The 55,598-nt window shown below is 38.4% G+C and overlaps 1 protein-coding gene and 1 long non-coding RNA gene across 2 annotated transcripts; one reads left to right on the top strand and one right to left on the bottom strand.

The window, feature by feature from the left end:
* Positions 1–5,195: 5,195 nt before the first annotated feature.
* Positions 5,196–46,516, bottom strand: MTMR7 (myotubularin related protein 7). The gene is made up of 14 exons (XM_066548386.1): positions 46,337–46,516; positions 35,127–35,249; positions 33,381–33,543; positions 30,122–30,279; positions 28,359–28,487; positions 25,454–25,588; positions 20,529–20,661; positions 15,731–15,840; positions 13,623–13,748; positions 12,792–12,841; positions 10,968–11,168; positions 9,615–9,755; positions 7,877–8,003; positions 5,196–7,408 (listed from the first exon to the last, which is right to left on the bottom strand). The coding sequence occupies exons 1-14, from the start codon at positions 46,358–46,360 to the stop codon at positions 7,052–7,054; spliced, it is 1,977 nt and encodes a 658-aa protein (XP_066404483.1). The 5' UTR covers positions 46,361–46,516; the 3' UTR covers positions 5,196–7,051.
* Positions 45,474–52,057, top strand: LOC136555582 (uncharacterized). The gene is made up of 3 exons (XR_010783508.1): positions 45,474–45,577; positions 50,233–50,317; positions 51,952–52,057. It is a non-coding gene; the product is annotated as an uncharacterized lncRNA (long non-coding RNA).
* The last annotated feature ends 3,541 nt before the right edge of the window (positions 52,058–55,598 follow it).

Below are 55,598 nucleotides of genomic sequence, written 5' to 3'. Positions count from 1 at the left end.
CAGTGCTCTGTAGGAGAAAAATACAGCTCCTAAATATGCATGTATTATCTCTCTTGCAATTGCAAGAAGACACATTCTTTTTCTTAACCTTCTCAATGCATCAGGTTTTCATGGAGACAGTCAAGGAGGAGGAGTAGAAGGAATGCTACAGTTTTGAGAGTTGTAAGTAGGATAAAGTGCGATTAAGTAATGTATCAGAAATCCTGCTTCTTTCTTGTCAGGAAGCAGTCTGGAGATAAACCTCTTAGCCAAGACTCTACCTGTGTGTTACCTAGATAGGATCACAGAACATGGCAGGTTCAAATCTGAGACCACAGTCCAAGCATGTGCTTTTCTATATCACTGATCTTCAGTCCTAAACTTGATATTCTGCCAGCAAACTGTGATATTTCTTCTGAATGAAGGAAAATCATGTAAGTGCAAAAAGTCTGTTCCACAGGCTAGTGGGTCTTCAGTCTCAGCTCTGCTGTTTGTTACACTTTTGTGATTGTCCTAAGCTGTTCCTTCTCAGGGTGAGTAAACTATTCACTGGTATTTTATAGGACATATTTTAAAGCTGATCCAAATTCTAAGATTAGATGTCCCAAGAAAATAGATCTGTGGTCCAAATCAAACATACTTCAATGTCTGAAAAAAAATCAGCACTTTATAAATGGAATGCTTAAGCAATAATTTTAGAGGTTCTTATTAAAAAAAATGTGCTGCCTGTACATTGACATAGCACTCCTGCTAATGTGCTAACTAAAGCCTTAGATGATGTAAACATCTAAGTGGTTCTGAACTTGTGTCTATGAGTAGTGTGATTTCTGCAGCTCTGAAGAGTTATGTGTAAGTCATCACTGTAACCTTCTTGGCAAAATCCCAAAATCCCATCTAATTTTCTGCTGAGTTGTTTCTGATCTGTTTCTGACAATCTAGTTAACTCTCAAGACTACACACAATCCTTTGCAGAGCTGGTTTTTTTTGTTGTTTCTTGTGAACAGAGAATGGCATGGATGACCAGACATCTGGTGTTCTTGCTGTATTGGGCTAGTATCTTCTTTATACGTTTCATAACAGGATTTGCTAGTACAAGTTCTGAAATCTTCAGCTTTTCCTCTTATGTTACTTTAGTGAGCAAATTTTCAACTTGGGAACTTCTCCATGGAGTCTTTCTGATGGTAGTGGAGTAGAATCTACAAGAAAATGTCACTCTGTAATGCAAGTTCAGTGTTTGTTGTTCAGGGATTTCAAAGTTAAGTTCTTTTTTCTCCATTTCTATTCTCTGATGTCATTGTTACTAGTCTTTGGATATTTTTCCTTTTTTTAGCCCCTTCTGCAGTCACAAACCCATCCTCTAGAAAAGAGGCACAGAAGTCTCTGTATTCAATGATGATGTATACTGGATTAGCTGCAGGAATGCTGTCACATCCAAGAATGTCCAGCCTGTTTATGGTCTTTAAGGGCCTACCTGACGCTGGTTGGGGTGGTTTTTGAGGATTTTTTTTGTTATTGTTGTTTTGTTTTTCTTTTGTTTTAGTCCTACATTGGTTGTGCCTTCCCTGGTCTACTTTCACCAGAAGATGAGGTAGAACACTGATAATAACATTCTGTCAGAGTTAGGGATGGTAGCTGGTAGCATGCTGGTAGCCCACTGTTAAACACATTCTTTACCTCAATTTTTGCCAAAATATGAACTGTAGGTGTAAGTCCAGTTTCCCATAAAGTGTAAGAGAATGGCAGGTGCTGTTAGATGCATATTCTAATGGTTTTTGAAATATGTCAAGAGAGCTTTTAAGCAATCTGGAATAAAAGGCTATGTACAATGACTTGTTTCTTGAGAGCCTTGCACAATGTCATGCTCAGATGTTCTCCCAGTGGGAAAGCCAACTCAACGAACAAGAAATTCAAGAGTAAGAAGAATGGCTCAGCTCTGATGTTGCAGTTGTTTGCAGGGGGGAGTGTACATTCTTTGTTGTAACTGCTGATTGAGTCTGGGGTTTGCCTAATTTTAATACCTGATCTTACTACTAAATCACAGTATGGGTCAGGTTGGAAAGGTCCACACTGAGTCATTTGGTTAAACCACCCTGCTGAAGCAGAGTCATCCTAGAGTACATGGGACAGGATTGTGCCCCGACGGTTCTTGAATATCTCCAGTGCAGGTGACTCCACGGTCTCTCTGGACAACTGTTCCAGTGCTCAGTCACCCACACAGTAAAAAACTTCCTCATAATTGGGTGGAACTTCCTGGGTATCAGTTTCTGCCCTTTGCCTCTTGTGGTATTGTTCAGCACCACAAAGAAAAGCCTGGCTCCACCCTCTTGACACCCTTCCTTCAGATACTTACAGGCATTGATGGGGTCCAGTCTCAGTCTTCACCAGCCTAAACAGGCCCAGTTCCATCAGCCTTTTAAGTGATGTGATCCACTTATCTTTGTTGCCCTCTGCTGGAATGGCTCCAGGAGCTCCATGCCTTCCTTGTTCTGAGGAACCCAGAACTTCCTCAGGTGCAGGGCCCTGCATTTGCTTTTGTTGAATTTCAGAAGGTTCCTCTCTTCCTAACCCTCCACTCCAATGAGATCCTTCTGAAGGGCTGTCAGCACTCTGGGGTATTGGCTGCTCCTCCCAGCTTGGTGTCATCTGAACTTGCTGAGGCACTATGCCAGCCACCACTGCAAACAAGAGACTGGTAAGTCAGTTCTAAGCAGTATGAACTATAATTCTGTTTGTTCTCTGTTTGTTCTTTACATACTCCAGCAGCTTTGCCACTTAGGAGCTGGACCAAATGTGGAAGTTAGAAATTTTATACATGTCCAAGTTCTAACTACTCCCTTCAAATACCAGAATAAATTTTTATAAAATAGAGATTTAATAGACCTGCAGGTAAAACTCTGGCAACAAAGTCGAGTATCACAGCCTTAACTATTCTGAACAGTAAATACTGCAATGTGCTAAACTTACAAATAAAGGCTTTAGGATTTTAATATGTCTTGTAGGCGTATAACTTACAGATACAGTTGGGCATTGCAGGACTTTTTTGAGTGGATATAGAATTGTGTTGGAAGTGGATGCAGTACAATACTCAAGGACAAACTTTTCGTGTGCAGTGGTTTGAGCTTTTCCTGTTCAGCCATTTAAACAGCAGTAATTCTTGGAGCTACCTTCACTAAAATGGGCTTTAAAAACCTGTATTGCATCTCTGGGTTTTGAAAATGCCTTGTTTTGGTCAGATACCTGTAGATATCACATTTCTATGCAGTAATAAGCTATAAAGAGAGCCTATATTTCAATTACAAGGGAATACCTCAATATAAAGAACTGTGTTCTTTAGTCTTCAGAAACAGAATAAATTTATCTGAATAACCTTAGCAACAGACTTAGTCCTTGCTTGAATTCAGTTGTTTTTCTGGTGGACCTGTAAGGCTTCATTAGCTTCTTTACAGAATGATTTATATTAAAAGACTAGTACATTTTATTTTAACATTTAACATTATTGGTTTTTCTGGTTTCAGTTGCTCTACCAGCAATTTAAATAATATAAGTAAATTTGAATGTTTATTTTATCTTCTTATGCCCACACTCTGGCACCTCTCTGAATTCAGGGTTTGCAGCACACTTGGCTCTAGATCTTTGGCATATTTTTCGTGTGTCTTAGTATTGTCATAAGCTGACCTACTTCAAACTCATCCAGCACATGTTCCTCCCTTCCCAAATGAATTGTCAGCAACTTACCTGTTCTTGGAGGATTTTTCAGTCACTGTGGTGTTCACCTGTCTCTGCACCCAGAAGCAGCCCCTGGCCTTGGCTGTGTTTGTGATCTACTTGAGAACTCTTGTACGCAGTTCAGGGCAGTGTCCACAGAAAAGCATTAACTTAGCTGGTCAACAGTGATGGCATTCTTACCTTCATTGCAAAGGCTATCCCATTTTATTGCTGTGGTTTTATTGTTGGTTTGTGTCATTAAATATCTTTCATGCTGTGAACCCATGCCCTGGCTTGCCTCTGTCTTCAAAGAACGTGGTTGCCTGCCTTGCTGATTTTACAAAGAGCTTTCCTTCCCTGCCTTCCTCCTTTTACTTTCTGTTTCTCCTTTTTTATTTTTATTGATGCTGTGTTGTTGTGCCCTCCAACTAATTAATTTGTCAGCTTTTTAGAATCCATTACCACCAGTTAACCACATTTGTTTCTTGTATAGAGTTACCAATAAAAGCAGCTGGCAAATAGTTTTCCTTCTGTAAAGGAGGCTTCAGCTGTTTGATCCCATTGCCTTCAGTGTCCCTTAGAGGCACATTTTGATGCTAAAGAGCAGCCTGAACCTTGTGAGGACTTCAGCAGTTTAGTTCATCTGTGTCCTATTTCACAGTACGGTGGATTTATTGCAAATGGGCCAAATTTGCAAAGATTTGCAGCAAGGCTACAAGAAAACAATGTAGTTAATAGAGAAGTCTTTTATCTTTTTTTTTCTCATTTCCTAAAAAAATAGAAATACAGGAGTATAACATGTTCCCATATAATTAACACAATTTATGAGAGTCTCAGTTTGTTTAGTTATCAGTTGTAGATTCCTCCAAAACTGCACCTACTGGATTCAAGTATCAGAGTAGGGGAGATACAAGAATCCCTTGATGTCAATGACAAAGTGACTCTTGAGTAAATGAAGAACTCTGTTACAAAAATCAGGAAAGCAATCCTTTGTTTCAGTCTCTGGTGTGAAATAACATTTCATAACACCTAAGTGTTTATTTGAAGGTGTTTCTCATTAGCCTGATAATGCCACAAATACATACAGTACAATGTAAGCAGTAATAGTTAATGCAAAACTCTAAGGACTAAAACACACATCACAGAGGGCTGCTAAGTGAAGGCTTAATAAAGAAAATATTAGTATGTTAATATTTTAGTTGTAAAGCTAGTTACAAGGCGTTGCATAAGCAACACAAAGACAGTGCTTTGAATTTGCATGTCTTCCTCTTCTGCATTTATTTCTGTACATGTCTAGTTGAACACAATGTCTTCATATACCATTTTACATTTTAAATATGTACAATAACATTGCCAATTTTCAGACTGATTTTTTGGCAGAATATTTGTGTGTTTTGTTTTCATTGCTGACTTTGCAGCATGTTTCTTTAGTTTGAGAAAACCCATTCAAAGTTTCCTTTAATGCCATTAAGTTTACAGGCTATGTTCAAAATACAAAACACTTTTAAAAGTGCAGTTAAAATCAGGGCTTTAATTTATTAAAAATTCATAAAGATTAAAAACCAGAAAGCTAGATTCTCAACAGAATATCATTTATTGTTGTTTTTATTTGAATTGAGCCATAGTGATTTATCAAATTGAGGATCTCACCTTTCCAATATAAAGATAAACCTTGCTGTTAAGAATTATTTGTTCAAAGACAGCAGGTCCCTTTAGAGGACAGTAATAATACTGATGTTTACCTATTCACTTTTAATAACATGTTCACAGAACAGAATGAAAAGCCATTCCAGAAAAGCAGACTGAATAATTAAAATCTAATTATTCTAAATTGAGGTATATTTATATAATACTATTCTTTCTGTAGGTCTGTACTTGAAGGAGTGTGTGAAATGCAATCTAAGTAAACTTACATTACTACCACTTTGCTCTACTAGAGTTCAATTCTGCACTGTCTTCAAGCATGTAAAAGCAGCCATATGAATGATATTTTTAACTGCTGGCTTTAAATAAAATTTTAAAAAACAACAAACTTGAAATCAAGTTGCAGCCTAATATGGCCGGCCACCTTTTTAGTGAGTTTCAAGACATTCCAAATTTTGAAGATTTTTCAGTTGTTTACTTCTGAACTGTTGATTATGAAAAATATTACTCCTATTCTTAAAAAATATCTGAATTCTTAAATGAGATTAAACTTTCTGATAAATAGTGAATCAGTCCTTTTCTTAAATTAGTATTGCCATGCTCTGTTCAGGTTGGCAAATACTAAAAGGGAAATTTTGTGTGAGGATAAGAAACACCAGGTGGTTATGGTTAGTTTATTTTGAATAACAAAATTTGGAAGAAATATTCTCTGTAACAGTTCCATTTTTGGGCATAGCTTTCATTTACTTACTGATTCAGAATGATGTTTTCATAAGTGATTTCTGTAAGTGATTTGATATTCCCTATTCTGTCTACTCTGTGTATGTACCTCACTTCCACTCAAAACATTTTCAAGTAGGAAAACAGGCTGAAGAATCAGGGATTTTATCACCTTTAAAATTTTACCTTTATATCTTGTGTAGGTGGTTTGGAACACGGGTAAGATATAAACAAACTTGATAACAAAACATAAAGAGGCAAGAGCAAACTGCCTGGTGCAGCTTTTTTTACAAAGGGGTGTTTTAGCACAAAGGCTGTGTGAGCCTTGATGTTGTGGTCACAGAATCTACTGAACTTTCAACAGTGGTTGAGAATTGAGTACAAATTGGATGCATTCAGATGCAGCAGCAGCAACTGCTTATTAATGGATTTTTTTTTAAGAATCAAAGAAATCCTTGTCCCCTGAGCCAGGGTGTCCATTTGTTAGTTTTACTTTGCTGTAAAGGATATTAGTAGGAGAATATGCAAAATAATTGTTCTAACTTCTTGTGAAGAAAAAAGCAGAGAAAATACATATGTCTGAAGGTAAATGAGCTCTACAAAAATAAGTTTTAACTGCTTCACCAATGAGGCTAACAGTAATGCATCTTCAGCCTTCTGTAAGAGTACTTTGGAATTTCACATCTTAGGAAAAGAACTATTATCCTGTCCAATAAATAACTGGAAATGTACAAAGTAAGGAATAATTATGTACAGCATTGATAAAACAACCACCATATTAGCTTAATGAAATATAACAGCATTACCTTTCTTTAGTATAATGTCTTAAAATTAGTAATAACTTGTTCTGCTCAGATCTTAACTTACACAATTGCACAGTTCCCTTTCTTTGGATTATTTCTTTAGGCCACAGACCACTTCCATTCTTCATCTGATGAAAAGATGTCATTCCAGACTGTGTAAGACTCTACATTATCTGGATCCTTGCTGCCATGCAGATATTTCAGCCTGCCAGAAATACAGCTTCATCGGAGTCCTTGCCACTGTCTTCACTAGGCACGCAGCCACCCCCACTTGGGGACCTACAGCTTAAGTCCTCCACACCAGACTCCTGGTCACTGTTGGCTGAGAGGTCAGGATCAGAGCTTTTCAGGTTATCCTGTGTCAAAATCAGGGCGGAATCTTCATCCCCTTGAGAAGGGCTCCGGGATGGGAATGATTTCAGATCACTGCTATACTCCTGGGGAGTGTTAGCTAAGCTGTTGTTGGAGGTATACAGTCCAAACTGTTTGCTTCGGTCTTGTTGCTTACTCTTGACTTTATTATTACCTGATTGTGATTTCTGAAGATTTGCCAATCTCTGAAATAAAGGAAATAGGATTTACCATGAGGACACATTTAGGGTCCAGAAATCCTCTTATATGTCCTTGCTTTTTTCTGTTTAAATAAACTTCCAAAGCCCAACCCACCCTTTAAAACTGACTATTTGCATTTATGGAGTATAAGAATTGCACAATTTGTCACATACCAATGCTGAATTACAGCATTCTTCTGAGCTACAATTCCCTCTGAGTTACAGAAGGATTAAACTTACTTTCAGTAGTACTTGTGCATCAACACAGGTAAAATTTCATCCTTAAAGAAAAAATCCACTTTTGTGTCTTAAATGCAAAACAATCACAATAGTTTATCTGAGAACAAAGAGGATGGTTGAACATCCTCCTTCCAGAAAAGGATGTCATGTGTAGCGGACTCTGCAGCATATGGAGCTGGGTTTAATTTATCATCAGTTACCAAGTCTGGGGTATCAAGCTCAGCTGTTTATTACCTCTTGCAAGACTTCCAGCTCTTCCTCCAGCTGCTGAGTTTCTTCCTTCACTGCCATCAGATAATCAGTAACTGACTGTCGAGGATGCAGCCCCTTTTCAAAGCGGTTGTACATACCACTCCAGAACCTGGAATTGATGGCAAGGTCAGCAATTTTCCTATTTAGTGAAGTAGCCTCATGAGACTTCAATGCACACCTTTTGTTTTGTTTTGTTTTTTTCCCCAGACACATATTGTCCTAAATTATCTATCCATGCTTGTTCATTATTAGAGTGCACGTAAGTTTGTAGACTATTTAGCAAAGTTCATTGTTCATTTGCATTTCCTCTATCCTGAAGGTGCAACTCATAGGCAGCTGGACATAAGCAGCTCAAATTAATTCTGATAGACAATAGAAAGAAAGATGAATGTAGTTTAGACCACAACTGAGAAAGGTTTGCTGAATGCAAAACTTCGCAAGCTTCTTTTTGGTATTACTGTTCTACGCTATGGGCTTTAGAGCAATGGTACCTATAAAATAGCCAATGTTAGTAAAGACAGTTTTTCATATTTGTAGTTCTCAATTGTTGTTCAATTTCCCGTGAACTCAGCTTTGGAATTCTGTGTTACTCTGGAGCTTCTCCTGCCTTGCTGGCATAGGGCCACAGGCAGGCCCTGGGTGTGTAACCAGTTCACCAGACAGGTTAAGTAGCAGAGCCCCGCTGTCAGCTGCAGCTGTCTGGCCAAGGAGCTGACAGATATTTTTGGAGCCCGTGCATGCTGCTTGGTGGCTTATTATTCCTATCCCAATAATATACTATTTAAATCACATTCCCCCTTAAGTTTATCATCTGATAGCTCATGCTTGGAAATCTTTACACACCCAAGTAATTAGATTAAAATCAACAGGATTACTTATCCATTGGAGGATCTGCTGTATCAGTACTTCTTTTATAAATCCCACTATCCCAAAGAATACGATTAATGACTATTTTTAAATTGTTTTAAAGTGGATGTGACCTGGTATATAGACATGAAAGAATTCAATTTCTGTCATTTAGGATTTTATTGACTTTTTAACAGGTGCTATTACTCGCAACTGGAAAACAAACTGATCAGTTTTACTTAAATGATAGTTTTAATGAATTTCTATTCACGTTCTCCCAAAGTGTGTTAAGAGTAATGGCACAATTAATTAACTCAGAATGTCAATGGTAACATTTCTGAAGAGATGGTATTTTGTTATATTTTGATGAAATATCAGAAAAAACTTAACTTCGTTTTATCTGATGTAACATCATGGGCAAAGTCTGGGGTTTTTTTACAAAATACTTGTTTTAGCAATGAAATAATATGATTTCTTGAAAAGATCCTTTTTACTTTTGACACCAATTGATCCAAACTAACATCACATAATCTTGGAATGGAAGAAGTTAAAGTGACTGTAAATTTAGAAACAGCAGATGACAACAGGACTGAAAGAAGCATTTCTCAGTGGAAGAAGTGAGTAACCTTGAAATTAGGACACACAACTATCAATATAGCTTTAATCTTAATCTTCTTTTCAGACTAATACTCTGTTGTGGAATGGTGCAGAGGTGTTGGCTCACTATGAGCACACAAGGAACAAACATCCTGCATCTGAGACTGAATTTACTCTCTATCAATGGCCTTATAGAACAGGAAATACTTATATACAGAGGCATTCTGTTCTGTACTAACCCATGCTACAATTCCCAGCAGCAAGTGGTAGTACCTACTTGTACAAGAAGTTGCATGGAGCTATCTGTGGGTGCAGGGTCCCTTGGGTTTGACTGTGGTCTGACCTGTATAAAGGATTCAGGTAATCGGCACGATTTTTCCACAAGTGAGCCCACAATGAATATGTTCTTTCTTTGATTCTGAAAAACAGTACATTAAATAAAAATATTTAAGCCTGTAATAAAAGCCTATTTAAGCCTTTTAATAAAAATATTAAAGCCTGTATTACAATTCAGGGATAGATAAAGCTTAGCTGCAGCATTCTTGTCCTCCATACTTCCAGTTTACAATCAGCTTCCTTGACAGAATTAGACTTAAGTTAGAAGCATAGAGAAACAGAGACCCAAATTCCCTTGCAGCTCACTAAAAGCAAAATCTGATGCATTTCCCATAAAGCAAAAACAGCTAGAATGAGTAGGTGGAGAGACTGGTTCCTTTGTGAGGTGGAGAGGATAATTTCCATAAAGTGAGTTTTCAGACAGATCTCCGCACCAAAGAGATCCCCACGTTTAAAAGCACTCCTATCCCACTGAGCTGCAATTTCTTACACAGTTGGGTCTTGGGATGTGGTGATCTGTGAAGGTTTTGATTTTAAATGGACATTCACTGTGGCTGCTCTGCATTTGAGCAGTGAAAGGGAGCAAATGGCAGCAGCCAGCAGTAAGCAGCACCTCCTCTCATTACTACTGCTGACATCATCAGGCTGCTTGAGAAAAGCAATGGATGTCATCATGTATCAAGGACCCAGGGCCCTGGGAAGCAGATGCAAACATGAGCACTGCCAGGAATCATGATGCTGTCTTTGTTTGGGCCTCAGGGCAGGTAGATTAATTCATAATTGCTTTGGGGCCAGAAGGACAGCAGAAGGACAGTCTGCTGACTCAGTCCTAGGGAGGGCTACCAGACAAAAAGGATGTTCATAAGGAAGTACCTAAGAGAGCAGGACTAAAATGTCCTGACATGAGATCCAAAGACAGGTTAAAACAGAGAGGAGCAGTAACTCTTAAACTGAGAACTTAGCTAGAGTTACCATAATTTCATACTGGAGTTACAGGGCCAGCTTGCCTTGTATTTAGTCAGGGCTGCAGTTAAGGCAGGCCCACATGGCTGAAGGCATAATGCTCTCGTCAATTTTCACTAATCCCTGTCACACACACCATGGATTATGCTCCCAGCACAGCTACACTGCAGAGGATCAACTTTTTTTGGTATTAATCTGTGTTGCCAGAAGACACACACCTTGTGCCTTATGAAACACATGCATGCAAACTGGAGAATGTCTGACTGCTCAATACACCACCAGCCACAGAACCCCATGCATAAATATGCTATTAAAGGAAGCATTTTCATACTTCAGCTCTCTTCTCTCCTTCTGGCTGTTACACAGGAAATTTCCAAACTGGCAAGAATAGATATGATGCTGTATGTGGATGAGGAATCTTTCATTGAATTCAAAGGCACAAGGAAACTGTTCCATTAGCTGCCAAACACATTCAATGAACTGGTCAATAACAGGTGATATCTCCTTTGGATCTCCATCCAAATTGCCATACCTGAAACAAGACAAGATACATCCAATTATAACCTGAATTCCTGTAAGAAAACTGAATTAACTAACCCCCACTTTAGTGTGCAAGGTACATCCTAGGCATTCATTTCTAAAATCTCAAGTATTACTATATTTTTACTTTTAAAAATATTGCAAGAATCATGAAGTAGAATGGAGGCAGAATTGCAAACAAAAAAGCCTCTTTAATTGGTTGTCTTGTTATATTACAGCTACAAAAAGCTGGCTGCTGCATAGCCATGTTTTAATGCTATCAGTATATATTGTACCCTGGTAACATAAGTTATCAGAAGAATGGCTGAAATGACTTAATGACAAAAGTGTGCCTAAAGACAGTTTCTTAATAGTAGATTATTCCCCAAACGAGAAAACTGAGCAGGAGAGCTATCTGCTCTCATTATAACATCAGCAGAAAACAGGTTAAAGCTGCCCTCTCTTGGTGAAATTTCTAGGAAGTGGGAAATGTTTACATGCTGCTGTGACTGTCAAGTGAACATGAAACTTTCTGTGTATAAAAATGCCTCTTGGAACCACTTGCAATGAAGAAAAGGAGACTGAAAATAAAATACACATAGAAATAAAAGGTATTTTGTTAGTCTATATAATAGGAAGAAGCATTTTCAATCAATTATTCTCGGGGGAGGGAGGTTGGGGGGTGTATGTGCATTTATATTTACATATGCCAAGAGAGAAGAATTTTATAAATATCTAAAATTGAAACTTCTATTACCATCAAAGAAAATACAGCAATAGTGAACAGCCAACCAAAGCTATCAGTGGTTATTGCATTTCATAATACCTTGTGCCACTGATAATCAAAACCAACTGACAGTATCATATGAACTGTATTAATTCCTATGGAATTTCACAGGTGCTGTGAAGATGCTCAGATTTTCTGAACTTTGTTGGTTTTTTAAACTATAACAAATTTATATTCAAATCAAGCAATATAATGTAATTGATCCCCAATATAAAAATTGCATTTTTAATTTTTAAAGAAAATAGAAGTAAAGTCATGAAAGAAAGAAAAGGTGAAAATGTACCCATGTTTAAATATATTAAGTCTTCAAACATTTTTCATTACATTATAGCATTTACATTGGATTGATGTTCAAAATAACTTGTTCAAATAAATTACCCACTTTGCCTGACATTTCTGAGCAGATCTTGCTGGTTTTTTAGAACAGACTATAACAGGAAGAGTATATATTATGTAATAGGTAAGTCACAGACATGCCTAAGATTAAGTACTGCCTTGGAAGATGTAGAAGCCCCTTTGAACAGGGACTTATGTGAGGGGCCTTGGCACTCAGAGGAGATCTGCTGGAGCCCAAAGGTGTTTTGCAAGCAAAATACACACACAAATACTCACATGGACCTCTCAGTGCTCACAGCAGGACTCCCCTTAGCAGTGCATATATAGAAATATTTCACTCTGACTTTTCCAGGCAGCTAAATCTCATAGTTGGAGAAAAGAGTATGACAGTTTCCTGGGGCATTCTGTTGCTGTGTTTTATAAGGCAGCAACAAAGAAGAACTGGAATGGCAGCAGATACAGACTACATAAACATATACATATATAGAGAGGAAAACCTTAGCACTGCCTTACCTGTGGTTAAATTTGTGGCCAAAGGAAACCCAGTCTTTCTCAATTAACACCTGAAATGAGAATATTGCATTCAATGTTGTGGAGTGGAGCTGACATGTTGAAGCAGGCAGCAGGGTGGTGTAAACAAGAAGTGTTGGAATCCCAGTTAATTCTTAGAATTATCAGAAAAGTGGCAAGCAAGAACAATGTAAGCAAGCAATATTAGAATACTAAGTAATTTTCAGAACTGGCAGAAAAATAATGAGCACTGCTTGCCAGCTCAGGGAAACTCTTCATGGATGCAGAGACAGTGCCAGTATTTCAGCACAACTTCAAACATCTTGTTTCATTGCTTTCTAAAATGGAACTTATAAATGTCTCAAACATCTTTTTAACATGTGACCAGTAACTTGATACCCACTTCTAGATGCTTTACTACTGCTGATTGACCTGCGAAAGGAGCAGATTTTCCAATATAGCTGCTCATTGCAATCTAATGTCTAGAAAAGGCTTACTTCTGACACTCAAAATTAAAATGTTCATTTCAAATGACTACAAATTCTTGCTTTCACAAATGCTCTCTGGGCTATGAGAAAGTTTCTCAGTGAAGATTAGGAAAAAAAAAAACCAAAACAACAAACATAGGTGACCAACTGATCCCCACCTTGAATAACGTTTCATAGAGAAATTGGGAGACTATAACATGAACATATAGAAGCCTTCCCTCTTACTTAAGAGAAACAAAACAAAACAAAAGGGTATATTTATGGACAGTTTGTTTCCTATTTAAACAAAGACATTCATCTGAAGTGATGCCATACTACTTCATTTACTTTGTGAGAACCCGCTTACCATGAATCCCTTCATAGTTCTGTAATATGGATCCAATAGAAGGCTTGCTACAGAGCAAACCTGGGCTGTCCTATCCCAGCCATCAGAGCAGTGAACAAGCACACTCACACCTTCCTCAGCCACAGCCTAAGGATACAGAAAAAGTCAGAAAGTTCACAAGCAGGGAGGAAGACAATGGCAAGAGAGAAAAAGTGAGACAAGAGCCATAGGGAAAGTATTCATTTGGAAACTTTGAAAGCTCATTCATTTTTTACTCTACCACAGAGTTCTTAAATAAAGTTATTTGTCTCATTTGAAAATCAAATGAAACGTTATAAATTTGAAACATTATAAATTTGAAACGTTCTAATTCACCCCAGGCCATGCAATATGGTGGTTGAGAATTACCTGTTTATGCTCCACTACAGGAAGATGTGGGATTTGTTTCAGTTAAAATACACCAATCTGTCAGAGCAGACAACTACCTACAACAGATTCAGATGCTCCAACATATCTCATGCCACTTACATGCCACTAAAAGCATAGCCATACTTGCAATATGGCTCCTTATTTTTCATCTTGATGGTAATGTCATTAAAGGCAATGTCTGCTTCCAATGCCATCACTAGCCTGGACATCATTGCAGCACACTGCATTGCACTGGTGACATGCTGTAAAGGCTTCTGGGGAAGTCTGTGGTAGTAGGAAAATTCCACATCTAATAAGCAAGATTTTATCAGTATCTTTAATGTAATAATTGGGGAGAGAGGATTCCATTTTATACATAAACACATAAAGAAGAAATTGTACTGAGTTCTCCAGAGTCTGGTGTTGTATTATTTTTAGAATTTGAGGGTTGGTGGTTGTTTTTTTTAATTCTAAGGGTTTTGGCTTTTATCATTTCTAAAGAGAACTGCATTTAGGAAGTAGAAAATAAAGTAGGTTAGGAAAAATACTGTAGAGGAAGAAAAAAAAACCATTTATGTTAATTTTGGGCTTAATAGGGAAAGAGAAATAATAATAAATTATCTATGTTTATCTCAAGAGACAAAAATAGTACCCCTGTGGGCAGAAGACCAAGAACAGAGAACTGAGAACCGTACAAATAAGAATGGGTAAAAATGCATGTCAGAAGGCACTAGGCTAGCAAGCATATGCACAAAGGATAATAAGACTAACCACTGGGGAAAAACTGCAAAGCTAATGTAAATAACCTTATTCCTATGAAATAATGAAAAGGAGTAGGTCTGGGAGTAATAATATGTGTATTTATTGCACAGTTGCTGTTCAGGTAAGAAACTACAGCTGCCTACCGAGAAGGAAAAAGCAATGCAAGAGAATCAAGCAGTTAGTGAGGAGAGAAACCCATGAATTTTTATCTGCAGAGTTGTGGGCAGTAGGTCATGTGAATAAAATGGCCAATAAGAAACTGTAATCTCAAAAATAAGAATTGTAGCAGTAAAAGGCAGAGCACAAGTTTGGGGGCAACAAAATTAAAGCTACTGCTGGAAGATGACAAATGTCTACATTACTTTGGGGGAGAGTAGGGGAAATTATTTCTTATTAAAACCAAAACTGTTTTCTGGAAGAATTTTCAAGTAAATAAAAGTAGAAGTTGCTAAAGTTTGGCCATGGTAATACACAGGAGCTGGTTCAAGAGGTGAATTTGGTTGGTTGCCTGATAACTCAGAGGAGATAACACAGTAGCTATATATTGTGTATAATATAACTTATTGTACATTATATATAGCTATATGTATATATTACAACTACCACTTCCACAAAGAAAATGCCCAGAAACCAGTGGAGGAGGCAGGGCAAATAGGGAAAGAAACAGTAACAATCACTCTTGGGGAGTAAAGGACATTCAAATGTCTGCCACAACAAGACACAGGCTAGTAGAGGCTTCAGCACAAAAGAACTCAAGATTTTGTTTACTATTTTAGAAAAGCATCAACACAACAGCACCTAAGAATCATCTCTCCTCATACAAAAAGCACTGCAAGATGGGCTTTTTTCAGGTATAACATCACTGAAGAGATAACAGAAGTTACTCATAAGCAGAGAACTTGGTCCTCGTTTTCTGTATCTGCTTACTCCAAGTTTTGTTCTCATTTTACACACTTTACCTTTGCAATAAAAATGCCAGCGTCCATAATGGCTTTGATATGCTTCAGCCAGCCAGAATTTTCTAGGCCCCACAGAAAGTCACTCATTGAAGGTGATTTCAGCTCACAAACTGCAAAATAAGATACATTTTAAATGCATAAATGAATAGTAGTTAGAGTCCCTTAAGCTTCATTGACTGTTCAGCCTCAGAGTTACCTCTTCTTCAGATATCCACTGTGTAAAACATGCATCTTTTGAAAAGAATGCTCATGTTTTGAACATCTCTGCCAAATTTAACCTTTGAGAAACACATGTATTTGAGAAATGGGGCTGGGTCAAATTTCACCCAATATATTGATTTAATTTAAAAAGAGAAGTTGTCATAAAGCCTATTGCAAACAAATCCAAATCCATTCTTCCCTGAAGCATGTATTTTCCAAGACTGTGTTGGGAGTGAAGTTTTCAAACCCCTGGGAGGATTTCATGTGTTTGATGATGAGGGCTTGGAAACAGAAAGCATTTGATTTCTGCTGTTGGACAGCAGACAGACACCTAAGTGGTTCCCCTGCCTCCTACTCCCAGCACCACCACAGATGAAGGTGCTTGAGTTAAAGTGGTTCACTCTACAATTCTCCATCCCTGAATTAAAGCTTATTAAAGCTTCACTTGGAGTCAAAAAGTATTCTGATGGTGAAGACAAGACATAATCCATCAAGGAAAATATTTTCCTGAAAATCTTCCAAACTCTATGCCACATTTGAAGGAAAAAAATTGCCCAGTTTTTACTCTAAGTTCCTATTCTGCTGAATCCAAGTATCTATTTTTTAATAATGGAGTTTGTGGTATCAGAAGAAAAAAACCAATCAGAATTTAAATAAGGTACCTCAATCCAGCAGAACACATACTGAATGAAATTTGCTGCAATCTATTTTCAATACTAAGATGCTAAAATCACCCCATAAAAAGACTACATCTTTATTTTGATCCATGTAGAGTTATACTGTCTTTTAAAGAAAAAATATATTAGCCAGTGAAATTAATTTTCAGAGTACAGTGAAAAATACCATGGCTTTTACTGAGTTAATGTATGATCTGTCAATTACTAATGTCTTAGTAAGTCTCTTGTGGTCTGGAAATCTTAAAAGACTCCTTTATTTATGGCCATTATGGCCCCTGGCCAATAGCTTTATTTTCCTTCAGTGTAATTGAAATTTAATTTTACAAGCCAAAGACAGAGTATATACCATATCTGAACTATCTGATTGTCCTAACTCCATTTAGTTCAGAGGCAAAATGGCCTAATGTGTCCATACAAAGTCTTGCAATGTTTATATGTAAGGCCCCTTCCAGATGGTTATTTTAAAAGTAATTTTTGGAGGATATTTTTAAAGATGCAGAGATAGCAGCACTGAAAGCAAACAGCTTTTCACATGATTAATGTTTCTGTGCAGATGGAAGCATGACCAATTAGTGGCTGAATACTGGCTGAAGCTGCTGTCTCTATTTACAAAAGCCCAAGGTAAGGCTGAAACAGTGCTTTGCTCATTCCCACTCCGAAATTGGGGTCAATATTTGCTGACCACTTCACTGTGCAAAGTTCATACTGTCCTAAATGCATACACTGTATATTTCACATGACTTTGGCAACTGATCTGGACCCTAATACTGAGTTCAATTATGAATTCAGTTATCCTAAAGGGAAAGGGCATTTCCATCTCATCAGAAAAGGTACTAAAATCTTTGAGAAATATGGCCTGCTTCATGCACAGGAAAATCAAGAGCCAAGAGGCAGAGCTCTGGGAATTCCAGCAATGCACCCAAGTCTCAGAATGGGAGGAAGATAAAGGGCACATGTTGGAAACTGCCTCTCCCACCAGCAGAAGCACCAGAGGGGTGTGCTGGGCTAGTCCCCCATTCCTGGCAGGACAGCCACAAGCAGAGGAAGGGTTACTGTGGGCCAAACCCACTGGGTTTCTCACTGCCTGATCGGTCCCAGAAGTCCAAGGACCAGGGGGCTGCTCCTACATCAGCAAGTGCTGCTCCTGGTCTGAGGGGAGGAGAAGCTCATATTTGCTGTTTAAATACAGACAGGGAGCACGTGGGGCCATCACCTCAGTGCACAACACACGGGAGTCAGGTCTCAGCTGGCCCTGGGTGTGCAGCACAGCCCACCCCATCCCAAGTGCCAACAGCAGCCTCAGGCAGACCTGGGATCTTTAGCAGGAAAAGTCCCTGTGTAATGTCATTCTAATGTTAAAAATTGTTTCAAGGAAGTTTGCATACAGGATCAAAATATTTCAAGGTTCTTCACATAGACCCATCTGTAAATGGAGAAAAATAAAAATCCATACTATACTTTTTTTGAAAGGAAATTCCATCATGTTGAAATGCATTTCACTTCCATAGGACCATCAAATCTCAAAATTTTTTGCATATTCTGAGAAAAAACTTATTCTAAAAATTTGATAATTTTATAATGCTGGTATAATTAGCCAAAAATCAACATTTTACTAGGGTAAATATATGTTAAAATAAGATAAATTGGCTTGAAATAAAGTTAGTAAAATCACAAAGCTGAAAAATTTTTCAGCTACTAAAATAAAATATTGATATTTTTATAAGTATAAATGTATTTCCTCACCTTTGCCCCCCGCCCCCCAAAATAATGAATAATTAAGTGAATACATTCCTAATATAAGTGCATTTTCTAATGGAAAACTGAATACTAATTTTTTTTTCAAATTTTCTTAGCATTGGAAGTTATTTAAAATTGTATATTGCAAATAATCTGCAGTCTGGCATGTGAAGATCCTCTTGTTCTTCACTTCTGCTTAGCACCAGTAAATTGAATGAAACTGGCCTTGTATTTCAGCAACACATCTGGCCAAGTATATCTTGATGTCCTCTTTCATGCTGTATACTTCTAAGCAACAATACAGCTCACATTAAACTAAAATCAGTTTTCATCAGTCCCATTTGTCTTTTCAAAGGTTTTATGCACCTTATAAAGTCTTACCACAGATCATGAGCAGCAGACCCATTCTGTAAAGAGTAGTATGATGCTTTACTTGAGATTCACACAGGTACAGTGATATTGCTATTTTATTTATGTATTCTTTTAATTATTTACATCTTTTTTATTGATATTGATAATACATCACTAATTGATAATTATATATTATTGAGGTATTAATTGATAAAAATTTAAAGCCATATTAAATGTGTTTTATCATCCTCGACAGCCTTTTTGGTTCTAGGTCTCTTTGTATGCTCAAGTCAGATAAAAGATCACCAGAAAAACAGATTAAGAGACACATGCAAATGGAAAAAGATAAAAAACTACCTAGCATCTTCCATGAGGAAAGCCCTAGTACACTAAAAGTCATAAGATTTTTCTTTTAAAAAGTCCTTAACTTCTCTGATTTCTAATCTTATCAGTCAAGTTGCTACATGAGAGATTTCAACACAGCAAATATAAAACCCAGTAAAAAAAGCAGATGTTTTAACCATATAGCTTACTTGAAAATAGATGCTAAGAATTTGTGCCCTCCAAGCAGCCTGAAGTGTTAAATGCATTTCAGGTTACCTTGTTACATGCAAGTTTGGGCCATGGACCAGTCTCATGAACTTCTGGCTCAAAAATTATACACAGTACTGCCCGTGCAGCCAGACTGGTTGTTTACTATTTTAACATTGATAGTTCTGAGTTGAACAAATAAAGGGACCTGTTTACTCACCCAGCCTATCTCCTAGCCAAACAAGACTTCCTAGTGAACAAAAAATCTGTTTTCCCCACCACTGTTTTCCTTAGACCAAGAAAACTCTCATGAATAGATGTTCTACCTGCATCCCACTTAATGCTGGTTTCCATAAAATGCTCTAATGTGAAAATAGAGCACGGCTTCCCTATAATGGAAAATTTAAGCCCTTCTTAGATTTCAAATTTACATTTGCATGCACTCAGTGGGAGACAGATGAAGAGTAAAAGAGCATGGGCAGAGCATCAAGTCAAGAGTAAGATAAACGAAGCTGATCTGGGAGCTGATGGAAGTTGTTGTTGATGTACATGAAGTAAATATGGACACATGGTGGAGTGAGCACTATTTCCTATTTGTTTGTTAAAAATCAAGGATGGCTTATTTATCCCTGCTCTTTTCCCAGATGACCTCTAAACAGTTATGTACTGCAAATAAGAAATGGCAGAACAGCTTTGCTGGTTTAAATACTGCTAACTATTTATAAAGCAAATGGTAATAATTTCCATGGGATATTGAAGATGATGAATTGTTACATTCATTGTCTGTAAATTTCATTACTAGACCTGATGGGATATGTTCTATGCAGGGCATGAATAAGTTTCTGTTAAAATTCACAGTCTAAAATGCTCAACTACCTTATATGAAAATCCCACCATAGTTTTTCTGAGCTTTAAAAAAAATCAGCTGGTATTTTCCACTAGCCTCGAAGTCAGCAATAAGGGATTTTTTTATTTCACCATCAAAATGTAAATTTCAAAAAAAGACAGACTAGCAGTAAGGTGTACAGAATTAAAATTAATTTTGTCATTAAAATATCTGGATTTCAGCCAGGAAACAAGGTCTTTTCACAATTAAGAAATCACCAACCAGTATTTGCCATGATGCTCCATTGCACAAGCCCCATTAGCCAGCAGGCAGCTGCATGCAGCTGCAATAGATAAAGATTGCTTTCCATACTATTTTTCACTGCTGCTGATTACAGAGCAATTATTCTGACTTCTTTGACAGAAGGATCAATTCTTTTCCTCTAGTTCCCAATAAAGTTCCCAATGAATATTACCTTCAAGCATCTTCTGCAGACTATTTCTCATAACATGGATGTTCTCAATGCCTATGAATTGAAACTTGATGTTGGAGTAGTTGTCTTCATTTTCATATCCCTTCCCTGCTGCTCTGTTTGCCATTGCATTGAGCTGAAAAACATAGGGAAAATTGGGTGAAAATCAGTAGCAGAATCTTTTCAAAACAAACCTTGCGGTCAACAGCAATAAATCAGAGCAGTTTAAGCCAGTCACAAATAGGAAGCATTTGCCACAATGTCAACACAAGGGGCTCTGAATCGGGGATCTGTTCACAGCCTATTGCAGGGCGCTGGGCTGCTGAGTCTCTGATGTCCCTACTTCATTCATACCCTTTGAGTGAAACTTCATTAGTGAGATTAAAAACAAAACCCTCATGGCTTAGGCAGGATTCCCCTGCAGGAGCATAAAGGTTTTGATTTAAAGGGCAGTTTTGGTTTTATGTTGGATCAGCATCATGTTTGCCAGCAGAACCCAGGAGGTGGCAGTGTCTCATCTGCCATGCCACTGGCTCAGAGCCTGTGCGCACTCTAGTGTCGCCCAATTTACTGTAAATTACTGCTCAAACCATCCAGAAGCTGATACAGCTTACTTCTTTGAAGCTTGCAGTAATGAACAGGGGGCTGGAGTCGTTTTTCCTTATTTTATAGTAATTTGGTAAGACTACAAAATATTTGAATTGACAACATTACCACAAAAATTTCCACCTGCAATGCACAGCTATCAAAGGAGTTGCTGTGCTTTGGCAAAAATACTTTCAGCTGGAAGTTGAAGTTTTGTCTCCAAATCTGTTACTTGCTTCCTGGCATGGGAAAGTGACTAAATACTTCTTTAGTTCAGTTTTCTCAAGCACAAAATTAAGGCTGTGGTTTATGTTTATTTTCCATCCTGTTAGAACTCTTGAGTGGGAAGGAAAACTATCTGCCAAGCTCCTTATGCCAAATTTTGATATTTGGGCTGAAAACTAAAGCTGATAAAAATGAATTATGTACTCCTACTTTTTTTATATAAGTCTTTTAAACTAAATTATTCTTTTATTAAGTATCTATCTACTTTTTTCTAAATTTCCTTTAGCAAAATCTCGCTGTGCAATGGAAAAAAAATATCTTTTTGCATAAAGTCTATGCTTTTCTGTGAAATTCATGCTGTAGTGCTGGGGGTCTTACAAGTTCCCAAGAAATATGAAGGCTCTGAGAGTGACAAAGCAGCTCAAGTGGCAGAACCTCCATGCCTCCAAGCACAACTAACAGCTTCTGCTCAGGAAAGATTTAAGGAATAAATAATAAAGGATTTATACTTCATTGGGCATCAATTGGACAAAAAGTGACTTATCTCCATTTCAGTGAGAGCCAATGCTCATGAAAGAGTAAAAAAAGTCTCTCTTAGGCATTGCCTAGGGGACAAGAGGCTGTGCAGATAACTCCGTCTCCAGTTTATTTCCCAATAGTGCAGGCAGTACTATTGATTCACTGCTTCTGTGGTCACATCTGAAAGTCACAATAATATATTTCAGTGCTTAGCTAATGGCATCATGGGATATACAAGAATGTCTCCTTTTCTGACCTCTTCCAACCCAAAAACACATACTCCCAATATTCAATTTTAATTTGGAGCCAACACACACAATTGAGGATTGATTGTCTGATGCTGTCTTTCCTCAAACCAAGATGAACGAGCCCAGCTTTTTGACATTATATGTCAAAAGAGGTTTCCAAGGACCAAACCTGATATCTTAACTTTCAAAGGAAAGAGCTAAAAAGCTACATTTGTGGACCACCATTAGGAATTGAAGCATTGCATGAATTTCATGACACAACAGAAGGAACTACACTCTGGATAGGAACCTGGGCAAAAATCCAACATTTTTGATTTATAAAAATCTTGGGCAAAATTTCTTTTAACTTGTAGTATGCAATTCAGGAAAGAGCAGGAACAAAGAAACTCCATTCTTGTCTATCACCAGCAGTCTGCTGATGTTTTGCCTATCAATGGACAATAAAAAAAACATACAGCCTGTGAACAGCATGTCAGCTAAGGACAGAGTCCTCTGCGTGACTTGCTACAAAGATATAAATTATCTGCTGAATCCTAATCTTTCTCTTTTGAAGTTGACATCAGTGTTCTTGTATAAACAAAATGAGGCAATCTCTCTCTGCAGCAGCCTATAGCTTCAGGAAGAAAGATCTGTACAGATGAGTCTCAGCCTCAACAAACCCCTGAAACCTAAATGAAAAACATCTATGCTCTAACTTAACCCAGTACTCAGCACATAAATACCATTAACTGTTCCTGCAGCAGAGCAATCTTATCACAAATATCCTTTCTTAAAGGGCAATCTGAAATGGCACTCTTTGAAAGTAAATAAATATAAGGTTAAATTTGCAAGGCTTTCTAACACTCATTTATTTTAAATACTGTCAGTTGCCAAACTTTGCAGCTGCCACAATATTTACTAACAAGTTTTCCACATCATCTACCAAAATTCCATCTGCTGCTCTTAAAGTAGTGGTTGTGAAGCTATCTAAATTGTGCATGTCCTTGATTAATCTCAGTGAATATGAGGATACAGCCTGTAAAGGTAGAAACCCTCCCTTGCAAGATTTCCTGGCATTTTCTGTAATCTGGAGGATAACCAAATCCAGTCTTGTTATAATGTGTTTTGTCATAAACACTAAGTCTACATTAGCTTCTTCTGTGATTACATAGAGAAATGACAGTGGCTTAAGTAAATTTGTATTTGGTGATCCTGATATACTCAAATGAAGTGGAAGCAAAGCTTTCTTCCACAGACAAATCTTTTGTTTTGAAAATTATCAATTGCAATGAAGGAAGAGCACTTGGGAATACTGAATTGAAGGATCCATCAACATTCATGATATTTATAAGAGGCTGGTTCTTATGAGAAGTGAGGCAAACAGCTTTTTAACTGCCTACAGTTAAAATGGAATGGAATGGAAAGCCTTCCACCAGACTGGATATCTTATCTTTACATTTGTTAAAGGTTCCCTGAGGAATGCCAGGAAGCACTTCCACTGATACCTATCCAATGCTATATGCTCTACATTTATAAATGCATTTTCAGGTGCAAAATTGTAACAAGGCTGTCTTTGGCATCTGGCATCACAGGAGCTTTGTAGATCTGTCTATTTTTGCTGCACAGAGAGTGGTAGGAATCTGGTATACACATTTATTTAGATAAAAACCTTTTTTTTTTTACAAAACAGTTAAGTGAAAACAGTCTTCATCTCCTGACTAGCTCCTGAAGAAGCCAGCATTGCTGGAAATATGCTGGCATTCATGGCTAAGTGAGCCTAATTCAGTCTCTCCACACCCTCCACAAAGTTTGGGCTTTTTTCACTGCACACAGAAGGTGTCTCAAAGTAATTTACCAGAAAAAAAAAATTAAAGGATGGCTCCTTCCTGGTACTACCTGGTAAAACATTATTAATAATCAAGTCAGTAAGTCATTAGCAATAAACCAACTGCCTTAAATAGGGAAGAGTAGCAATACCATCAGACAGGAAACAAGCTATAACTATTATTACACATAGAAAACTGTAAAACAATCATTATTTAGGCAGCTAGGTCTGTACTTCATGTCTAATGCCCTTTCTGAACACAATGGTACCAATCCTTTCCTAGTGCTCATCCCAGTTCACTTGCTTCAGGACCACAAGTAAGCTGGTAGCATCCTTGTCTTCCCAACAAAACAGGGGGAACCGAAGGTAAAAGTAGTTACCAGATTACACAGCCCTCGGTGTGACTTGGGTTATGAGACATGCCAAGGCCCTCATTGCCTCCCATTAGAGCTGTGAGCACTCACAGCACCTTCCCACCAATGCTCATGCCTTCAGTCACCAGCCATGCAGGTTCCTTGTGCCTGCTCCAGCTCTGCCAGGTTTGCCCTTCCTCACTCCATTTCTCATGGTTCTCAGTTTTACTCACCTTGCCCTTGCCCCTCTGTCTTCTGATATCAGGATAATGAAATAGCGTCCTTCTTCCTTTTCCTCAAACATTTATTCTCCTTTTTTTTTCTTTTTCCCATGCTATAGATAATCCTATACCTACAAGGGATTCTGTGGAGGTTTGCCTCTTTAGTTTCTGTTCTTCAGAGACTTTGGTAACTTCAAGAGGAAAGTTGCTGATAGTATTAGAAAGAACATATCCCTACTCTCACCTCCAGATACTGAAGCCTAACTAGTCTTTATCACCTTGAGCTGTTTGCTAGCATGACAATTTTGACACACAGATTTCTTAGCTTCCAACCTCTTCTACATTATTATTGAGTTTCTATATTTCTCCATACCATAATTTTTTCTAGAGCTTTTTTCTTGTCCAGAGGTTTTTATTCAATTATAGATATGGTATCTGATGTCACTTTTTATCATATTTCAGATTATCTCTCAAAACCACCAAAGTGCTGGAGATATTTAAAGGTCTTTTCCATTCCTGTGATCTCAGTGACTTGTCTTTCTTTAGCCTTATTGCAGGGGTCATTGGAATTTTCTCACTTCCAGGAGAAATCATTCATGGAGAATTATAGTATAAGCAGTCAGAGGTTTGCAACATTACAAACAATTCCTCATCAGAAATATACTTACTTGATAGCTCCTTTGTGTGTGTAAACAGTCACAACTACACATTACTTACTTTCCTGTGTCTTGACATTTTGCTAAGAAAAGGGAAAGGTTCAGTGTAAAGGAGAAAATTCTCCCAGAGGTAATAATGTGTTCAAGTTCCTAATTAAGATTCCCCTGATAAATCCTCATGTATCTGTGGAGTTAGACAGGTGCAACTAAGATCAGAAGTGACTTGGTCAGCCCCTCAGGTTGTGTTCAGGTCAGGTTCCCTAATGGATCCAGCCCAGACTCAGTCTTGCCATGTGCAAGAAATGTAATGTACTTACTTTGGGCCGAGTGTCAACAACATAGATGAAATCACTGCCTGGATTGGCTTTTCTGATGGCCTGGAGCATCTGCTCATCTTCAAGGCATCGAGCACTAAAGCCAGATAAAGGCTGGCTGCTTCTACATATGGAGGCCTGCAGAAATGAAGACAAACAAAAAAACCTTACAGAATTATAAAGTAGATATTATTTAGCATCCAGAAGCATTTACAAAACCAGATCATTAAATGTCTGCATAAATGTACAATAATTACATGAGAAAGGCAGAATGGTAAAATTAATAAATGCATTATTTTTAATTACATGTTAATAAATACATTATTTTTTTAAAGGCAAAGAAGCATTAAACAATACAACCTCATTGGCCCAAGTCTAATCTTGAATCTGAATTTTAAGCTATTTTAAGTATTGTATTTCCCTAATGTGGAATAACTCCAGAAAGGGGATATCTTGAGGATGAGTACAGCCTTGAAATCATGAGAACATTGATATAACATAAAGAATAGGTCCTTTTGTACTCACACAGGTACCAGACTGATTACAGCCAACCTACACCGGTGCCTGCTTTACTAAACAGCCTGACAGCATGAGTCCAGGAAACAAAAATGTATGACATGCAACCAGATCACCAATGATGGGGTATTTTTAGCACTGCCTTAGGACAAAGACCTCACTGCATAAGAAGTGGGTCAGGCAGCCTCACTCCTGGAGCACTTGTATTAAGCTGGGCTACTGAAGGAGGCAAGAGAGTTTCTCCACAGATCCATCAAGATCACCTTCATTCCAGATGAAACCAGGAAAGAAGAAACAAAATGGGAAATAGGTGGGCAGGGAGATTTTTATTTTTGCTAGGCAGAGGACAGCTAGATTTATAGAAGGCAAGGGGATAATATGCACACTTTCTAAGCACTGAACACAAGCATGAAGAGATTCTGCCTACTGAAGGTCACAACCTCTGTTGGCTATCCTGCAGATTATTTATTACTGTGAGAAAGGACATGCTTTTTTAAGTCACATCTTTGAACTATCAGTAGTTACTCAGTAAAGTGTGGGTCTTTAAGAGGGAAACCCAGAATTGTGTGAGACCCTGTTCATACTTTATTAATGGTTTTTCAAACGGGATCTTGTTATTTAGAGTTTAGTCTTCTGATCAGCACATATTCCAGTGATTTATTACATGCTACTGCATAACTGAACAGATAGTTCCAGACTTTGATCTTATCATATTCACACAGACTGTGTAAGATGCAGAGGTGTCACATCACCACTGAATTTGTCAGGATGAAGGAGCTGTGTGAAAGTTCTGTCTATGAAGGACTGAATGTGTGGTACTTGTCTCCTCTGCACGCAGCAGGCTCTTCCCAACTGCTGATAAATCTTACCCCTTTCCTGCCCATTACTCTATTTACTGGCAACCTCCAAACTCACAAGGAGGTATTTCCTCCAAAATTGCATTTCCTAGCTCTTTAAACTATAAAGGTTCCAGGAGTAAACACAATACTTCAGATCCTGGTACTTTGAACATTAACCCGAACTTCAACCACAGCAGGGAAACCATTCAGGCTGAAACATGGAACTCTTCCAAGATGAATTACTGTATATTAATGGTAATCTACCTAACCCTGAAATCTTTTCTTTCACTGAGGTTTGGAAATGTCCAAGTGTTTTGAATCCTAGATATCTATATTTGGACATAGTTGATCATGCAAAGTGATTAACTCTGAAAAATTTAACATGAAAAAAATGTTTTTAAAGTATTTAATTTATGCAGAGATTGTATTTACTATTTAAATCTTCCTATTCTCCACTTCATTGTAAAATTCACTGATCTTTATGGAAGCAATGCTCTGATGAAATACAGGGTAAAGGAGTAAAAATAATGTCTCATTCCTTTTTTCTGAAGCTTAAAACTATTATAAGGGCTGCTGTAAAGGCAAGACTTCCATGCAAATTGTAGCTTATGATTTCTGCTTGTGACATTCTGCAGAAATATGTCCCAGCATGTGTGGCAAATGCTACAGAAACCCTGTAAGCCCAGACTAGCTCTGTCTCTTGGAAGGTCTTGACCACTCCCCAACTCTAGGGAAGACCTCTCAGTGCCACTCTGGATTGAAGTCACACAGATCCTTTGAGAGTACAAAGGGGACACCATTCTCCAAACTGGTAATGACAGCTGAGCTAAGGCAGTCCCTAAGGGGCTGGAACACAAATGTAAAAACACCCAGTTTGGGGATTCTTCAGTCCAAGGATCTCCTTTCTCACCTCAGCTGCCAGAAACAGAAATAGAAGTAGTCTAGGTACAGGGTTTTTTTCCCAAATGGTTATAGACAAGTGAAGCAGTTCCTTGCCCCTTTGCTATGGAGAGGGGAAGGTGGAACTCCTCACTTGCAGACAAGGAGAATCTCTTCAGCAAAACCACAACACACTGCTCAGCCAAAATTTAGTAGCTGTTATATCCATCCTTTCTGTGTCTTTTCACAGATCTTTTCTTGAAAAGCTGCTCCTGATTCTCTAACTGATGCAAGCATAATTTCTGACTTTCTTGACTTCCTCAACTTGCTCTCAGGCTACCAGATGCAAAATTGCTCTGTTCTCCTCCCAATCAGCTACTAAGCTGCCTGCTACTGGCCTTTGCTGCTTTGCCACCCGTGTCTCAGGGCCTCTTGTACTATTCCACTTCCTTGTGATACAGGGATCACCTATTTTTTGTGTTAGCTGGATGATGAAACTGGGTTTAAATGTCTGCATTAAATGTCTATTAATGAACTAATCACACTAACCAGCCTACACTAATATATTTTTTAATTAAATAAGCACCGATTTTGTCTTGTAAAACCTTACTAGAAGAATTATGAGGCCAAGGCCAAAGTAAGCAAACACTTTGAGGTTAGAAATTCACACTTACATTGTTCCCCTTGCAGTAGTAGGAAAGAGCTGGGAAACGCCTTCGGCTGCGAAATTTGGAACTCCCCACTATGATGTGTGCAGTTGCAGACTTTGGTACATAGACTTCTGTAGGATAGGAGTCACAGACCTGTGAAAGGAAACTCTGTTTGTTTGGTCTGCAAAGTACAAGTAGCATTAGCCATTTCCACAGCAAAAACCAATATACCAAGGAACTCAAACCTCAGGGAATAGTCTGTTATTATTGTATACATATCACTGCTGTTCCTCAAAACACTATTTTGAAGCTGGAAAGTGTTAATCCTAACTTACAGATGGAAAAACTGAAGCAAAAGGGTTGAAGGGATGTATTTCCAAGTGTTAATTCATGTCTTGTTGAGAACAGACAGGTTTAACACACATTCGCCCCAGAAAGGATTTATTATTTACCAAGGTTGCATTTATATCTGCAGTATCCTCTGTAGCAGAATTTGGGAGTAAGGATGGGAGTGGGTGAAGTTCTCAAATACTCTGCTAGGAGGGGACAATAATGGGAAGGCTATAATAATATAGCCAAATAATAATAGAGCCAATTTGGCTCTATAATAATAGAGCCCAATTTTTCAGAAAATTTTATAATAAAAAAAGGACAAAAATAGGGACATGTTGACAAGAAATTAAGCTACATGAAATAAGGCTACCAAAAGCCCTGACAATGCCTGCCACTTCTGAGAGGAACCTGATAAGCCTGCAAAAAAAGCCCCAAATTACCTCTGAAGACAAGTGACACCACAGATGGAATCCTGTTTTTACCCCCTTTTCCTGATATTGTCTGTAGCATTCTGACTGGGGTCAGAAGGATATTCAGTATCTCCCTTTGACTTTCTGAGATGACTAAAGCACTAAGGATGGTCAGGAAAAAATTATTTTCTGAGTCAAGAGATATGTAATGAAAAAGAAAGGAAAGGAAGGGCTTGTGGTTACAGTTGTTGCTGTGGTGAACTGGATTTTATTCATCATGACATTTTTTCTACACTTTATCTTAAAAGAGATCGTACTTTTTTTTCCACTCATTTTAACAAAAAGAAAACAAACCCTGATAGCACATTCAGTCTTCTCTGAGAATATCACAGTCCTTCCTTAACATGGATATGTTCCAGCAACAGAACTATTGGAGTGCATGGACAAACTTCCTTCAAAAATGTCTTGGTTATTATTTTTCACAATTAATTAACATTAAAAGGTCTTCAATCATACAAGACTGAATGAGGAAGGACAGCAGGCAGCTAGGAAGATTTATGACCACAAGATCACTGTGAAAATCACTGACAGCCAATCACAGATGCTTCAGAAGGAGTGTGGGAACAGCCAGTGAGGAAAAAATATTGCCAAGCTCACTATCTGGAACATTTTTTTAATTTTTTTTTTCTTAAAATGACTACGTAGTAATTTTACATAGCCCTACATATCAAGGAAACTCTTATTCACACACATAACCTTAGGTATGACTTAAACTTCTTCCCAGGCAGCTGAACTCTAACATTTAAAACACAGTGGACTTACTTTCTGCTCTTCATTTCCACATCTGTTAAATGAAGAGCCGTCCTTTCTCTCACTTTCTGTGTGCCATGTTATGCAAAGTAGTAGAGTAACTGCACTTTACTACATGTGTGTACAGCACTGAGCACAAAGAGATACTGCCATTAAGCACTATGGTGGTCCTCAGTCAGGCTGCTGATTGGTTGTACAGACTGCCTCTGTGACAGAAAAATCACAACAACTTACTCCATAGTCTCTGTTTACATCACTAATCTGCCAATAGCTGTTTGGAACACCCATCCTGTTATATTCTTCATTGAGATCCACAAGCTTCCACCCTTGCTCTCGTTCTTCTTTATCTAATTTTGGATTGAAGGAGAAGCAGTACAGCTCTTCATATTTCACTGGGAAAAGAAATAAGCAAAGAAACAGAAAGGGTAAATGACTTCAGATTTCTCACCCTGAAATCACACTTCAAAACCAGAACTTGGCATGGACCTTGATGCAGTTTCCTTTCAAAGAACACACTTTGCTTTACAAAACCACATATCCTGCTTTATATCTACTGTCAAGTAAACTTTGAAAGTACATGCTCTTTTGTTATTTGTATATGTTCCAATGTATGTGCCTTAAGAGAAGTGCTACTTAAAATGTACTGTTCTGCTAGTCTTCAGTAGATTTGTAAAAACTTTCCCCAGCACAAAGACAAAATGTCAGCAATATGCTTTCATCCAAAGAAAACTAAAGCCAGTGCCAGAGTAAGCACTTGTTCTTCAAAGGAATTTGCTATCTAGAGGTAGTTTAGAAGTCCATTTATTAATGTAACATCTATCCCGTGGCAAAGAAAAAAGATATGAACAATGGTCTTTGCAGCACATTCTTTCAAAAATAAAAACCAGATACCTCAGTAGTCATTTCCCTAATTAGGAAGGTTTCCAATAGATCCAATGAAATCGTAGTTTTGTGGTCTGCAAAATTCAGTCCTTGAATTAATAGCAAATACATTCGAGATGCACATGATGTAATAGCATAAAAGAAGCACGTGCTACATGAAATATTTAATCATCACCAGGAAGCAGCTATGCCACCTGTCCCCCTCGATCAGGTGTCATATATGAAAGTTTGGTGGTGCTGGAGTTTTTAAACTTTTTTTAGGAGTATGTCTGCATTTAATTAATCCTAATCCTAGTGACCAGTGGCAGCCAGACACCACTGCCATTGAATCCCAGCTGCTACAGGGATGTTCATGTTAACTCTGTCAGGAACATACTGAAAATCAACAAAGTCTTGAGTAGGGAGAAAAAAAGAGAATGATTTCCACATTTTCCAGCAGTTTAAACTCCTTCTGTATTCTCTAATTTCAAACTTCTGGCATGGCACACATTAGGAAGACAGTCTGGTTTATTTCTCACACGTTAACCTAAAGTTTTAGCACAATCCATAAATCCAAGCTGAGCTTTTGGTAGCAATTTGAGCTCCTGTTTTCACTGCTTTGTTGTCAGAAGCATCTGGATTTTCTTTCCAATGGACCTGTTGTTCACAGGCACATGGAAAAAATCTACCTATGTATGCAGGTTACTTATGGCTGAAGTCTGCCTCAACATTATAAGTATTATCACATGATGGTATCTGCACATAGTAACAAAAATGTTCAAGTATTAGTAGTCAGTGCTTAACCACATATTTGCCAGTATTTATAGGACCTTTACCAATCTTTCAGTAATTTTGCCATAAACATCTGCAATCCTGCTATTAAACATGGAGTATCTGATGGTAAGCTTGTTTTACAAAACGGCTTAATTAAGCAAAAAGGCCAAATTCAGCTGACAGCTTGACTTTATTAAAATTCTAGCAAAAATAAAATTAAGGATAATCTTCACCTTTACTGTAACTAGAATATCAGATAGCATGGAACATGTTAAACTGGTATGCAACGTGAGCTTCTCTCAGAACTGAATGAAAAGAACAGAGCAGAGAATGTCAAATAGAGCCTGAATAGGTCAAATTATCTGCTCATGGAGTAAAAAGCACCTTCTAATGCTGAGTAACCATATTATCCAAAGGAAGAACAGCTTCATGCCCTGACAAAATGACAGGGAAGAGCACAGTCAGGTACAAATGACTCAGCTTGAATCAGAGCCTTCTAATTTTGAGTAGGTAGGCAAGATCTTATCCTGTCTCAAATCATGATCAGATAGTTTACTGGAGAAGGAAAACTGCTGTGCAGCTAAACCATGCAAAGAGCTAATTCTACAGGGCTGTTACTGCATCTTCTTTACTCAGACCTTCTTGTCCACTGCAGTCAGTCACTGAACTTGTATTCAGGGTCCTCAGCTACTCTTCCTTTCATCATTCTGGTGCATAGCAGCACACACACCTCCTCCTACCTCCAAGAAAAAGGATTACAGTATCACATGTCTTCCAGCATACATGAACATGTACTTGCAGCTGAGGTGCATGGAATGAGTCCAGATTTTCATCAGCAGAACCACTGATGGAATTTTTCTAATTGTTTTAAATTTCTCTGATTACTTTCACCCTGCATCACCTAGCTTACCAAGTTACTTCTGCTACACTTAGGAGGTACTACTGCTGCTATTAGTACTTTCTAAGGCTCAGTAGCTGTGCTGGTCGACTGTGCAATTTTTGAGCCCTCTATACAGTAGATAAAATTGGTATTCTCCTAACAAGAAAAAAATTAAATCCAGTTGTTGTCAGCTCTGTAAATACTGTAACAGATAATTTCTTTGCATGCTGTTAAAATAATAATAAAGGACCAAAGCTGGTGTTATATTTATAAAGTCATAGTTTAAAATAAACAATCCAGAAGCTTTGTCAGTTTGGTCTTAGGAGAGCATAGTGCAGAGAGGAGCTATAATGTAGGCAACAAATGTTGGGCTTTGATGCAACATTTGGTTTTTCATTGAAAAGGGGAAAGGTTTCAAAAAGATCTTGAACTGAATTCAGAAACACACAGGGCAAATTCAAAATGTAGGTAATAATAGGCCAAAACACAGGCAGCCCAGTGAAATAAAACAACTACTTGCTGCTAAACCTTTCACTGATTTTAAGGAATTTCTGCACAGCACAAAACTTCAAAATGGAAACCTTGACAGGACCACTAAATGTATTGTAAAGTTTTTGTTATAACAGGGAGATGAAAGTTACCTGAATTTAGAATATTCTCCTACATTTACATTTACACAAGTCATCCAGCAAATGAGTTGCACTCAATATATCTTTATAATATATTTCATGGCCCATGATGCTCTAGAGTATTATTTTAAATAGAAGTTCATGTCATACTTTATGGAGTAAACTACTTGTTTTAATGAGCTTTCTTCATTGATCTACAAATGATGATATCAATATTTCTCTCACAACACATCTCTATTGAAACTTTTTTCTTAACCTGCAAAGGACAAAGATGCACAGATACATTTCTTCCATTAAATTCTCCCTCCTCAGGATGAAGGCTGATTTTTGTGCTGTTTTCTTCCCATACCTGGCCGAGCCAGACGTATCAGGGATATGTAAACGTCATGGCAGTCTCGTTCCTGAGGGATCACCAGATGGATCACCTGGAAGTTCTTGCAGCGGATCAGTAAGGGGCAACCAGTGGCAGTGGTGGCTTGCTTCTCAATAGAGGAAATTTGGCTGTGGAGAACCTGAGGGGAATTGAAAAGAGTTATGCTAGTCAAATCTTTAAGAAGAAAAGCAATTATTTATAATGGTGTGCCAGAGCAGGCACAGTAGCTTCCACTACTCTTTCAGAAAACCCTCATGCTCCTCCTCTTGTAGTTCGGTTGTATCTCCAGCTTCGGGCTCAAGCAGCTTGATACACCACCTGCAGACAAAGAGGCATTTCTGGAGTGTTTCAGCTGCTCAAACATCAGCCTGCTCACATTATCCAAAGCTTTTTTTTGTTTGCTTTAGTGTAAACTAGTGGTTGTCAAAGCTCTTTTCATCTATTTGCATGGGGAAAAGATGAACCAGCATCAGTTACATAAGGCTAAAATATTGTGCCTCCTCATGGGTAGAACAGTAATGTTGATTTAATTTAAAATACTGCATCAAATGAGATGAAGCATTACAATGAAAATCTGGTCAGGAATAGTGGGATCAAAGGAAGATGGAGTTAATTAGTACAAAAATGGACAAGGGGTGCATAATTAAGTTACATAAAAGACTCTCCAGTGTATGACCCCAAGCAACAGCTGTACCTATATGTGTACAGGTGTGCTGGTTTTGGCTGGGGCAGAGTTAATTTCCTTCACAGTGGCTGCCATGGGGCTGTGTTCTGGATTTGCACTGAACACAGGGTTGATCATATAGAGATGGCTTTGTTATTGCTTACACAGAGCCAAGGCCAACTGCAATGCAGGCCAGGAAACTGAGAGTGACGGGGGCTGGGAGGAAGCACAGCCAGGACAGGTGACCCCAACTGACCAAAGGGATATTCCAGACCCTGTGACACCATGCTCAGTGTGTGAAGTGGAAGGAGGCAGGAAGCAGGGCACATTTGGAGTGATGACATTCACCTTTCCAAGTCACTGTTCTATGTGATGGGCTCTGTTCTCCTGGAGATGGCTCAGCACCTGCCTACCCATGGGAAGCAGTGAATTTGCTCCTTGGTTTGGTTTGCCCGTCTGTGTGGCTTTTGCTTTCCTAATTAAACTCTCTTTATCTTAACCCATTTTCTAACTTTTACTCTTTAGCTTCTCTCCCTGATTCTGCTGGTTGGCAGCAGAGTGGCTGCATGGGGCTTGGTCAATGGTTGGGGTTAAAAAACAAGAAAAGGCAATATATCTTGTCAATCAATCAAAACAGCTATTTCAAATTACTACTTTATTAAAAAAGATAAAGTATTAAACAAAAAAAAATCACTGATTCAACACTACCAGTAAAGGAGAAGGCCAAGAATTGACAGAAGCAAGGAAATAGTTCAAGGCATTTCTCCTCAGTTCTTCCTGGATGATAGGAGCAACAGTGCAGTTTACAGCAGCTGTTCCTCAGTCACTCACATCTGGTATTCATACAGTGAAGGCCCTTCTCTTCCTCTTACTATACTGTAATATCTAGAATCCACTGAAAATGTTTGAAAATTGCTAGGCTAGAACTTAGCATGGCCTCATAAAAGCATCCATATGAAGTAACTAACTATTTTTAAAGTGTTTTGGAAGTAATTTTCAAATTACCATCAGTGAAGTGCCATGCACTTAGAGCTAACTGAAATAATAAAAATTCATACCCAGGTTTCTTTGCGGGTTTCAGAACCATTCTCCACAAATATGACATGGGTAGCTGTTAAATACAAGGTTCCCACCACAGCTCTTCTTGAGGATAAACGATCAAGTAACCTAACATTTTCCACCTATACAAAAAAGTGACAGAGGAAAAAGAAAGAAATAATTAGGCTATGACAGAAAGCTCAATAGTGAGAGCTCAATGTTCACATTTTGTCTATTACAAAGTTCTTTTCAGCACAACATTAAATATCAAAGAAGTATAACTATATGAGAAAATGTGATTATGTGATTTATTTCCAGATCTTCCTTAATTTTCCTTTTCTCCCTTCTCTAGTGGTACCTCTGTATCCAAAAACCAGTTACTTAACACTTCCAAAGACAATTTCTCAGTTGAGTTCTTCCTTTTGATCTCATCTCACCAAAACCCTGTGACAGCAAGGCAAGGCCTGTCTTTCAGTTAGACTCTTGCTCCATTCAAGCCATTCCAGCTAAATTAAAATAAAATAATAATAAGTAGATGATAATACTGGTAGAGTGTCTTTCTTCAATGGGTCTCAATAAGGCAAATTTTCTCCCATGCAAATCTCTGTTGAGATTTAAAACAATGTTAAAAGAGTTTAAAAGAGTTAAAAAGAAACATTTTGATGTTGCTCTCTACATTCCTCGAGCTGACAGCAAAGGTCACACTGCAAGTTTTGCCTTCAGTAACTTTTCAATGGGACTCAAGAGTTTCACTTCCACTGCTCCCCACCTTGGGCACAAAATGGGCATTCTCCCTTTTCTGCACTCCTGACAACAGGAGAGTCTAAAACACATTATTAACTGTCAGATCACCAGCTTGTGACTCATACATCATTAGTATTTTGCATATGGCATGGGCTATATACATATAATTACGCATATTTTAGGGGTAGGAACTAGATGATCTTTAAGGTCCCTTTGAACACAAATTGTTCTAGGCTTCCATGATTTCTGACTGAGAAACTAGAATAATTTAAAAAATCAACAAGCTTGATATTCAGTAGGATAAAACCTGTCCAAAACAGTTACCAGTTTATTACTATAGGTTTGATGGATCTCCTACCACAACAATTTTAAAACTATTATTAGTTGATTTTCCTGAGAAACAGAATGACAGCATCTGAGAATTACATGTTTGCAATGTGTATTCCAAATACAATGCACTATTTTAAAAATAGGAATAAAGAAAACCTTAAAATAAGAATAAGCCAGTTTAGTAGCAAAATGCTTAAACCAAACCATTATTAAAGCAGAGTCATCTCCCTCAAGGCCAGTTATAATATGTTTTAAACAAAAATGAAACTATTTCTTTAAACAAAAAAGGCTGCTAGAAAGCATGGATGAAGTCTTTTCCCAGGGCCATCTACTTCAGAGGTCATGCATTGGCTTGAGAAGGAATGGAAAAAATACAATATTAACCAAGCATGCATTCAGCAGCAAGCAAAAGAGGAGGGATGATACAAAGAAAAATGTAGGCAGTGCCCTTCTGAAAGGAACCCACAAAACCAATAAAAATCAGCATTTTCTGGATGAAGAAAGGTCCCTACACTGCAGTCCAGCCCAAAAGGGCTCTACTGCACAGGCACTGATCTTGCACAAGGCACTCATCACCCACCCCAGCCTACAAAGTGAGCTAGCATGGGCCATGAAACACAACCTAGAAGGCATCCACACAGCAGGACAGGGCTGAGGGATCAATTTCTAGACCTCCTGGGTCACATCCTTCCCCACTCATCAATCACAGCCCCATGGCTGAAAAATGCTAACCAACAAAGCTCCTCTTTGGTTGTGGTTGGTTTGTTTGGTTTTTTTTTTAATACAGAGCTACAAATAAATTAAAGGTTGAATCTGAATGAACAGGAACAGTTGCAGTAAGAGCTGTGTGGTAAGTCTGATTTCATCAAAGCAAATGCAGTGGCTGCACTGGGAGATCAGAATTCACCTCTCCCGGCAGTTTGTCTCTCAAGAACAGACAGTTGCAGCAGCTGAGGGAAGCATGAGAGGCAGGCATGAACTCATGCTCCCTCAGGATCTCAGCCCAGCTCTGGGGCCTTCCTAAGATGAGGTCACACTTTTTAATAGCCATAACTGTGTTTACATTCCATTCATTTTATTAAATAACATTTTGTATATCTGTAAATTATTGGCATCCACAACATACTGTGAGAGTGAACTTCACATTTCAGCTATAAATTGTACAATAAATTCCATCCTCCTGCTCTTTTTGAACTTGTCACCAGTTATGTGCCACACGTGCTGTTACAGATCCTTCCCTCCATCCTCGTGTTCCAAGAGTGAAGAGCCCAACTTTACATAGCTGTGACCTTTATGGAAGCTATTCCAGACAAGCTCTTCCACACTCTTGATTAGTCTGCACGAGGTCTACTTCCTGAGAAAAGTCCAAAAGTGCAAACAGAATTCAAAGATTGGATGTACAACAGGTTTCTGTAGTTTGTGTAAGTGCAATAGTGATGTTTGCTGTTTTGCTTTTTATTGGGTTTTTAAAAGTTCTCAAACATTGCTTGCTTTTTTGTCCTCTGCTGAGCACAATGGGGTTTGGGTTAGTTTTGGGGGTTTTTTTTAGTTTTGTTTTTTTAGAACTAGCAATTGTAACTCTTAGTCATGCCTGCATATATAAGTTAAGATCTAACCCCCATGTGTATTATATTTATTAATGATAAATTTAGTCCATCAGTATAATGAGGCATTGCTCAATCTTAGATCTCACTCTGCTGATCAAAGGATCCAGAGAATGAGCCTTCTTTCTTCTCCTACACTCTCCCAGCCAGGAAAAGAAAGACATGTCCAGTGGTTTCTTTAAACCTAGAGAGTTTGGGAATAGAGGGAATGGGAATATGTTCATTTCCACAAGAGGGGAGCACACATATTAATAAGGCTTTGGAAGAAGAGATTTTTTCTATCTTAGAAGTCACAGCATGCTGAGAAATCAGCATTAATTGCCAAAATTTATATCAGAAAGAGGTAATAATTATTTTTCTAGGTTTTTCCTACAAACAATGCTCCACTTTTTCACCAAAACAACTGTAGACTTTATTGGAGAATGTAGGAAATTATGTATGTACTGTCGTGTCAGGAAAAAGGATAGCACATGCACATGTGCTACACTTAAAATGAAGAGCTGGTGTGAGAGACCAGATCAGAAAACACAAGTCTGTAAAGCTGAGAGCTGGACGACCACAAAGAATTAGAAAGAAAACATTAGCCAAGGCAGTCTAGAGAGGGGCATCTAAGTAAAACTTCCATAATTTAAATAATTTATTCAAAGCTCTTGCCCCTTTATTTTTTCTCCTTTTTTATTTTTCTTTCCTGATGACTATGGTTGTCTAGGCCTAAAAAAAAGACCACCAGGAGATTCATTTCAATAACTAAAACTGCTTACATGGAGATAAATAAAGTTGCCCAGAAAGTCTATTTCCAATGCAACACAGATGACAGAAAAAAGGAGGCAAAAATAGAAGTTAAAGGGAGCGCAGATTAAGAACAGATGGAAGGCACTTTTTACTCAGAGAATAAACATGACAAATGACTTATGAACAAGGTTGCCAGGAGGTCATTCAAGAAAAAATGTCATATTAGGAAAAATCATGGGCCAAAGTTTTATTCAGGCACAACTCCCACCAGTTTAAATGGGACTCCCACCTAAAGAAGAACAGCACGCATATGACCCTGAAAGCATTTGGAAAAGTTCGCCTGCCAAAATGTTATTCCTAAAAATATTCAAGTACCCTAATTTGTTCTCATTTTTAGTTTAAATAACTTTTTTTATAAGCTTTGACTGCATTTCCTAATTTTGAATGCTTTTTGAATATGCTACCTTCATCCTCACTTCTTTAAGCTGTTTCAGTGTCTCCAAACATGTCAGCATCTCAAAACAGTGCAGAAGTTACTGCTACTATTTCAGGCTGTTCACAGCTCCACATGGGAAAGCTTTTTCAGATAAATACAGGATCAGTTCTGACTGTGGGCTCAGACTGAGTAGGGAAAGGAGAAGCAAAACTGTTTGGCAGATTGGCAAGAACTGGAACTTCCTGTCACAGCAAAGCTTATGTGGAGCAGGAAGATGCTATCTGACACAAGATGGTCTCTACTGTAGGATTTTCCAATAAAATGAAATTTGAATTATGAAATAAAAATCTCAAAGAGCTTTTTTCTCACTGCATAGGTTTTAAGTCTATGTGTTTGCTTCCTACACATAACCTGAAGAGGAAGACACTTGAACAGCTAATTCTGCCATGGTCATCGCTGACCTGCTCTTTATCACTGAGCATCTTGAAGAAGCTGAAAAGCCTATTTGTCAGCCAAGAACAAAAGAGATCAGCTCCTATGTCACCAAGTGTTCCCTGTTCCTTTAGGAGGAGCCCTGGCTGATTCATCTCTTCTAATTCCTTATCCCAAGGAGAAAGGCCAGAAAACCCTCCCAGCCAGGAGAAGGCTGCCAATTAAACGTAAGCAGGGAATGTCCTCACTCAGGCCCCATCCTCAGGAGCTTCTCTATTGTTCAGACACTTGAAATTCATTGCTCTACCACAACCCATAAAAGCAAGTTTCATGTATAAGCTGATAAAGTACCTTGAAATTTGGCTGCACAAATGAGTTTCAGTGATTCTCCAAGGATAAAGAAAGGCCACTTCCACAAACTTCTCTGCTGCTGAAAAAGTTGACCCAAAGCCAAGGCTGGGCCCTAGGGACACACACTTAGCCCTACAGAGACTTCTTCTTGTCCATCCCCTTGGCCTCCTAGGCTGACCAGGGATTTCTGCTGCCTTCCCTACTCCCCTCATGAGGTTACCCACAGGAGTAAAAGCAAGAAGAAACTGCATCCTGGGAATTCGTGACAGGACTCTCCCTGGCCGTAGCACTGCCGGCAGACAAAAGCTAAGGGAAGAGCTTGTGAAAGCCAAAAGCCTGAGCCTAATGAGAAAAAAGGAGCACAGCTGGTATGGTTGGAGGCCAAGTGGAATATTTGAGCTTTCTTCACCCTGGTTGACCCCAGCTGTCCATGTGTTTAGCATAATTCCTGAGAGGGAAAAAAGACTACATGTAAAAGACCAAATGCTATTACTTTTTTTTCCAACACAAAGATAGTAGTGTTGTACTTGTTAAACAAAATATATAATAAGTGATCTTTTTTGCATGATCTTGGAGTAAGAATAAAAGAAAACTGAATTGCCAATTGATGCTGCCTTTTAATGTGGTTTCCATTCTATTTCATAAGAATCATAAAAACTGTACTTGATCCATGTTACATTTTTATATTTCCCTCTCTGAAAAGATCTCCCAAGTGCAGTAAAATAATGCACAGTCTGTGAAGTTAGATGGCTGCATATGTCAAAAGACTCAAACAAAGCCAAAAGTAAATAATTAAATTTAAGCAATGATACCTTAAGAGATGCATTGTAAAAAGTTTCCTCAGGGCAAATCTGGCAGGATGGGGGAAAATATTCAAGAAAAATCTAAACAAGTTTAATTTTCTAAAGAACTAAAGTGAAATGGAGGAAAAGAGCTGAAAAATATTAATGAATGATTCATAATAGCAAGACAGACAACAAACTACCTAATAATTTGGCTTTAAAAAGAAACTGTTGTCTGCTAAGATCTATAAAGAGTGAGGTCAGCACCACATTAGCAGATACACCTGAGTAGCAGCTGCGTGATGGGAGCAACAACCAAGACCCTATTACAAGAGTTTAGAGCATTACAATATGGTGCCAACACTAACACAAGGCTCATACATAAAATTTTCTCTTTCAGTCTGTATTAGATCTCATTTATCTGGAAAAGGAGAAGAGAGCAACTAAGTGTATCCTATTAAAAATCCTATCTAAGAGTTTTAATTTAGGAAAAACAGGCCTTCCTCAAGACAGTAAATCTTAAATACATTTGCCAAATTTGTTCCAATTTGGCTCTGAAAAGATATATAGGGAAAAAGAATTCTGCATGCAGCCAAAGGATACTGATAAGAAATACATCTTTAAACTCATGTATTTGATACAGGCTTTTCTGTTACATGTTTAAAACCATGCCCTGTTCAGCAGCCTATTTTAGAGCAGCAGTACCAAGTCATTTCAGCTGTGCAGGCCACGAGAGATTTTCATTAAAAATGGATTTGTAGGACTCCTTTTCTGGTAGTAGGGAGCTGTCTTTCTCAGCAGAATACACCTGCACAGCAGGAAATGTCAGTGTGCATTTTCTATTGCAAATAGAACATTCCTTAGGTTTACAGACAGCAATGGCTCAAATACCACTCACTTGGATCCATTAACAGCAGGCCTAGAGATTCCAGCCTTGACCACCCCAAAGCCTAACTTCTCAAATCCTTCATTCCAACTTCAGTCTCCTACTATGCAAAAAAAAAAAATCAAAGAGGACCCTGCAGACATGCTGTCTTAATGATTTCCAGTACTATTTTTCAAGTGCAATAAGGTTTGGAGTTAGCAGTTTAGACATAAATACCAAGACAACAAATTAAAACACATCACTACCCATGATTTTAAGAGCTTGTTTTGTGACTTTATCCCGCTACCTCTTTATTGAGTGTCACATTATTGAATGTATGAAAGTCTGTGTGATCTTCTTACCATTTTTGACTAAATATTTTGAGAATAATGGCTGTTATAAGACTGTTTAAATCAAAACTCACACTAGGAAGGTAGCTTGATGACTCTAATTCAAAACAAATATTTTATAGCACAATTCCAAACAGATATTTTAAGTCAAATCCCACAATATCTGGACATTTTCTGCAGTTCTTATTTTCATTATATCCATCTCCAGTCTGATGTAACCACAGAACATTTTCTGGGCATGGAATACTACAAAGCTCACTTGTATTAAATTTATCCTTTGGGTCAAACTTTCATAGCACAAAAATGGAATAAATGGAGCCCAAAGAAAATTAAATTTCATTCTAAATAAGGAAGATTTATTAATAAGAAAAAAATCCATAACTCACAAAATCAGAGTTAAGTGAGTCCAGGATTAGTGTATATGTTTTAATGCATCATTTGACTAAAGCAGTGAAGTAGAATGACATATTTGAAGCCATGAAACATTACTGGACCCAGAACAGGTTAACCATGATGTAAAATGAGAAACAGTTATGAAATCAGAAAACACCAGCTGAATTGTAAGACACGCTGCTCTAAGTTGTATACTTAGAGGAAAGTATAGAAACCACCTTCACACAACACTCGAAAAGCAGAAAATCAACTTGGCACTTAAAAGATGTGGCATAACGTGTTTGCTGTAACCTGATGACCCAAAACACCATAAAAAGGCAAAAGGCCATGCCAGCCTCACCTCCTGTACCTTTCCAAAGTAGCAAACTAAACGCAAGTTTAGCCAAACTCTAGTACTATAGTGAAGTGTCTGTGGCACTCCATTCCCCATTCCAGCAGGGGAAACAACCATTTCACATCCCCAGGTGTTTCCCGATCCCACCTCAGGGCTGCTGCCACCTTTCTGCATAACTGAAATAAATCAAACTTTTCCAAATGTTTGGATAGTAGCTTGGATACAGAGAACATAACTATAATATCATACTTTATCTCAATAGAAGGCACACAGAGAGCAGTGGTAGAATATGCCAACTTACCTCAAAAAAAACATGGAGATCCAGCAACCCAGAACATGTCGTAGGAAAGTAAAGACTGGGCATGCTGGGTTCAATTTTGCTACTGACCTGGATAGACATCTTGACAAATGTTTTGCCATTTACATTATATCCACTTTATATATATATATATACATACATATATAAAGTGGATATAAATTACATGGGTTTCCGATGGAGACTTTGTGAAAAAGGACATGTTATAAAATTTTATTAGAAAGTAAGAATTATGTAAAATTGATTAAAAACAAAAGCAAACACACAGCTCACTTACACATGCTGGAAATTTTTTCTGTGAAGCAATACATCTGGTAGAGCGATTTGTCACTAACGTGGGAGCAGATCTTAAATTCTGCCTGAGAGAGGCATCATTGAAAGGAAGTACTTCACTGTAACATCACAAAAATGAAAGCACTCGAGCAACTCAAGTCATCCCAAGTATTCTGTTAACACTGAGCCAAAAGAATTACTGGGCTAAGCCCACTGAAGACAGCTAGTACACCAGGGAAAAACTGATGTGTTCTTTATTAGAGGGCCATCAATAGGCCTGCTGACAATGTACAAACACAAATTATATGAACATATCTAGAGAGCTCTGGATCTTTCATCCTGTCCCTGGCCAGACAAATCTCTACACATGCTCCTAAAACGTGCTTCTAATCTTCTCAGAAGTATTGCTGATTTCTTTTTTTCTGAATGTTATGAGCTGTTTGTCATATTTTGGGTTTGGAGAGTTATCCTAAACCATCTTGCTGCCCAATCCAAACTCATGTCAGTCACTGGTTTTACTAATTTTTAATTTTTAAAGGGTATGGGAGTTATATATAATTCTATTCAGCAATGAGGGATGGTTTCCAACTTTTAAACTTAAATTATGGCCTTCATAAATAGGATGACATTTACTTTGTGAAAATACAGTGCCTATGTACCCTGTTTTCTACCAAGAGTGTAATGATAGAACAATAGTGGTCAGCACACCAAATAGTGTGTTAGCAGGTGGATATGTACAGTCTGTTGGGAAAGCACCAGAATGGCTTTTGCAGTGGGAAATCCTACTCCAGAGGAGTCTTGCAAAACTTTGTGTGGGCAAAGGAGACACATAGGAGCTTCAACACAGACAGACATGGTAGAATACCTCCAAGAAAAACAACCTAATACATATCTACAGAACAATGGATTGGACATAGGAAAGAGGTCCTGGGGTCATTGATGACATTTCTCTGAAATTATCAGAATCTGGAGGGCTGTGATCAAGATTCACTGTGAAGGCATGGGTAGGGTGAACATGGAATATTTACTGAACAAACCCTTGAAGCTAGAAGGAAGCAATACTGAAGGAAGCTACTCAAGACTTTTCAATAGTCAGAATTTTTGTGAAGCCGTGATCTTCTGGAGCTTGCTCCCATGCAGGCTGTGGAGCCAGAGAGTGTCATCCTGTCTATAAGGAGCTCTGGCTACTCACACAGAGAGGTCCATAAATGGACACTAATAGGAAGAGCTGGAACCTAATACAACTGTAAATGCTGAGAAGCTGCAGAACGTGGCCAGGTCTAAATGCTCTCTCCTCTCTGTCACTCTGACACAAAGTAGTTATATTAATGAACTACTGACCCACCTGGTATGTAATTACCTTCTGCTTTTTCAATGTCTGTTATGTTTTATCAGATTAATTTTAATATTTATGAACCATAAATCACTACAGTCATATTTCACTTAAAACAATTGCTGAGACCTAATGGGTGTTATGTAATATAGACCTCCCTTTGAAGGAAAAGCTTTTACTTGGGCTAAGAATTTTGTTTTGAGATATTAGTATGTTTATTATCTTGCTAAGTATGGGATTTACCTTGCTTTTCCATGTGGCTGGGTTTGTGAACCAGGAAAGTGTCATTATTCTGAGATTAATACCTTTGCAGAACAGGGCAGTCACTTCTCAAATTTCTCTCAGGACAAGTTTGTATGGAGTCAGGAAATGTGACACCAGAGGCTAACATATGGTACTATGAGATTTCCCTTACCTATTTTTACATTACAGGCATTGGAAAACATTTAATGTTCAGTTACAAATTATCAAAACCAAATTCAGTAAAAATAAAACAAAACAAAAAACCCCAACAAGTACTGGTGACTTATTTTAAGATGAGGGATCAAAAAAAAAATCAATGGTATCAATTCTGTCAGGGAGCTTTAGATACACTGTTTTTTCAGTGTATTTAGGAGTAACAGGAGAGTTTAAGTATTTTAGTAATCAATCAAAACATGTTGATTTTCTACATTTATATTGGAAATTTTAAAGGATTTTTGTACCGCTTGTACCTTTAAATCATTCTTTCTAAACTGCTCTATTATATCAGATACCTTTCAGCATAGCTATAATGTAAGAGACTGCCAGGATGCAGGACTGCAGAATCACCTCACACTGAGTCAAGATTTTCAGTGACCTGAGGCATTGGTACAGTGCCTTCTCACAGTACCAGTTACAGAAATGGGTTTTACATCTGCAGAGTAATATTTTCTGGACCAGGACCTGGTTGTAGAAAAGAAAACAGATAAGCTTCATTGCCTGCAACAGGGACTTTCCTGGGTCTCCCACTGGCAGCAAACACAACCATTTTTTTATTTTTATATTTTTCCACCCTTATTAGTTGTTTTTAACATTTTTCTCATTCATGCTTTCAGCATTCTTCAGCAAATGGTCAGGAGCATCTGTACAGACAACTTCCACTAATTGTACCTACCTGCAGGAGGACACAGCCATACTGTTCTGAAATTCTTCCTTCCCAAAAAAGGAGATAACAGGTAATGAAATGAGATTAGAAGAAAGGCAGTTGTTAAAATGCCTATCTTCTTACTAGATTTACAGCTTAACACCTAAAGGCCAAAAAAATAGGCAAATAACAAGGCCCTGATCTCAAATTCATGTCATCATATTAAATATTGATAATAAATACAAATAAATTCTTAATTTCAAGGGGTTGGATTATTAAATAAATAAATAAATAAGAAAATATTTATTTATTATAATAAATCCCAAAATTTTTTATAATATATCCCACCCCATTTCAAATTAACATATTGCTCAGGTTCACTTTTTTTGTGATTACGTTTAATCTAAACCTTTTCTGTGTTAAAACTGTATTTTTATTTTATTTTTAGAGTAACGAGGCAATTTTGTGAAACAAATACAGGCCTAGTGCTTAGAAAGCTGTAGAAAAAAACGGATTACGTCGGCTAAAGATCAAACATACGCATAGAAACACTAAATCAATTCATCGCCGAGCCTGACGTTTCGGGGCACACGACGGGCGTCCGAGAAGCAGTACCCCAGCTGCCACTCGGGATGCCTGCAGCTGACGGGCAGTGCCTGCGGTAACAGAGGGACGGAGCGAGAGTCCCGACCAGCCCATCCCGCAGGGCAGGAATCACGGCAAACTGGCCGGCAAGCAGTCCGCAGCACCAGCTGCAGGCCCGTACAGGCCCGCAAGGCTGCAGGGCCAGGCTCCCCCGGGCCGGAGCCGGACTCGGAGCGGGGATGCAGCCGCGGCCGGCGGGACCCACCTTGGGCATCCGGATGTGCTCCATGGCGGCAGCGCCCGGCCGGGCTCCTCACGCACGGCCCCCGCCGCGGAGCCGGCCCTGCGCACCTGGCCTCTCCCCGCCGCGCTCCGCCCCGCTGCTGAAAACAATTGTTATTTTTTTTAATCCTATAATTTCATTTGATGTTTTCCTGGCGTTTTCCGGCGCAGGTGGGAAGGACGAAGGGAGGGTTTATTGCCGGCAGATGATGCGCCCGTGCTGCGATGCCGGCAGGTCAGCGGCTGGCTCCACCTCCCCGGCAGCTGCCATGCCGCCCCGGCCGCAGGGATGCTCCGCGCCCGGCCCGGCCCGGCCCGGCCCGGCACGGCACGGCACGGCCCCGCCGCCCCCGGCCCCGCCGCCCCCGGCCCCGCCGCCCCCGGCCCCGCCGCCCCCGGCCGCAGCCTCCGCCCCGCGGCACCGAGCGCGCAGCCCGCACGGTGTGCTTGCTGTCTTACCGAGCGTTACATCGCTCTGCCCTTTCGTTAGGGGAGACCAGATCGGAAGCATAAAGCGAGCTCTGTCTGAGATCGCCTCCCCCCGTTTTGTTTGTTTCCTGGCCCAGCGCGTAGAGTAGCTCAAAGACAAAGGCTCCACTTACGGAAACCGAAGCACTGGATTTTGTTTATCTCAAGCTCTGTGTGTCTGTAGTTCACGACTTTGCTGCATCCTCAGATTTGCACAAGGGAATATTTTCAGTGACACACAGTTTTCAGCCTTGTGTCAGAAATTCCTTTTCCCATCTTTTGCCTTACCTATTGCCAGAGATGTATTTCCTCTCTGTCACTCTGACACAGAGTAGTTATGTTAATGAACTACTGGCCCACCTGGTATGTAATTACCTTCTGCAAGAGCAAAAAGAAATGACACTGAGATGATTTTCCCAGTTTACCAGTGTGAAGATAAAGAGCAAGTATCCCTAGTAGTATCTCTAACCATCTTTCATACTCTAACCAGCTATCATATTCAGAGCAAAAAGAGAAACTTCTCAGTGTTTATACCAATGTGCAAATGACTAGAGGTGCTAGTATATTATTTCAGATACACCATAAATATTAAATGCCCAGGTATTCTATATTGATCAAGGTATTCCAGCAATTCTTCACAAGCAGGGACTAGCCTCATGGAGGCATAGAAATAAATGTGGACAACTGTCAAACAAGCCCCACAAAGGCCACAGCAAGAGGACTCTGCTCCAGAGCTACAGAAGCTCTCAGCATATCCTTTTCTTGCCTGCAGAGAAGAGAGAAAGCTTAATTTGTTTTGTGAAAGATAAAATATGGGTTGAAAATAACACGGGGTTACCAAAAACAGAAATGCATTTTACCCCAAGGGAAAGGGAACAGTGGGTACAGATCTACTGGTTCCTAAGTTTCTCCAATCCTGCCACTTTCTTGCTAGTGAATGGCTAGATTTTCTGCCCCCATTTCTTATCCACAAAACCCAGGGCATCAAGATTTTTTTTTTATATCAACTCTTAGGTTAGAGGAGGCAGAAGCTGATGAGTGGAAATTAAGTCACCCCTGGATTTGACCATTCTGCTTGCCACTCCCATTTTGGCCCCTTTCTGCCCACCTTTCTCTCATAGTTCTGCTGCTGTTTGGATGGCATCCATAAATGTGCATAAAGTGTGGACTTCACAAGACTCTTGATCAGTGGCATATTTTTATTCTGTGTTTTAGGCCAGAGCATCAGAATCAATTAAGAATTAACCAACCATGGAATATGTTTCCTTTGTAGTTATAGCTGATGTGATTCATTGCGTGTATTATCATCTTTTGGCATTACCACCAATGAGTAAAGTTGGAAGAAAATACATTTATCCTTTCAGTCCCCAGAGATGCTTTTACTCTGGTATATCTTGTGATTCATCGCAGCCAAGTTCAAGTCCTACAGCTGATGTCAGGAGAACTTTCAGATACAAGTGACAATGCACTTTAACTCTGCTTCATATTCATCAGTATCTGCCAAGCTAAAGCATTGCTGTCCAGGTAGCAATCAGTTGCTCAACATCCTGACACAGATTTTGGCCTGTCTTGGACTGATAAAATAGTTGATGGGCAAATGCAGCTGTAAACAGAACTTAGGTTTAGATAAAAGTTCCATCTGATGCAATTGTCATGTAAAGCTTCAGTAAACACAGCTTTCTAAAAATTCTCTGATAGTTTTCATTTGCATTTCAGGCTCATGGAGACTGCTGCCTCAACAGTCCGGAAATTAAATCCTCTGTAAAGGTATAACCAGAAATAATTCTGCAGATTACTGCTCTGACTTGACTAGGATGTAGGGGCAGGAAAATTAAATTGCCATGCCTACACAGGTTTTGACCTATCTACTGAAACTGCAAATAAAGTTCTAAATTTATTTCCCATGAAGAATGCCAGTCACTGAGGACTAGAATCATACCAGCGTAATTACTTTTTATATCCACAAGTAACAGAGTCAGTTTTCAGCCTCATCCATTAAAACCTGAAAGCACATTTCACTTCCAATATGTAAACATTTCTGTTACAGTCAGTGGAGTTACCCAAAAACTCAAACGTTTTCCATACAAGCTACCTGGCCTGTGTTTGAACCACCATGTTAGATGTGGAAGGCTTTGTGGATTTATTTGTGTTTTCCAATTATATCTTACTTGTTTAAGGGTAGTTTCCTGTGGGCTTCATTTTAATATAATACAAAATCAAAGAATACATTTAGGTACTTTAAATGCTTATTTTAAAGTTTAGTCCACAGATTTGTAGACATAAATTAAATACTGATATGTAGGCAGGAAAATAACTGAAAATTGGTGATATAACAGCTTGGTTGCTAGGACAGCTATAGCCAAGGTGGCAGAATCCTCCAGTTGAAGAGTCTGGTATATGGGATGAAGATGTGGAGATTGGGCTCAGCCCATGTTACTGTGGGCTAAAGGCAAACAGTGCCAGTTTGAGTGCAGCCCTGGGTTTGTGGATAAGGAATGGAACTTAAAAAAACCCAGCTTGACATTTCACTGAGGAAATGCTTTTGGACCTACTGATGGCAAAAAGTGGGTTTTGGGCATCAACTCTTTCTCATGCAATTCACCATACAGGTCTTTGTACATTATTTGTTGAAAATTACACACAAACCAAATAGGACTGTATCAAAGCCAACTGACTTTCTTATCAGTTTTCTTCTAATGAAAATATTCAGTAAGATGCATGGCAAAATCGACTTTTTATAATAGGAAAAGGGAAACAGTACCACTTTTTACCATAAAATATGGTATAATAATAAATTTTCAAACATAACATATCTACACCAGTAATACACAAGAGCATCAAGAGTAGTTACAAGCATGTAACTTGTAACTACTTTGTTGTTTCAAAATTGTTTTCTTCCACAATTCCACAGTACTTCTTTGCTGGTTTAACGCCTTCATTTGATAAAAACCACCCCTATAATTTATTAGAATTATGGAATCTTTAAGTTTGGAAAAGACCTCTAGGATAATTAAGTCCAGCCATTAACCTGAACATGTTACCATTAAACATCATATCCAACCTAAACTTTTCTGGCGCAGCTTGAGTCCATTTCCTCTCATCCTGTCGCTTGCTGCCTGAGAGAAGAGACCAACCCTCGCCTGGCTACAACTTCCTTTCAGGTGGTTGTAGAGAGTTGCAAGGTCTCCCCTGCCTCCATTTCTCCAGAATAAACAACCCAGCTCCCTCAGCTGCTCTGCTCCTCATAAGATTTGTTCTTGTTATTCCTTTTGTCAGGGTTTTTCATGCCACTTGTCAAATGATAAAGATTCATTCTATTGGACTATGTTTACGCCCTAGGTAATAAGTACCACAGATTCAGAAACAGTGTATCTGTTTATATTTGTTTCATAACTTTTGAACCTTTTTCAGGGAACATGCAACTTTCTCCTGGTAAATGAACTTGGACACACAGACTTCACCCCCCAGTTAATATAGCAGGAACTGCATGTACAAGGTAAAGGATGTGAGGAGCAGCTTCTACTTTATTGTTTAACTTGAGTATTACTAGGTTTGACCTTTTAACTTTTCTTCAAGAATGGCTCAAAGTCTTTGATTTGGCCTTGTTATAAAACATTGTTACATTCTTATAAAAGCAAATTTTTTGCAGGAAAAATACCAGCCAACCTCTGGCAATTGGAATGGTTCTGATGCTATTCTGCAGATAAACAAACTGACATTTATATCATATAACATATACCATATAACATTGTGATACATGATATATGGTACATCACACATGATATCTGGCCAGGTTTGTGATAACTGGCCAGAAGTGCATAGTACAGAAATAAAATAGACAAAACTCTTCAATTACTCAGGATATATGTACAGTTATTTACATGATGATTTCACATATTGAAGAAACAGGTAGGATTATGCCAAATTGGTCACTGTTGATCAAATAAGAGCATTGCAACAAGATTAGAACGCTCAAACCTGTTGCTCTGAAATGCTGCATTTTACATAAGAAAGCATGTTGGCACAACCACCTGGAGAGATAGTGGGGGAAGGTGTGTCAGGATGTCCTGGAGCTGGTATTTGTCATACCACACACAGCAGTTACAGAAAATCTTAGCACTTACGGGAAGGGGTCAGTCAGTTACTACAATATGGATTGTAGGGGCAAAAAGGAGAGAAGTGCTTCTCAATACAGCCAGCAGAGACACAGACTCTTCCACAAGATAATTTAAAACTCCTAAACTCCTGAAGTGATGAAATACTGCTTAGAGATTTGCCTCTGAACTGTAGCATCTGCCGTATGCTGACTACCTTTACACTAGCTTTTCCCAAATCTTAGACAGGAAATACTCCCCTAAGTGATATTAGAAAATAAAAATAACTTTAAAAAGAAGGTATATATTGTTAAAAACACCTTATCTTAACTATTTCCATTGAAACATTCAGTCAGAGGCTCAGCAACAACTCAGGAGAAAAAAACAAAGACGTAGAGTTAAAAGCAGACTGCAGCTCTGTGTAGTCTGAAGTAGTATTGCTCAATGAAAAATAACATCATGAGAGCAAGGCAGCTTCCAACACTTTCACAAAGAAAATTTTCTTAACTTATGGGACCATACTAATGGTGTGCCTAGAGCATTTTTCCCAACATGAAGAAAAAGATATGGACATGGTGTATTTGGGTTTAGGGAAAGAAGACTAGAGAAGAAAGAAAAAGTGGATAACAAAGGAAATTTATTCCCTGGCCTTTGTATAAGAATTAGTTAAAGCTATGTTTAAAATACTGAAGAGTTTATCCTGAAGCTTCCCATTGACCTATGGTGATCAGAATTCAGTGAAGTAATTGTGTCTTTTATAGTCATGCCTATGCATGAGGGTGTGATAGTTATAAATTAATTTTGATTACTCTCCAAATTTTACAGAAACTACAATGCTGTATCAAGTGAAATTTAAAATAAGGACAGTTGTTTCCCAAAAATATATAATAAAACCCTCAATGAAATTCTGTTTTATACTTCAAATTCACACAATATGAAAGTACATTTTTGAGATAATATGTTTCTTTCTGCCTCTAAAAAAAACCCCTTAAGATTAGCCTTTGTTTTTCTTTTTTTTTTTTTTTTTTTTAATAAGGTGCTGAAGCCAAACACAGTTCTTCAAATCTCTGTGCAGAACAACTGAAACTGATGTGATTCCTACCACCTGACTGACAAACAGCCATCAAAATAAGTGGCCAGAATCAGTTTTGGCTGCCTTGCACTTCTTGAAATCCTTCTGAATTTCAGGTGATTGTCCTGGCCCCTTATCTACCATAGGATTATGGAAATAAGCTGACACTGTGGAAGCTGCCAGTGAAGTATCACTAAACCTCTGTGGTAAAGGGGCTCAGAATATGCGGTAATCTTTAAGCTACTGACAAGCAATTTAGTTTTTGAGAAATAGCTGATTAAGCAAGGGTCATAGAAACCTCAGTGTTCAGACTGAAAATGTGTTATGAATAAATTCACATGTGCTTTGACAAAACTTGCCCATTTTATACTTGAATTCACTTTGTTTCACCTGGTCAGTACTTTTCAGGGTCCATTACTGCTGCTTGGGCTTAGGGAAAAAGTTAAATTTTGAGTGGGTTCTGAAGAAAGTTCTGGCATTTCTGGGCTGAAAGCTCTGAAGCTCAGGAAATTTCTTTTCTCTAACTCTTGACATTTTTTCACCCTGTGTAGTATTACATTTTTGTTCTTTATCTCTGTCAATTATTTTCACAAGAAGACAGCATTTGATGTAATCTGTTCCCAGAGAGGAATGTCCAGAGTATTGCTAAAAAATACTTTTGCTCATTGGTAACAGGGTGCGTGAATTATTATGGTTGAATGGTCCTCATCTGAGTGGAAAGGATGCAATGTCTAGCAAAAAATATCTGTGAGATGAGATGTACTATTAACTTCAGATGGTTCTGGACATGGTTGTCCAAAACTGCCCACTTTGAGTCAACAGTTATAAAAGCCAAAGAGTTAACAGTTAACAGTTATCTGACTTAATGGCTATGGTCAACTCCCCCAGCACATGTCTACACCGTGTTTTTTGCTGCGTGACACAACATGAGCCACTGAACTGGGTTGTTATTGCCAGCCTACATCTCTAATGCTGCTGATCTACATCTGTACTAGTATCAGGGGGACCATTCACATCCTAATGTCTCAAGCTATTCCATGTCTTGGTGCCCACACAGGGCACACAGGGCTCTCACCTCTGTGCTCACCAGCCACCTGCCTCATGCACCTTATACATCACTGGGTTAGGTAACATCAATGCTTCTCACTCTTGGCCTTTCTAGTCCCACAGAAGAGCCTGGGCTTTGGTTGGAATCCCCTGTGGTGTCCTCAGAGGCAGAAAATATTCTGTCTCTATAAAGCCAGAAATGAGACCTTCTGTGTTCCAAAGGCATCTCCTTTCTTGCTGAGATGAACAGGACAGTAAAGATTAGGGCCAAATCCTGAAGTGGCTGCTCTCTGGCATGTAGAACTTAGGTTTATTAGCACATTGTTTGGTGGTTCTTATAAGGATTGAGGGCATCTCAGGGCATCTTGAAAAATTTTGGATTTTTTCAGAGGGAGAGAGAATTGCACTTGGCAAATCCTGTTTCTACACTGTCAAGGAGTGCTCAACTACAAAATTTTCCTCCCAGCAGTTCCAAGTAAGTCCGGGGTGGACGTAGCTTCACTGTCTCTGACTATATCTGTGGGCAAAATAGGAGAGAGGAAGAAAGAGAAAAAAAAATTGCCAGATTGACAAAGTAGAAGTACTTGTGGACTGGTATTGGAGGAACAGATTCCCTGCCTTTTATGTTTTGCAAAAGTTGCACTCCAGAAGTGTCTGTCTGTAGTATTTATTGCATATTGGTAGCTGGAAAATAAATTTCAGAGAACAAATTCTCTAAATTTCCAAGTGTCTAAGCCTAGCTTCTGTACTATTAACTCTATTATCTTAGAATATGTTTATCTTAATTGAATTATTTGAAGTCTTAATCTTTCTGCTGTGTTTTGCAAGAGGGAAATTTCAGCATTTGTAGAATCATTCCATAAAATACTGGAATTCAAGATAATTTTATTTCTTTCAGATGCTTTGGCTTTTGGTGTTATTTTTCCTTGTCAAGGTTCCTACTGTTTGTTGGACAAGCCCTTTATTGGAATATTTCCAAAATCAAAGGAGTCAATTCATTTGTTTCATATTTCAGTGAATTTTTAAATGCTTGTCTTTAAATCAGCATTTGTTGAAAAATAGAGTTATTTTATTTATTTGGCTTTTGTTTATATTCTCATTATAATGCAGAAATGGGCAAAAGAAATATGGCCTACATGAGAGAAACAGAGACAGTTAGATATATTTCTGGTACATGGAACTTATAAGAGACACAAACCTCAAAAATTTACTTCTAAATAATAAACCCAGATATCCTATGGTTAAACATTTATTTGAAGTGAACCTTTAAAAATACCAAAGGTCTGTCTTCACAAGTGAACATTTTTAGCATGACTAAAAAATTTGTAAAGTAAGAAAGATAAGGTTTGTCTGAGACTTGAGTTGATTAAACAGTGCAGAAATGCACTTTTTTGGGGGAAGACATGATGTTTTTACTAGTCTATCACTTATTAACACCCAAGTACATTTTTATCTTGAAGTATAATATGCCACTGTGATTTTTTTGTTCTATGTGATCATCAAAACATAATTTTTGGTACTTGACAGGGAAGATAAATGGAGGATATGAAAAGCAGATGACAAAGTGAAACTACATAGTCTTAATTTTTATTGCCTGAATCTCTTTCTGTATTTGATATTGGTAAATATATTACACTGGTATGTTTTCCAGTTAAATAAACAATCAGTCAAACAAAGCCCTTGAGGGCTTATTTAAATAGAAATATGTGATGTGGATTTAGTAGAGTAGAAATCCAAGGTCTGTGTAATTTAGAACCTTGTGTAATTTTCCCATCGGTAAATCACACGTGGTTTCCCTCACAGCAGTGACCTTAGTTAGATTTTGATATGGCAGTAACTGTAGGCATAAATCATAATAAACTCCATGCTACATCAGTTCAAGGAAATCAAATTTCACAGTCTACACTAACTCCATCATAAGCTCATTTTTCCAGCATTCATTACATTAACGATTCATCAATTGAGTCTATTAGCCATACAATGCAATACATTACTTTTAATATGAGAAAGTAAATTGCAATATGAATTGCAAGCTAGAAGGGCTGGTTTTTTTCACATTTTTGAGAAATCCTTTTGTGGATGCTTCTCTTTGTTATACTCTTTGTTGGTACATATTGAAGGGATTAGGAATTCTGGCTGGCATCTGGACACCTTAATGGGTACTCAGAAGTTGTACAGTCAGATTCTTCATTTCCTGAATGATTTTTGTATTATTAACTAAAAACAAATCACAGAATTAACTGGTTTCTTAGCCAGCAACCCTTTGCACTTAAAAAGTATGACAGCTCCCTCTTCACCAGGTGAATAGAGGAGCCAAGTTGCAACAACTGATAGGCAGCAAATGCACGAGCACCAGAAGTCTTCAGGAAAAGATAGACTGATGTAGCATTGCCAGCAATAAAATGTCCACATAGATATATGCAAATCATGCTGCCCAGTGCCAAGCCTTGCTCCAAAAATTACTGCACAAAAGCCAACCTACCAAACTGCATTATTCCACAGGTTAGAGCAAAACTAAGCAAGGAGAAAAACAGCTCTTCTACTCCAGGATGTGACATAGCAGA

The sequence above is a fragment of the Molothrus aeneus genome, chromosome 4 (genome assembly GCF_037042795.1).
Source record: "Molothrus aeneus isolate 106 chromosome 4, BPBGC_Maene_1.0, whole genome shotgun sequence".
Taxonomy (NCBI): domain Eukaryota; kingdom Metazoa; phylum Chordata; class Aves; order Passeriformes; family Icteridae; genus Molothrus; species Molothrus aeneus.
This window is presented reverse-complemented; position numbering and strand designations above follow the sequence as displayed.

Coding starts and splice junctions, on each gene's coding strand:
- MTMR7 (XM_066548386.1), bottom strand. CDS start 46,360: ATGGAGCACATCCGGATGCCCAAG. Junction 25,589..28,358: donor ACTACTGCAAGGGGAACAAT/GTAAGTGTGAAT, acceptor TCATTTCTGCAG/GCCTCCATATGTAGAAGCAG. Junction 7,409..7,876: donor AGCTGGAAGTCTTGCAAGAG/GTAATAAACAGC, acceptor CCTTTATTTCAG/AGATTGGCAAATCTTCAGAA.